We start from the raw sequence: 72,089 nt of genomic DNA, 5'->3' as shown, positions 1-72,089 counted from the left end.
CCTTCTTTCCTCTAAGGGGAAATGTGTGCATTGTTGGGGGCTCTTATTTTATCCCTTAGTCATCTGGGCCCATCTTTCTTTTTATTTATTTTTTTAATATTTTATTTATTTATTTGTCAGAGAGAGAGAGAGAGGGATGGAGAACACAAGTAGGCAGAGAGGCAGGCAGAGGCAGAGAGAGAAGCAGGCTCCCCGCTGAGCAAGGAGCCCGATGTGGGACTCGATCCCAGGACCACGGGATCATGACCTGAGCCAAAGGCAGCGGCTTAACCAACTGAGCCACCCAGGCATCCCCGGGCCCATCTTTCTTAATGGGAACTTCTGCCTTTGTTTCTAGCTAACCTCTGTCCTCCCCAAGGGGCTGGAGATTTAAAACCACCCTCCCTCCTTTGCATTAAGAGGTCACTTGGGCATTACAACACGGGTTTGAATACCTCTCTCAAATAAAGGCTCATAAGAGAAGTCTGATCAAGACTGTCTAGTTCTGAGGGCACCTGGGTGGCTCAGTCCTTAAGTGCCTGCCTTTGGCTCAGGTCATGATCCCAGAGTCTTGGGATCGAGCCCCTTTGGGCTCCCTGCTCAGCAGGAACCTGCTTCTCTCTCTCCCACTCCCCCTGTTTATGTTCCCTCTTTCACTGTATCTCTTTCTGTCAAATAAATAAATAAAACTTTATTAAACAAAGAAACAAACAAAAAAACCTGTCTAGTTCCATGATTTGGGGACCCTCTGTTCACCATTCAAGCTCACTTTTAGCTTGATTCAGATCTGGTGTAGAGTTTCACATTTATTTCTTTTCCTTTCCTTCCCTTCCTTCCTCCCTCCCTCTCTCCCTCCCTCCCTTCCTTCCTTTTAGATTTATTTATTTATTTGAGAGAGAAAGAGAGAGGGAGCATAAGTGGGGGCGAGGGGAGGGCAGAGGAAGAGGGAGAAGCAGACTCTTCACTGAGCAAGGACCCCGCCCCCCCCCCGCCCCCGCCCCCGCCCCCGACGTGAGGCTCAATCCCATGACCCTGGAATCGTGACCCGAGCGGAAGGCAGACACCTAATCTGAGCTGCCCAGGCTCCCCTCACATTTCTTTTTAAAGTGAAAGGAATCCAGTATCTCTTTTCAGTGAATTATTTTCCTTAATTATAGAATAGATGACATCACTTCCTTCGTAATTATTTTTACATACCTCTGACAACTCACCCTTACGATCAGGATATAAGCTATAGAATGGTGGAGGTGGAAGGAGGTTTAAGATCATCTAGACTCAATCCCTAGCTTTATAGACAAGGAATCTGAGAAGTGAGGTGATTTGGTCAGAGTCACAAAATTACAACAGGTTATATTTCCATACGGGTTTCCCCCACTTTCTGAATTAGAGAGCCTTCCTGTGAAATCTTTCATAAGCAGAAATAGTGAAAAGCAAAAAAACCAAACCAAACCAAAACAAAACCCCATTAATTTATGTGGAAAAAATGGGCATTCCCAGGCCTTAAATATTAACCTCTTTTGGGCTTTTCTGATATGTTAGGACACCTTTTGTTACGGGAAGCACAAAATAAATTGAGGTAAAGCACAGATGCTCACACACAGTTCAAAGCTGCAACAGCTTGCGGCTGACACGCTGAGTGTAGTTCCTGAAGAAGGCGCTTGGTGGCGCCACTCTTGCTGCTCCACAGCGCCCCCTGCCTCTGGAACATCTCACTGCAAAAACAAATGCTGAAGGCTGTTTTTTACGTTATCCCCTTTTTGGTAGAAACAGAAGTCCCCTTTGGATTTATTTTGGCTAGCAAAACCTGGTAATAATGTAGGTAAAGAACTAAAGATGGTGCGCAAATCGGAGATGGAGGTGAGGAGTCAAGGATGGGGATTCATGAAGAGCTGGTCAAGTGCCATGGAACAGAATTATGGAAAGAACCTGGGGTATTCATGAGCCTATTTTTTTTTTAAAGATTTTATTTACTTATTTGAGAGAGAGAGAGAGAGAGAGCATACATGCACACACACTGGGAGGGGTGGAGGGGGAGAAGCAGACTCCCCGCTGAGCAGGTAGCCTGATGGAGGACTCCATCCCAGGACCCTGAGATCATGACCTGAGCCACCCAGGTGCCCCCTGAGCTCTGTTCTTAATTGCATGGATTCCTCTCATAGGCTTGCCTCCTTTAAAAATAAGTTTTATGGTTTTTAAACAAAAATTAAGTAATTATATATGTAATTAAGAAATCAGTGCTAAAATGCTTGTAATATACAAAACAGTAATTCCCTGCCCAACCCTACACCAGCTGCCAGTCTTTTTGCTAAGGGCAACTGCTTTGAAATCTTATCAGCTTTCTCTGGCAATTACCTTCCCACGTTTAAAGACAATGCATATATTGCAATTTTTAGACATATTTTTAAAAGATTTTATTTGACAGAACACAAGCAGGGGCAGCGCCAGGCAGAGGGAAAAGCAGACTCCCCACTGAGCAAGGAGCGGAATATGGGACTCCATTCTAGACCTGAGCCAAAGGTAGACGCTCAGTGGACTGAGCCACCCAGGGGCCCCAATCTAGCATCTTCTCTTAACGGCTTTTCTAGGTTGGATTTACGGATTTAGGGATGCCATGTCTTCCTCTTTCTTTCTCGGTTTACCCCTTGGTCTTTGTGGTCAAGGATGGGGATTCATGAAGAGCTGGTCAAGTGCCATGGAACAGAATCCTCCAGTCACTTTCTGAGAAAGAACGTTCATTTTGCTGAGTCCAGTCCTCTTTTCATGTTGATTGACAAGTTGGATGTAAAATCCTAGGTTGAAAAGGTATCATCTTTAAAATTTTGAAGTGGTTGCTCCATCAGTTCCTTGCTGTTCAGGACTGCTGCTAAGAGGACTAGTACCATTCTGATTCTCATTCTGTTGTACTTGGTTGCCCTGGAAGCTTGTAGGATCGTCTTTTTATTCTTGGCATTCCAAATTTTCACATGGAGAGAAGCGTGTTTCATTTGTTGGCTGATCACTGCGATGGCGAAGCATCCTGACACCAGGGTCAGATGGCCTCAATTCAGAACCCGGCTCCCCCGCAGGCCAGCTTCGGTGCTGGGGAAGTTACTGATCCTGCGTGCGCGGACATTGTTGTCTGTAAAACCATGGAGAGCCTCGCGAGGGCGCTGTGAGGAGGAACATAAATAACATCACTGTAGTATCTGGAAGAGTCCTGGCACAGGGCGGCCTCGGAGCAGGAGTTTGCGCTGTACTGATGTGGTCATTGTCAGCATTTGGTTCACCGGCCTGCACACAGGGAAACAAGAGGCGGGCGATCAAGTCTCCTGCTTCCTCCTGTTGGATGGTTGACTGGATCCGTATGGCACTCACGGCCAGCCTAGGGGAACTCCCGTATTTGTTCTCCTTCCTTTGCTGCCTCCCTCTCCCTCTCTTCCCTCATCCTTGCTTGCCTGCCATTGCACTGCTGGTAGAAGAGGGAGCGAGTCAACTTGTGCCTTTTGTGGGGGACCCAGACTAAGGCACACCGAATTCATGAGCTTGGGTTCGGGGTTTGAATCCCCGCGTTGGGCAGTGTCTCTCTGTGCTTCGGTTTCCCTATCTGTAGGGTGGGATAATAATGGTAGTAGCTCCCTCATCCGGTTACTGCGAGGATTAAAGGCGTTAATACTTAGAAAACTCATAAGAAACACCCAATTCACGTGAGCTCTTATGATTCAGTTATGTGAATTTTGCAGTATCACTTTTTTTTTAAGATTTTATTTATTTATTTGACAGAGAGAGATCACAAGTAGGCAGAGAGGCAGGCAGAGAGAGGAGGAAGCAGGCTTCCCGCGGAGCAGAGAGCCCGATGTGGGGCTTGATCCTAGGACCCTGAGATCATGACCTGAGTGGAAGGCAGAGGCTTTAACCCACTGAGCCACCCAGGTGCCCCATGCAGTATCACTTTTTGATAGTTTTTTCCTCGGTTCTCTGTTTTCTGAGATATCTCTTATGTGATTACTGGTCTTCCTGAATGGATTCTCTATGGCTTTTATATTTTCTGTCGTTTTATCCACGTCTTTGCCTTTTTGTTCTACTTTAGGAGAGATACCCTTTTCTCTATTATTTTAAGCCTTCTACTGGGTTTTTATTTGGAAACATGCTTAAAATTTCCAAGAGTATTTTGTTCTGCAGTTGTTTCACTTATAATTGTATTTTCTTCTTTGGGGTGGATGTTAAAAAAACCAAGATTCAACCCGAGTAAATTGGAAGATCTAATTGGCTTTCTTAAGCAATTCACGAGTGGGGCAGGATCCCAGCCAGCCAGCAAGCAGAGAGATGCTCCCGGGAGCTGCGCAAAATGGGAGGGTTTCACGGGAAGGAGGGTGGGCCAAGAAGTTATTAGCCAAAAAAAGGAAGGACTGTTTCAGGCCTTGTCGCCTTGTCACCTTCCCTTAGGGGAAAGGAGTGGGGTCTCATTAGGCGGATTACCTCATCTTCCTTTGGGGGATGGAGAAGGCCCATGTGACAGATGACCTCATTGCTGCAGACCAGAAAATTCCTGACTGACCGGTTCAGTCTGTGTTTCTGGGGGAGGTTGAAACTGTAATTAGGTTGGGTATTAAGCCCCAGTTCGGTGACCAGGCCTAGCATAAATGCTTGCATTTGGGGGCTGCTTGTCTTTTTAACAGGAGGTAGAGTAGGTAAGGTTTTTCACGCATATTTAAGGATCTAATTAGAAGTTTCAAGGTTTTTTTCTCCCTATATTTGACATTATTACTTGTTCACATAGCTTATTTTTAAAGAAGATTTTATTTATTTATTTATTTGAGAGGAAAAGTCAGCTAGAGAGAGAGAGGAGAAAGGGGAGGGGCAGAGGGAGAAGGAGAAGCAGACTCCCTGCTGAGCAGGGAGCAAGTCCTGGGGCTCGTCCCAGGACCCTGGGATCATGACCCAAGCTGAAGGCAGACACTTAACCCACTGAGCCACCCAGGTGCCCCTCATATAGTTTTTTTTTCCCCTCCTATTTTGGTCATTTTCAGGGAGGGGAGGGGGGCTTCCTGGGAAGGTTAAGAAATTTCCTCCAATGGTTGATGATCCTTGGTTGTCTGTTTCTATTTAAGACTGTGGCGTAAATAAACTGATGGGAGGTTCTGTGAGTTATGTTCGTGTATTGGGGCAGAGGGAAGGAGGCACATGGAGGTCCTTCCCCGGAGGCCATTCCCTTTCTCTGGGGAGGAAACTGCTCCCCTGCCTGGGGTTAGGGTGGGGCCGGTATTCAGTGTCCCGGAGGAGGGCAGAGGAAGATGCCTGGGCCCCAGACACTCCACCTGCAGACTTTCAGTCACTCCAGCGATGTCAGCCCAGATGACTTGCTCCTGTCCTCAGCTGGCCCTCCGGTTTCTAGGATGGACCCCTCTCCCTTTCAGTTCCAGGGATGCTCTGTCAGCAGCTGGTGCGGGCGGGGCGTTGTAGGTTTCCACTCTTTGATGATAAAGCCCACTTCCTTTCCTCTGGCTTGCCTGGCCCTTCTGAATTTAGGTCCCCCCACAAGCTGCACCTGCCTACTTCTCCACCCACCTGCTCCCCACCTTCTAGAAATCAGCTGCAGTCTCTTTCCATTATTCCCTCCTGTTCTTTCATTCTTTCCCCCCACCCCCCATTCTTTTCCTTTGAGTGGGTCTTTAATCAGAAGAACTTTGTCACCTCTTTTGGAGAGGCAGGCCTTCCACCATTTAAAAGGGAATATTATAGGCCCCAACACGGCCAGTAAAACAGTTTTCGATGCCTGATCATTCAGTCCGGCAGAAACAACCCGCCAGAAAACGCTTAAGCTTTTTGGAGGGGCTCTTGGGGGCTTCTGCGTCGAATCCAACATTTTTTCTCCACACTCCTGGGCTCTTTCATTGCTGGGGGAATGATGTTTGTCCAACTTCCTGTTCCTTTGCCTTAGTGACAACACTCCCCTCCGGATGTGGGATACGAAAGGAGAAGAAAAAAAATCATTAAATTTCCTTATTACCTGCAGCCACTGACAAGTCCTTGAAAACAGGCAGAGTGACATTCCTCTAGGGACTCAACTGCCTTGATGTTGACACTTTACTAAGGGCAAAAGGCAATCCTAGCCAGACCCCAACCCCCGACCCTCCCCCCACCCCCCGCCCCGCTACCACTCCCCATCCTGGATCCTGTAAGCCTACTTTAACATATAAAAATTCCTTCGGAAATTTCCTTATTCTCTACTCCCCAAGATACATGTGGGCAGTCATTCTCCAAGCATGTGGCCCACCGATATACATCTGAAGGGTCTCGTGACTAAGGTTTTATTAGATGGTAATAAATGACCTTTTCCCAACAACAGCTAGCCCCCTCAAGGTCTTGGAAACTTTGCTTCCAAAATTCCTTAGAGACTTATGCTATCCGGAACCCTCTCCCAACTTGAGAGTATGTAATAGGCCACTCCTCATGACCCTGGAGCAGCACTTTCTGCCCACGGGTCCTGTCCCCGGGCTTTAATAAAACCACCTTTTTGCACCAAGGATGTCTCAAGAATTCTTTCTTGGCTGTCGATTTCGAAACCTAATGCCTTTCCTACATCACTCCCATCTTACTGGTCCTTCCTTTTTGTTCCTAGATTAGATTTAAGGTTACCAGATTCAGCAAATAAAAATCCAGTTAAATTTGATCTTCAGGTAAACAACAGACAGCACTCTTAGTATACAATATTTGGGACATACTTATACCAAACATTTTCTTTCTTTTTTTTTTTTTTTTTAAAGATTTTACTTATTTATTTATTTGACAGACAGAGATCACAAGTAGGCAGAGAGGCAGGCAGAGAGTGAGAGGGAAGCAGGCTCCCCGCTGAGCAGAGAGCCCGACGCGGGGCTCGATCCCAGGACCCTGGGATCATGACCTGAACCGAAGGCAGAGGCTTTAACTCACTGAGCCACCCAGGCGCCCCTATACCAAACATTTTCATTGTTTATCTAATATTTAAAATGAACTGGGCATCCTGTATTATATGTGGCAACTCTATCCAGGTGGCCTTTCTTTTATTCTCTGAAGATCAGGTAGACCTCAGTCAGTAGTACAAAAGAGCTTTGTCTTCACACTATTTCTTTTCTTAAAGGGACCCACAGCTGTTTACATAACATATGGCAGTCTCACACCCGTGCAATTGTAAGTTAGAGCCTGCTTATTTATCGTCAAGTTAGGAACTCAACCATATTTCTCAGCTGTCTTCAGTTTCCCAGCCTCAGATTTAATAAATAAATGCATTGTTCTCATAGTGTTATGGCGTTGTGTTGCCTTTGTTCATTGTCTGTACCCACTTGGGGCCGCTGGGCGAGATGGCCCTGCCACCCTACTGTGACACTGCCTCCACGGTCAGCATCTCTGGGTTAATCTTTGTAAGGTTTGAAGGTAATTCTTTACCAAATCTCCATCTTTAAGAACATTAGCACATCCTGTTAGTTTCCTCATTTACAGATGCTGGCCGGTGACAGGTGTATGGAGAAGGACTTGTTAGTACCAGGTGCCCAAGAACACAAACCGGACAGAGAATTCTTGTCCAAAAGAAAACCAAAATTACAACGGAACCAATTACATGAAAGAATACAGGAAATTAATATAATGACCCTAAACCACGCAGGAAAGCAATTCCCAAAATAACATTAACATTTTCATCAAATCCCCCTCGAGTCATCCTTTTTTAGGTCATCTCGTTGAAGGGAATTCTTCCTTTCCAGTTATAAACCTGTCTGTGTTATTTCACTCTCAATTCACCATCAAGAACTCTCCCCAATCCATTCCTGAGGAGATCCAAAGGGGTCAGCTATTAACGGAGCTGAGCTAAATACATCCTTTCGGGGAGCCTCCAGTGGTTGTCCCAGCATCCGCATTCTGTCAGCTGGAGCTTATTTATAATTTAATAGCTTATTTATTTATTCCTGCTTCCCTTCCACCTGGCCAGGCCGCCTCATCAGAGACTTCTTAAAGGCTCCATTTACATGACACGGTTGTCCCACCCGCTCTGCCTTGCCGCTTCGCCACACACACATCTATACATCTCTGTGTAGCCTGCCTCCGTGTAAAACATAAAACATATATCCCCTGACCTAGCAGCAAAGACTCACGCTAAAGGAGGGCTTTTATACCTGGGATTTGCGGGTTTCATCAAAGGGTGGGGGGATCCCCCCCCCCCAGTGGAAAGAAATGAAGGTTTTTGAGCAAAGAGTCTGAAATGGAAATATTTTGGTTTTCTTAGGACCAAGGGGCTTTCCCAAGACAGTTTAGGACAAACCAGGATGGCTGGTCACTCTCCATCACCTTCCTTATCACCACCCTCCAAATGCCCTTCTTCGTTTGTCCTAGCACTCACTAGCCGAGAGACAGGGAGATAGGGCATAGCCTGAAATGGAGCTTTCGAAGTTTTTGCCAGACAATCCAGAGATCTGGAGGGTTTCGTATGAAAGCAGCATAAGGAGGAGCCAATAATTTTTTTGGAAAGTATGTGTGAGAAAAAGAACCTTAAGAGATGAAAGGGGAAAATGAAACAGTATTTCTCATTTGTAAAACCCCTCTGAAGAGCTATTTAAAATGTTTGTTAATATTTTGTTTGCATTTTGCTATTTCAGCAAATGTTTCTGATAAAAGAGAAATAGAAACACGTATGATTTTAAATCTCTAGGGCTTGAACCCAGAACCGTAATCTGCAATTTTCGCAAATTTTCTAGAGACCCTTGCAGACTCCACAGCCCATGGCACTCTGCCTCCACCTGGTGGCGGTGTATGTAAATTCAGTCTTGACCACCCACCCTAACTTCCATTTTTTGGTGTGTGCTGAGGGACTTCCTTTTAGGAATTGAATCTTGAAAGCCAAATTATAAAGATACCAAGTGGTCTCATATGATACTGTGGTCCTTTTTGTTTGGAATGCAGGGTCAATGTGGAACAAAGACTATGTTTTTCTATCTATATATACCTCATGCTGTGAAGTACTATGAGCCCATGAAACCATTAAAATAATTGATTACCTTCATCTCTTAGGGATTACAAGAACATTATAAGCTGATACTGTGAAGTGCCTAATTTGTGAAAATGTCATGTGTATAGATCTTAGATTATAATAAATAAAATCTAAGAAATTTATTAATCAGACATGGTTCATCACAACCATTATCACACTGAGTTTGACAGTTATTAGTTCACATCGGGGGACTTAACTGTAATTGCTTTTACACATGTAAATCTCCCCCTTTTTATGTTATGTTTTCTCTTTCTATTTTGTTAATTCTTCAGCGTGTGAAATAATTGCTAAAGTTCATGAATTGTTTTATCATCAACATACTTTGTGGGAGCAGAAGACTCAAACCTCACTTATGCATTTTGTTCCTTTGGGGGGAGAAGTCATTTCACTTCCCTAGGGCTGGATTTCTGGGTCTCTAAGGTTGAGATAATAATTATGTATGTCATTAGCTTGGTGTAAGAGTCAAATTTTGTGTGTGTGTGTGTGTGTGTGTGTGTGTGTGCTCTGTTAGCCACATGTTAGTCTCAGGGACATTATTATCCTTGTAAATTGAAGACAAAGTTTCCAGATTTTTACTCTCTAGCCCCTGGCTATCAGGACTGAGTTTCCCTGAAATATCCCCAGGAATTCTGATTCCCTCTCCATGTGCTGGCCCTCATCCCTTCAAGGCCCTCCCACGAGCCCCTCACACTCTCTGCCCATACCCCCAGCCTCTCTGTCCCCCACACCAGATGAAAGCCACCTGCACTAGAGGAGAAGGGGCACTGGGCCTAGACTGGTTGTGGGGTTCTGCGGGGTTGGGAGCCACGGTGAGCGTGGGTGGGACCTGGGCTGGTTGCCACAGAGGGAATAGCTTGAGCTGAATTGGAAATCGGAGGAGCATGGAGCGTGGGGGCAAGCAGAGGCGAGGTCCTGCCCCATCTCACCCTCCGCCTAGGTCTGCTGACCTGAGTGAAGTAATGACAACCTCAGGTCTAGTTCTGATTTTAGGAAGAGGAGAATCCTGTATCTCCCTCCTCTTCCCCATCACAGAAGGGGGCGGGGGCGAGCACCAACACTTTATCTTCTCTTCCACATGCTGCTATGACTGATGTTCCTTCTGTAAGACGCAGGCATCTGGCCTCACCGAGTTAAAGGTGTGAGAAGTGCTCTGGGAACCCAGAGTGAAGGGGGAGGGTGGGGAGGTGGGAAGTGGTCGATGGAGGTGGGGGGCACAGGACTGCAGCAGGGAAAGCATCTGGGACAGTAAGGTCTATATCTGCTCCTGAGGAAGTAGAGTTCAGTCTGTTGAAGATAGAGTATGAGAAAACATGGTCTTTTCCAAGAAAGGTGAACGCCGTCTGTCCATCCAGGCCTCTGCCATTCCTTCTTCTGCTCGGGGTCCGGGCCCCTTCTCCACACCTCACCCTAACCCACCCCTCTCTGCACAGATGCACAGACAGTTGGCTTGTACGGACGGGATCACGGGGCATGCATTTCTGGAAAACCACTTCGATGACCCACTTCCTTTCACTAACCTGATTTTATTTTTACCTTCATCTTGATTTTTTCCTAAAATGGGGGGGAAAAAACCCCACACCTATCTCAAGCCTTTTTCTGAAATCAAGTTGCGGTTTCCAGCATTTTGTCATTTTTATAAGGATTCAAACTCACTGTGGTTTTCAGGCTCCCGGGGCCTCCCGCCACTCTCTGCTGTGTCATGTAGTGATGTAGGGCTAACCTCTCGGCCTCTCTGCCCTTCCCACCCTCGGTGATGCTGTTTCTGACAAGCCTCCACGTTGCTGGCAGGCTGCTTCCCAGGTCACCGAGGTTCTATTACTGTACAGGAGTTGGAGCAGCCACTGAGCTCCTTCCAGAAAAAGAAAGAGAAAAAGAAGCCTTTCCATGCATAGATAGTGCTGCTGCTGAGGCTATGCTGTGTGGGCAAGAGCACACGTTGGGTGTCAAACCTTCTAGAACAAAGGAGCAGTCGGCCTTCTCCTGTCTGGAGTCTGAGGCCTAAGCCCATGGAGGACGTGCTGTACCTCGGGGCCATGTTTGGAGATTGGTTTCTCCCTGCGTGGAGGTACAACCCCTGTCCCAACCTCGCTTTTGCACATCTGGCCTTGGCAAGGGGAGGCCAGCCACAGGTGGACTTCCATACCCAGCGGCCTGTATGTGGGATGGAGGGGCTTTGGAGGGGCCAGAGCCCCTAGGCCCTGTCATTCTGAGATCCAGTGTGCCTTCAGAAAATACTTCACGTCAAGTTCATCCATTTCAAAAGTCTATGAAACCATAACGGGCGATACCATCTACTAGCTCATGTAACACCTTTCATGTCAAAGCCAAATGAAAATCTGCGTGAGATTATTGCCAGAAAACATTTTGTCTCTAGAGATAAAATTCTGGTGTGAAAAGGAAAATGAAAACCATATAATCCTTCGCATTTTCCTCCAAGTCTTGAGTGCCAGAAAGCTTAGGGTTGAAGATGTTGTCCAAATGTCCTCACTGGCTTAAGTCAGTGCCTGAGATAGAGTTTCCTTTGGCTACTTTTTAAATGAGATTATCTTTTGGTTTATCTTTCTGTCCATTGACATGTCTGTCCCTCCATCATTTTTTTTTTTTTTAACTGAAGTGCTCAAGTCCCTGACAGAAGCAGATTTGCAGGTATAGACTCAACTTGAAATTAATTCCTCAGGATATGGAAGAAATGGCCATCTCAGAATTGCAGTAATTCCTTCTCATGGTTCCATTCAGACATTTTACAACCATTATGTGGTGAAGCCAAGAGACCCAGACAGGCAGAATGGGATCTATTTCGATTTTTATTTTTCCCACAGGAGAGGTGCACTGGGTGAATGGGGTGGGTGGCATGGTGTTGAAGGCCCAGCAGCCATGGGGCACGTCTAGGGGGCTCGGGTGCCGGCAGCCACATCCCAAGAGGCTCTTTCTTCTTGTAAGACCTAGGTTGTCTTCTGGCTACCATAATTCCAACCCACAATCTTCTGGGCTGGCTCTTCTGTTTATGGCCAGTTCTGTGAGCTTCGTGGTATCTTGTCTATAGATTTCCTTTCTTTCTTTTTTTTTTTTTTTTTAAGATTTTTATTTATTTATTTGACAGACAGAGATCACAAGTAGGCAGAGAGGCAGGCAGAGAGAGAGGGGGGAAGCAGGCTCTTCGCTGAGCGGAGAGCGCAGTGCAGGGCTCGATTCCAGGACCCTGGGATCATGACGTGAGCCGAAGGCAAAGGCCTTAACCCACTGAGCCACCCAGGCGCCCCTACTTTCTTTTTAAGTAAGTCCTATTAGTTTCTATTGCTTGCAATCCAGAACTTTGATGCCTCTAGTCAGCAAATTAATTAGTTCGGTGATTCGCTTAATCAGCATTCCCTGAGCAAGACACCCGTGTGAGGTAGGCATTCTTGGTCTTCATCTCGTGGATGCAGAAACGGAAGCTCACGGAATTTGTTTTGCAAATTGATATTATAATTGAGGGTTTGGTGTTTACAGTGGTGTTTTCCATTTCTTCATGATCTTCCTGCAGGCAGTGGTCCACATTTTACCTCAAATCCTAGAGAATGTTGAGGTTTCATCACCAGGAAAATGCCTGTCCTCAGGACCCCAGCGGTGACTTACCCAGTTGGAGTTATGCTTCTTGTCTAGGAAGAACCAGGGTATGATGGCCAGAAGACCCTTCATCTGTAAGAACTACAAAGGCCCCAGTATGTGGAGGCTTTTGGTGGGATCTTTTTTGAATAGCACCGCCTGGTGACTCAGTGGAGGCAGAGGGAGACACACATACAGAGTGGAAGAGAGAGAGAGAGGGGCGGGGGGAGAGACAGACAGAGGGAGAGAGAGAGAAGAAAAAATAAGAGGAAAGTTCATCTTTACAGAAAAATGTTAGCTAACAAATATAGAAGGGAGGGTAAAATGAGGCAATCCCCACAAACCCAACATAACGACGAATTCAGGTAAGGATCTCGATGGTGCTAAAACAGTCGGGTGAGAAGTTTGTATATCAAAGTGTTATCCCACAGATTACTAGTGACAAAGGAGGAGAAAATGCACCTATACTCGGGGGACACTTGGCCATCACCACCTTAACCAAGGGACCAGACTTAACATCACAAATACTAGGACTGCTTGATGTGAAGTGGCTTCTGGTGGGAATCAATATGAAGAACACAAAATTGCCCCAGAACCATTCTTGCCAGAGGTGTTGACCTGAATCTGAAAGTCACCAGACCTAACTTTAGGTATATACAGAATATACAGGCCTAGAGGAACACGCGAGATTTCATGACAAGGGAGCAGCCATGTCCAGAATGTGTGAAGTGTTCTTCAGAATAACTGGGTGGCTTGGAAAGTGAATGTAAATAAATTAAAAAAAAAAAAAAAAAAAAAAAAAAAAAAAAAAAAAAGAAGACCGCTTTTTAGTATCTTAAAAATGCTAAAGGCTAGGGGCGCCTGGGTGGCTCAGTGGGTTAAGCCTCTGCCTTCAGCTCAGGTCATGATCTGAGGGTCATGGGATCGAGTCCCGCATCGGGCTCTCTGCTCGGCGGCGAGCCTGCTTCCTCCTCTCTCTCTGCCTGCTTCTCTGCCTACTTGTGATTTCTTCCTGTCAGGTAAATAAATAATCTTTAAAAAAAAAAATGCTAAAGGCTAAACTCCTAATTGAGTGCAAGAATTTAGTACAATTAGAAATATGAATATGACTTAGATACTAGAGTATGCTGAATTATTATCATTTTTCTTAGATGTGATTATGATATTGTGGTTATATGGATGGATAGCTGATTGATAAATGGTAGGAGATAGATAGAGATACAGACAGAAACAGAAAATTAAACGCAGCAAAATGTTCACAATTGGTGAAACTAGATGAAGAGTGTATGGATGTTAGCTCAGTTTTTTTCTATAGACTTGAAATTTTTCCCAATAAAACGCTCGGGGGAAAAAACCTAACTGTATAAAATAAGACTTGGAAGAGTCCTTCAATTTTTATATTCTAAATCTTTCCTTTTGTGAATTGGAAAATTTAAACCCATGGGGGTAAAGCAGCTTGCCTGAGGTCCCCAGAGTCAACAAGCAAGAGAGCCGGCCCGCAGTGTTATTTCCACTTTCTTCGCTGTCTCATGAAAATTAGACTCACGTTTTAATGTAAAATTCTTTTTAATCTCTTCTAGCATCGCACTGGCTTTTCCATATTAAAATGAATGGGGGAGGGCAGGCCATGTTGTCTCTCTCCCCTAGGGCCTTGGTTTCCCCCTGCTCACTAGACCTGCGCCTGGCCTCTGGCCCACTGGACTCCCTCAGTGCTCTCCTAGGTGGTCCCGCTCAGCCCCCAGCCCAGCCCCCAGGGCTTCACCGTCTCCTTGTTTCATTAACTTGGTGCCGCTCCCACGGACCGAATCAAGCATTGGTTCTTAATGTTCCTGGGCTGGTTTTTAAACAGCTTCTTTGCAGAATTGAAACAAATTCTAATACAACCAAGTCAACATGATCACATTTGGCATGCTAATTGAAAACCTCCGTTTTAAACAAAAGGTTATACCCAGGGCAATATCTTCCTACAATCTTCAGAAAGGTAGCTTGAAACGCACCAACCTATAAATACAACTACGGGGCTGAGAACATTTTGTAAGTCAGTGAAACCACAAAAACTAAACTTTTCCCAATTAGCCTGTCTTCTCCCAGAGGAAGGGGGATCTCGTGGTGGAGAAGCTCTCTGGAAATTGCGCATGGGTCTGATGACGCCTGCAGAGGTGGGAGAGTGGGAACAACTCAAGAATCTTTAATCAGTCTGGATGGAACTAGTCTGCTAGTTGACGCCTCCCCTTTTTTGCATTTTTATTTACCATTACCTTTTCTCTTTCCTATTCTGATGTGCCTGCAGTTTATTTTATTGTTGTTCACCAGAACAAAATGATTGTTCGTCTTCATGCGTATGGGCCGTTCGGTATACAAAATTCTAGATGCTCAATCCCTTTCCCCCCACCTCATTGTTGCTTACAATGAGCCTCTTTTCAATGAATATCTGATGAAGGTAGCTGTTAAATAAAAATGAATGTTATGTATAAAATTGTGAAATGTTATTTTCTACCTTGTAAAGAAAAAAAAATACATCGGCGTGGAATGTATAATTTATAGTCAAGCTGGAAGACTCTGGGAACCCAACTGGCATCAGCCGTGGAGTGGGCAGAAAATCTGAAGTCACCAAGAAAAGCTGGAGGATATTCTAGAGATTGCAAAATAATCCTCGGGGGTTCAGTGTGTTTGCTGAGTAAGGTCCTTGGAAAAACATTCCTGTGGATTCATATTATTGGCACTCCAAATGGGAGACAAAATATCTTCTCCTGCGTTTATTGGGCTGAGTTTCTCAGTACTAGTGTGTTGTGTGTCTGCTGCAGATGGTTTTCTAAAATTAACTTGAAAATAACAAGCTGCTGGCCTGGATTTTATTTGGCCTGTACAATATTTTTGAAAATCAGAAATTTGCACATAAAAATCCAGATTTCCAATTTCTCTCAATGTGCCGGAAGATCTGACAACAGTGGGCTTGAATTTTCCTCCCGGTGAAGGTTGTCTCCCATGGCCATGAACTCTGTGGTTTGCCACAGTCCCCGGAAGTCCCTGTTGTTATGTATCCAGACAGCTTTATTGAAATGGCTAGCTCCTGGAAGCATCTGGGTTTGGGACCTACATTATCCATCTTCAATTCACTTAGATAAAATTATTTTGACAAAAATAGGTACTTATATCTGTTAAGGCATCTCATGCATAAGGCGTGAAGTGCCTTATGAGACATTTTATATTACATTTTGTATTACATTATTTCATTTGCTTCTCCCCCAAACCCTTTGAGATAAGTACAATTATTACAACCACTTAAAAAACATGATACTGAATGCTGGAGAGGCTGGGTACCTTGCCCATGGTCACAAGGTTAGTAATGAGCAGAGTCAGGATTCGAACCGAAAGATGATGCTATCAGATAAGTTAGGCAAAAGAGAGCCCCGAAGTTGCAGTTGTCTGCAGCTGATTTCCTTGAAGAGGAAGAAAACAACATGGTAGCCTAGGAAGAACCATGAGTCAAAGACCCAGGAACCAGGACTGAGAGAACACAGGCTTGCTTTTCTGAGAACCTTACCACTTGTTAGTTGGTAAACTTAGGAAGTCCCCTTTCCTCCACTGGTCTGTTTCACAGTCTATAATATGAGGGTGGGGAAGGTGGATAGGATACATCTCCAAACACCCGTGATCTGTCTCCCTCTCTGGCACCTAATCTGAGAAAGGATTTGTTCCTTTTCTTTGGCTCCCTCTGCTGACATGGAGCAAGAGAACACATTGGTTGCCCAAACCATTTGGGGTTTATTTCAATCATTAATCAAAGGTTTGCCCTTTCCAAGGTTGCGGTGGGCACCTGGTTACCTGCTGAGAAAACTTAGACCAGTAATAATTGTAAGTCACTTCCTGATCACCACTCAGCAAAACAAAAGAAGTGAAGGTCTAAAGTAATTCAAGATTTTATTGTATATGTGGGAAATCATAGAATCATCACCACCACCATCATCATCATGATGGAAATAAATAAGAACTAATATTTATTAAGCACAGACAATAGGCCACTGTCTACCTAAAGTACTTTCTCTACTTTCATTTTCACTTTATTCTTAAAAACCCAAAGCTGCTGTTTATCATCCTCACTTTGCCTTGGGAGAGAAGTTACAATCCCAAGTCCTCCTTTTCCAGTTGAAGAAATTGAGGCCCAGGGACATTAAGTGATTTACCCAAAGTCATACAGCAGCTGACTGCTGGTAGAGCTAATACTAGAAGCGAGTCCAGAAATCTCTTATTTATTTATTTTTTTGTCCAGCTTCTTCAATGTAAAGTCTGGCTGAGGAGATAGAACTAATATACTAAGAAATAATTAATAGGAGGAAGCATGTAATTAGAAGCTTAGATTTTGAGGTTGAAGGGGGCCTTAGAAGCTATCTTGTATGAACTTTTGCTTTGACAGAAGCTTCTTGGGGCACCTGGGTGGCTCAGTCGTTAAGCGTCTGCCTTCTGCTCAGATCATGATTCCAGGATCCTGGGATCGAGCCCCACATCGGGCTCCCTGCTCAGTGGAAGCCTGCTTCTTCCTCTCGAACTCCCCCTGCTTGTGTTCCCTCTCTCGCTGTGTCTCTCTCTGTCAAATAAATAAATAAAATCTTAAAAAAAAAAAAGAAAAAAGAAAAAAGAAAAAGAAGCTACTCTTCCTATCCCTGACTTTGAATACTTAGCAGTTGAGTTGAAACCTACCTCCAGTCCCAGTCCTGTTCCTTAGAGCTATATAGGATATATTTAAGCCATCTTCTGTACACAGTCCTCCCGAAATTTGGAAACAACCCTTGTGAACTTGTAAAGCATCATGTCTGTGCTAAAATCCCCAAATGTATTTGTTTCTCACATTATATATAAATCCTAAAATTAAAATTCCTTACAAACCTCATTGTCCTGCTCCAATGAACTCCAAAGATGGCCGCCAGTGAATGACTCCTCCTGGTATCTCTGTCCTTGTGTAGGCCCTCCCATCCTGAATTTTGGCTGTCCTTTGACTGACATTGGATGGGAAGAAGTGACTGTGCCAATTCTGGTGTTAAGCCTTAAGAAAGCCTGACACCTAGCGTCTCTGTGCTCTTGGAAGCTAGCCAACATGTAAGAAGTCTGGCTGCCCCGCTGGGGAGGAAAGGCCCTGGAGGGTAAGACACTGCATGGTGGACGAAGGCCTCAGCTCTGGGAGTGACACAGCCCTCTCGAATGTTCCTGCCCAAGGGCCTCGAGAGTACTTCAGCCCCAGCTGCTGACTGACCGCAACTACAAGAGAGTTTCCAAGCAAAGTCAAGAGAAGAACCACACGACTGAGACCAGTCAACACACAGAATCATGAGAGATAAGGATAACATTTATTGAGCTACTAAGTTTGAGTGGTTTGTTCTACACCAATAACTGAAACAAACCACTCAAAAAATATTCCCAGAACCCGAATTGGTTGTCCACTGCCGAGGATGGGAGGAATAATGTCTGTTTATCCTCACACTATTAACACTGTCCTGGACTTACTTTGCATTTAACAGTCATATCATCAGATTGAATGTGTAGCTAACTACACATCTCCAGCATTTGTCGCAGGATGGCTGTTTGGCTACTTCTCTTCAATGTCTTCCTGAAAGGTATTAGAGACACAAATAAAAGATTTTATATCTTCTTCCTTGATAATTTTCATCTCGCCTGTTGTGACTCATCATTCCAGCTCGATGAGATGTTTGGAAAAACATTTTGCACCGTTATCTAAGATAATAATGATCTCTTGTGCCCTCTGCAATCTGAGAAACATACCATATATATCTTATTCAAACCACTGTGATAAAATTGTTGAATGGGACCAGGCAGATTTCGAGTCCTTCAGCCGGGCCCCGAAGGCTTCCATGAGGAATAGGTTTGTTCTACTGATTGGGTGACTCTTAGGAAACGATCGTTCCAGGTCCAAGTGTGTGCGGCCTGTTGTTCCCTGAGCTGCTTTTCTTTTGTTCTTCACAACAATATCGCAGAGCATTCGCCTTCCCTGAACTTCGTCGGTATAACTTTCCAGTAAGGTGGTTCCAATTTAGTCTGACATGATTGGCTCTTAATCAACTCACGTAGGCTCCTCACAAACAGGACTTTATTTTCTACACAGTCAGAGACAATTTGTGGTAGAATTTGAACAGCACCGGTTTGGCGTTAAACACACCTGGGTTGAAAGCCTGGCTATTTTTAATTGAGAACTCAGCCAAGTTGTTCAGCTTCTCTGAGCCTCCATTTCAGCTGTAAAATGAGGATAATGATACTTTCTTTAGGAGTTTGATGTGCCGATCAAAATGAGAGACGGTACGGAAAACTTTTAGCGCCTTGCTCCTCGTGTGATACGTCAATACGTGTTGGGTTTCATTATTGTTCCTGTCTTATTACGGTAACAATGAGTTGTTACTCAATCAGTAGTTTCTAAAATTGACCTCTTTTCTTTGCACTTCTCTGAAGATTTGAATAATATATGCCTATCCCTAGTCTTATAGTGCTGTGTTGAAGAATATAGCAAAAATAAAAATAGTGTTTCCTTCTATCTGCCATCTGTTAACATTAACCATCTGCCCGAAGCTATGGGCCTATCCCTTTTTTCCTTCCTGCTCAAAACACTGATTAAAGTGTGTCCCCCACCTCTGCGCCCAACTCACACCTTTTGTGTTCCTGGCATGTTTCATGGGGCTCAATTCATTTGGGGCTCCAACCTCCATCAGACACCCATTCAGGCTACTCTTGCTCCTGCCGTATTTTGCATAGGTCTCTCATCCTATCATAGGTCTGTCAACCCAGGAGTAGGTTAGGCCAGTACTAGAAGTTACTTAGCTCTGCCAGGATGGGGTAGAAAGCCAGTCAACCCTAAGAAGTCATGAGATCTGGGGTTAGGGAGCAGGGTTTGGAGAAGCAAGGGGAATTGGGGCACCAGAAAGGGAAATGAAGTAGAATTACATTAGCAAGGATATGGGTATCAAGTCATAGAACCAGGCACAGAGCTGACACAGTGAGGTCCTAGAAAGTACTAAATCCAGGTTTCCTCCCATACCACCCCCCACTACCCCTAAGGCTGGTGGTGTTGGATCCTAGGTCTGAGCTGAATTGTAAGTAGAAATAGGTGGACCCCAGTGATGCAGAGAGCCCAGTGAGGTACAAAGATGTCCTCTCAGAGGGTTTCCAAGATTCCTGACACTTGCTTATCCCATCCAGTTCTGGCAGTTGGTTTTGAGTTAAATCCTGGAGAGCCTTTCTTAACCGATTTCTGAGACTTTTGAAACATGGCCTTATTGTAAGTCTAGGTAGAAACCTATCAGATGTCTTTCTTTCAGCAAGATGACAATATTTGACTACAGCTGAGTGGGATCCAGGTCACTGCTGACTCTGAGTACTCAAAATGTCAATTTTATGTTAGAACAGATCTGATAAGAGTGGAGAGAGGCAGTGATGGGTTACACTTCACAGGGCAGTCATTTTTAATCCACTTTAACAACCTAAGGGAATGGTACTGGTTATAATCCTTCAGATGTCTATAACATCAAGGTGCCCTTAAATGTCACTCAAAAGCCATCTCAGACTTTTACCATTTTTTAACCTTTTAAAACAAAACAAAACAAAACAAAACAAAACAAAACAATACCCCCTCCCATTTTCTTTTAAGAGTTGGAGAAATAAACGTCACCACAAGCCCACCTCCTAGAGATAACATCTCTTAACATTTTGGAGTGTATTTGAGCTAGTTTCTTTCTGCCCTTCTCTCCTTCCTCTATCCTTCCTTCTTGTCCTCCTCCTCCTCTTTCTCTCCTTAGACCTCAAGGACAGAGAGTTGAATTATTTATACCTCTCAGTCATGGCACATTATCAACATTTGCATGTCCTTGGCTTTGCTTCTATTTTATTTTATTATTTTCCCCCTTTATCCTGAATATTTGTTCCCAGTCCTCACTGCTGCCACTGGTAGCCATTCTAAGATGCTCTATTCTTATATTTGCATGCATCATTAAAGAATATATTGTATTTGTGTATTTTTAATTTACATAAAAGGTACTTGCTCTAGGTCTTGTTCTGTTTCTTTTTAATTTTAACTCAACACTACATTTATGATCTATTTAGAGTGCAAAATGTCCATCTGGCTCATTGCTGCTGACTGCTGCATGGTGGTTGATAACAGATATCCACCATATTTCATTTATCTATTTCCTGAGTCATGGACTTCTATATTATTTCTGACATCCTGCTATCAAAAACAACACAGTGGGGTGCCGGGGTGGCTCAGTGGGTTAAAGCCTCTGCCTTTGGCTCAGGTCATGATCCTGGGGTCCTGGGATCGAGCCCCGCATTGGGCTCTATGCTCAGCGGGGAGCCTGCTTCCTCCTCTCTCTCTCTCTGCCTGCCTCTCTGCCTACTTGTGATCTCTGTCTGTCAAATAAATAAATAAAATCTTTAGAAACAAAAAACAAAAAACAACAACACAGTAAACATGCCCATGTATATATCTCTATGGATCTGATTACCAGAGGTATATGGATAGGAGTGAGACTGCGGAGTCATAAGCATACAAATATCTACTACAACTAAATGCTTCTAGGTTGTGGTCATGTCAAGTGTGCCTGGCTGGCTCAGTCAGTAGAACATGCAGCTCTTGCTCTTGGGGTCATGAGTTCAATCCTCATGTTGGGTGTAGAGCTTGCCTAAAAAAAAAAAAATACTCATCTAAATGGCCATAACATTTTTTTTATTTGAGTAATGACTTGCTTACCATAAAATTCTCTCTCTTAATGTGTGTAATTCAGTGGTTTTTAGATTATTCACAGACTTGTGCATCTAATTCCAGAACATTTTCAGCACCTCCAAAAGAAATCCGGTTACTATTAGCAGTCACTCTCCCTTTCCTCTTCCTGTGGACCATGTTCATCTGTTTTGTTTCTTAAATTCCACATATGAGTGAAATCCTATGATATTTGTCTTTCTCTGACTTATTTTGTTAATTTTATCTATTGTTTTTCTATTTCTTATTTCATTAATTTTTACTCTAGTCCTTATTACTTCATCCCTTTTGCTCACTCTATTTTGTTTTGTTTTGGTTTGGTTTGGTTTTTTTATTCCAATATAGTTAACACTGCTGTGAGGTTAGCTTGACCTTCTTTTTCAGTATCTTAAGTTAGAAGATTAGGTTGTTGATTGACGATCCTTCTCTTTTAATGTACATATTTATAGCTATAAATCTTCCTCTGAGCAATGCTCTCACTGCATCCCATAAACTTCCATATGTCATGTTTTCATTTTCATTCATCTCAGAATATCTTCTAATTTCCTTTGTGATTTCTTCTATGACCCATTGATTATGTAATAGTGTGCTGTTTAATTTATACATATTTGTAAATTTCCCAAATTTCCTAGTTATTGATTTTTAATTTCATTTCAGTTGTGGTCAGAAAACATATTTTGTATGATTTCAATCCCTTTAAATTTATTGGCCTACCTGTAGTCCGTCCTGGAGAATGGTTCATGTGCACTTGAGAAGAATATGGTTTCTGCTGTCTTATGGGTTGAGTGTTCTATAGACACTGTTAGGTCTATTTGGTTTATGATGTTGTTCAAGATTTTTATTTCCTCTGCCTAATTGTTCTTTCCATCATTGAAAGTGAGGTACTGGTATATTTATAACTGTTGAATTGTCTGTTTTTCTCTTTAATTCTGTACATTTTTGCCTCGTGTATTTTGGAGCTCTATTTTTAAGTACATGTATGTTTATATTTCTTATGTTTTCTTGATAGATGGACTCTTTTTTCATTTTTAAATGCTTTCTTTGTCTCTGGTAACACTCTTTCATTAAAACCCATTTTTCTGATTCTAGTATAGACACTTCTCTTTTGATTACCATTCATATGGTAAGTATTTCAAGTAGTGCAGATCTGCTAGTGGCAAATTCTCTGTTTTTGTTTATCTGGGTAAGTCTTAACTTTTCCTTTATTTTAAAGGATAGTTTTGCTGGACATAGAATTCTTTCTTGACCATCTTTTACTTTTATTACTTTGAGTTTACTATATTCCACTGACTTATGTCCTCTATAGTTTTTTTTTATCATTTTTTAAATTTATTTTCAGCATAACAGTATTCATTGTTTTTGTACCACACCCAGCACTCCATGCAATCCGTGCCCTCTCTAATACCCACCACCTGGTTCCCCCAACCTCTTCAAACCCTTCAGATTGTTTTTCAGAGTCCATAGTCTCTCATTGTTCACCTCCCCTTCCAATTCCCCCCAACTCCCTTCTCCTAACTCCCCATGTCCTCTATAGTTTTTAAAGAGTTCTTGTATTATTATTATTTACACACAGTGAATTGCACAGATTTTTTAAGTGTAAGGTTTTGCTAAGTTTTGATGTATGTATTCATCTATATCCTGTCTAACCCAATCAAAACTATAAAACTTCCATATTTACAGGAAATTTCCTCTAGCCCTTTTATAACAAATACTATTGTCCACCTCTACAGCATCTACTACTCTGATTTCTTTTTCCTGTCCTTGAACTCTATAAAAATAGAATCATATATTATGTACTTTTTATGTCTGATTTTTTTACTCTGTATATTTTAAAGATTTATCCAAGTTGTGGCATCTATAATAACATGTTATTTTTTATTGTTGACTAATGTTTCATTGGAAGAATATACCACAAATTATATATACATTTTCCTGTTGATGGCAACTTGAATTTTTTCCAGATTAGGGCTATAATGAATAAAAAAGTTAGTAAAGTTCTTTTATTTATTTTTTTTCTTGAGCGAGTGAGCAAGAGAAAGAGAGAGAGAGCATGAGTGAAGGGAGGGGCAGAGGAAGAGAGAAGCAGACTCTCTGCTGAGCAGGGAGCCCGATGTGGGACTCGATCCCAAGACCCTGAGATCATGACCTGAGCCAAAGGCAGACGCTTAATCGACTGAGCCCCCAGGCACCTCTGAACATTCTTGTATAAGGTTTTTTGGTGGACATATTTTCTGTTTAACTTGGGTAAATACTTGAGAGTGAAATGCACGGTTATGGGACATATGTATGTGTAACTTTATAAAAAACATTTTCACAAAGTATACCACTTTACACTTCCACTGAAAATATACGAATTCAGATACTGTTATTTGACTTTGTCCAGTCTATTCTGGAATTAGCCATTCTAGTGCCTGTAACATGATGTATTATTGTGATTTTAATTTGAACTTCACTGATATTCTTATTGTCCATTCATATACATTCCTTAATAAAGTGTCTACTTAAGTCCTTAGCTCATTTAAAAATTTGATCTGTTTGTCTTTTTTATTGAGTTGAAGGAGTAGTTCAGATGTTCTGGGTACAAGTCCTTTGTTAGCTAATAGGTATTACAAATATTTTTTCCCAGTCTGTGGTGCACACATTCATTTATTTTCCATCTTCCTTCCTTCCTTTCTTTCTTCCTCCCTCTCTCCCTCTCTTCCTTCCTTCTTCCCTCTCTTTCTCTCTTTCTTTGTTTTTTTAAGATTTTATTTATTTGTTTGACAGAGAGCATGAAAGAGCACAGGCAGGGGGAGCGGCAGAGGGAGACAGGCTTGGTGGATCAGTCTATCTATCTACCTACCTATTTATTATCTACCTATCTATCTATCAACTTATTTTTTATATATATATTTATTTATTTGACAGAGAGAGAGAGAGAGATCACAAGTAGGCAGAGAGGCAGGCAGAGAGAGAGGGGGAAGCAGGCTCCCTGCTGAGCAGAGAGCCCGATGCAGGGCTTGATCCCAGGACCCTGAGATCATGACCTGAGCTGAAGGCAGAGGCTTAACCCGAGCCACCCAGGCACCCCTTTACGTATTTTTATAGAGACCTAGAGAGTCAACCCAGTAATTAACCCAGGACTAATACTGCTTCTCTCCATTTGCTGTGATTAGTAAATATGTTATCTCAGAGAACTTAAATTCCCAGTTTGAGAACTGATCAACATCTTTGTGAGTGATTTTTGGTGAGTTAAGTAGTTCTGTTTAAGGTGGCTCCATTGTTAAGTCTCTGCCTTTGGCTTGGGTCACGATCCCAGGGTCCTGGGATCAAGCCCCGCATCTGGGTCCCTGCTCGGTGGGAAGCCTGCTTCTCCCTCTTCCACTTCCCCCTGCTTTTGTTCCTTCTCTGGCTGTGTCTCTCTTTGTCAAATAAATAAACAAAATCTTTTTAAAAAACTTTATGAAGAAGTCTGGAAAATTACCCGAGATTGAACTACCATGACCTTTGGAAGGTTCTATCCTTGAATCTAATCCTTTTACAAAAATGTTCATCAACAACTTGTTCCACGCCCTTTATCAATGGCTTTCAAATTATGTTCTGAAGATCCCCTACACACATACACACCTACAGTTTCTTTTCAGAAACCCCTCAGCACTGGGCTGCGTGGGGGCAGACGGCAGTAGCATGATGATACACAGGCAGAGTGAAACTTCTCTTTCCTTCCCCACCCTTCTTCTATTTATAGCATCTTTGGTTTACTAGTGGTTACTATACAAATTTTATTTGACTAGGTTCTGTGGCTTAATAAAACTTGTAAACCCTTCTCTTTAACTGGAAGTTGTATATCTTTTTCCATGATGGTATTTTTGAGTACTGATGTGTCTTTATGTAAGACTGTGTGTGTGTGTGTGTGTGTGTGTGTGTGTGTGTGTGTGTGTGTGTAAACAATTTAATTTATATCTTAAGGATCAGATTTTAATTGTTAAATTTCTACTTCATTTAGCCTGTTCAACAGCTGAGTATTGACTCTGGTTCCTACTGGTTAGAAAAGTCCTACAACATCTGACATACTTTGAGATCTCAAAGGGTTGGGGAATCATGGAGAAATTGTTTTTGGCATAAAAGTAAATGATTCTTTTAAGTTTTGTGATCAACAAGGAAGGGGGGGTGTTTTTAAAATTCCACCTCCTAAAGGATCTATTTAAAATATAGGTTATTTGGCTCTACTTGACTTCTGATACGGATCATTCAAACACAAAGACATTCTCTGGCATAAGAATCCACCACAGGCAAACCCACTTGTAAACTGGGGGAGAGGGAGAATTTGAATGTGAACACGTAGAACAAGAGGACTTTTTTCTTTTTTTCCCCATTTAAAAAAGTCTTCCTGGGGCTGATTTCCTAATGTGCATTTTCCTTTCATGATCCCGGTCATTAATCACCAGTTAGTGTCTAATGATCACCTGCATGGATCCTAGATTCCACAATCCAACCTGAAAACTCAAAATTTAGGTTGCCTTTTTCTCTAATAATTATAATCCACCGACCCCCAGGGGTTGTTCCTCACGTGTTTGGCATTTCTGTTTTTGCAGAATGTGAATCAGGGCACAGGACTTAGCGTCTTCTCTTATTCCTCCCCTCGCCTTTTCTCAAATCCAGAATCTCTCAACCTCTGCACAAATTGCCATTTTGGGCTGAAGAATTCTTTATTGTGGGCTGTGGGGGTGGGGGGGCTGTCCTGTCCTTTGTAGGATGTTTAGCAGCATCCTGACCTCTACCCACTACCCACCAGCAACTCTCCCGCCCTAACTGTGACAATCAAAAATCTCTCCAGACATTGCCACATATCCCCTTGCAGGGGTGGCGGAAGGGACTGAGAAGGGGGTAAAGCTGCCCATTATTGAGAACCGCTGCTCTCAAATCTGTAAGAATCCCAAGCCTGAGAATCCTTCCAGAATTCATCTGGCCACCACTAGACATGGTCCTCAAAGAAACCTTAGACACATGTAATCTAACCAAGTCAATATTCTCGACCCCCACTACACATTTGAATCACTTCAATATTTACAAATGATTAACTGGGACATTAGTATTTTTTAAAAGCTCCCCAGGAGATCTCAATTTATAGACAGGGTAAACATGTACCCTTAATAGTCACAGCACTCATAAAAACTTAGAAAAAAAAGCCACCAATTTTATTTCAAATGGGAAATATCCAGGTAGTTTCAGAGCAAGAAAAAAAATTCCATGTTGGTAGATTATAGAACATAGGCCACTGGAGACATTTCACATTTGCTTTTTGTTCTGTTATCATCACAACGCAACTGGGAACTGGACACCTCTGGGAATGCTGGGCTTTTTAACAGTTTGACTGAAGGTGTATCGTTTGATGTAGAGCAATTTCTCTGGTGCTTGTAACTCACCGACACTTGTCACCAAAGTGACATCAGTTAGGGAACTTCACAGGGAAGAGCCTGACCAAGGGGAAAGTCCCCATACGTAATCTTTGTGATTGGTGGGGAAGGAGGAGCGAGAGTTAGAAGGAGCAAGGGTGGGCTAGGAGGGGAGGCCTTCAGATAATGTTTTTCAACACATGAAAAATAGGACCAAATTGCCATGTCTTTCCTTGGTTAGTGTTTCAGTAACAGCAGGAATAAAACCCACGATGAAGGTCTTTATATTTTAGGGTCCCAGGAACATTATATCCAGAAGGTGGACACATTCTGGCCGCTGCCAGCGTCTTGTCTTCTGGCCAGCCAAGGAGGGCTGGCCGAGATTCTTGACTAGTTATTGATCTTCTGAAAGGTGTAGGATGCATTAGATGAGGTTTGACTTTCCATGTGACCTTAGGCAACTCACTCAACTTCCCTGAGACTTTGTTTCCTTGTCTGAATAAATGGGCAGCACAGCATTTACCTTGGACAGTCATTATGAGGATTAAATGAGATAATAAACGGGAAAGTGTTTTTGTGAATGGTAAAGCCCAATAAGGTAACACTATCTTTCTGGGGTCCTTCTCTCCTGAAGATTCCACTAGACCAGGATCCCATGGCTTCCAGTTTTGGCTTCTAGGACACGGGTAGAATAATGGATGAGTGCAGCCGTTGACTTAACTTGTCAAATGTCTGTCCTCAAGTGGACAATTAGGAAAATGCATTTGAGTTAAAAATATAGGGTGATGTAATTTTCATGACTGAGGTTACGGCTGTATTTTAGGTTATTATATACTAAAGACAAGAAAATTAATTGGCGCCCTCTAAAATGCAAAGAGCAAGAGATTAATCTGATAAATGGTTTCCATTAAAAAATTCCATTTGGTTTCCCAAATTTATCTTGTCTCCTGAGGTTTCTGAATGCCACAGTGTCCTTCCCCTGTGCTTTCTAGCTGTATTCTACTGTTTCCCATATTCCTAGGTTTGAGGAGTATCTGTATTTACACAAATATAGTGGCAGAATGTAACTGTACAGTTGACCTACTGGATCCCTAATTCATGGATATATTAACTGAAATCACTGTTTTGTCTTTCAATTCAGTTTTGGTTGATACTCAAAACATAATCTTTGCGGAAAAACAAAGCTTCCATAATGCTATTACATACGGGTAGTGCAGCTGAGATCATCCAAATAAGTCCACGGTCAAGGTTCTAAGTTATCGGTGCTCGCCTAGTAATAAGGATTCCCATCAAAGGATGAAACAAACGTAGCAGGAGATAAGGCTATTTCAGGGGACAGTCAGTGCTATTTTGGGGGAAACCGGTGAAGAAGAGGTCAGCATTTGCCAACTTTGACTTGAATGCGTTTACAATTATGCACCTCACATGGCTAGCAGAGAAAATTGGGTGGATTCCATCCTACTCTTATGAAAACACAGACACCTGGATGCCATCTTTTCTGATAAGAATACTAGTGCAGCCCATTGTAAACCCAGCCTGAGCACACGACTACATTATCACACTAAGTTCATATTTATCTGGTTTGTCCTCAGATGGTTCTGTCTCGAAGTCTGGGTCAGGATCCGGGTGGTGGATTTCAATGACAAGAACATAGATGAGGCCTCCAATCACAGCACCAACCAAAGGGCCCACTACCGGAATCCACCAGAAGTTATTTCCAGCTCTGAAAACAAACAAGAAGTTAGTGATACACCACTTGGATCTTCCTCCTGGATCCTAGTATTACTAGCTAGTATTACTAGCTATTCCCTAACAAGCCAGTGTTTCCCATGCTCATGGTTCCCTTTTAACTCAGCAAGACCTAAGCATAAGGACATTCACTGTAGCTTGAAAAATCATCCTAGATTTTTCATATACCTCATTTCAGACAATCTAGTCCAATGTGCTATTAGTACCTGTGAGAGAATAGGTCCCCTTTATTTTCCTTTCAGGAAACAGAGTCCCTGAACCTACTGTCAAAACTGAAGTCATCTAGGGAAAATGCTGGTCGATTATTCAGGAACTGCTTTGCCCTCATCCTGAAATGATGAGTCCTGGGGATTATGAATGGAAGGATGTAGAGAGGTTCCTGGATAGTTGGCCTAGGAGGGCAATCACAGAGTAAATAAACAGGAAATGTTTGCCAATGAATGGATTTTAAAAAATGAAAGGTGGATATATGAATTACCTACTAAATATAATTTAATTTCATGCTTTTTTTTGAGGTCACAGCTTTTTTTTTTTTTTTTAAGATTTTACTAATTTATTTGACAGAGAGAGATCACAAGTAGGCAGAGAGAGGCAGGCAGAGAGAGAGAGAGGAGGAAGCAGGCTCCCTGCTGAGCAGAGAGCCCGATGTGGGGCTTGATCCCAGGATCCTGAGACCGTGACCTGAGCCAAAGGCAGAGGCTTTAACCCATTGAGCCACCCAGGCACCCCAAGGTCACAGCTTAAAGTTACTCTCTGATAAGGCTTTCCTGCCATGATTCTCTTTTCTGCCATGATTCCAGAAGTCCTCAATCACAGTACATTGTACTGAAAGTAGAGTTCCGGAAGAAAGCAGGTGCCTCTGTAAATTGTCACCATCTTCTTCAGAGGCAGGAAATTCATTTAAATAACTCCATAGGAAGGAACACAATGTTCAGAAGCAAGCAAAATTATTCAATAATACTATAAAGTTATTTAAGGGTGTATATATTTCAGATAAAACTTGCGTAAAGCAGGGGAATGATAATCACCACCACTGAGAATAATGCGGAGGAGGCAGGGGAAATAGCAGGAGCTGTTTGAGGACTTCACAGTTGGGGAAAGGCTTGCGGCTGTTCTTTTTATCATTATGCTTAGTCACCACATATATGTTCCAGGTGGCCTTTTGTTTGTATCACATTTGGATTAGAAAGAATAATAAAGGAACTAAGCCCCGTGCTTGACCTTCATCCTGCCCTCTGTCTGGCGATCCCTTTCGCCTGGATCGTCCCCAGAAATCTTAGCTCACGAGTTCAGGCGCAGGGGAAGAGCCCTGAGGTTGAGCACAACAGCCACCAGAGGTCGCTCTTACTGCGCAGCTGAGATGACGCTACACTTCGAGGCTCTCTCAGTGTCCCCATATTCAGGAGGGGTGAGCCCCCAAATCCAGGAGGACTTTCCTGGGAGAGGCGCGTGGGCTTTACAGAGCTAGGGACCTTCTCTTGGGCAAACACATGAAGCACGTATAAGCCACCTTATTTGTCTCTCATTTCTTTTCTTTCATCGTGACTTAACCACTGAATCTCACTGTCCTCGAACAGATCCAGGTCCCACGTATCTGCCAGGGCACATGTCCTCCTTTCACTGGCCGGACTCTTCCTTCTGTTGGGGCTGAATGTGTTGTGCCAGGGTCACAGGTCAGAAATGGAGGCCTTCAAACGTGGGTTCCTGCCTGGCCCAGTCTTAGGGGTCCTCCGTGTCATTCACACGCCATGATTTGGGGGATGTCAGGACAATGTCTTTGTTACTTGCTTAAGGTACGGACCAGCATCGGGGATTCATTCCTTTGGGTAAACTATTTAAAATATTAACAATCTCCCTGAGATCCTTCATCCACGAAGTCATGAACATCTTAATGGGAATTCGTGGAGAGCGCTTAGATGGAAAACACTATAATATTGAAGGGAAAAGCCGGACTCAGCCGGGGTCTATTGACTGACTGGCCCTTGTCTGGTGCTCCCCTCCCCTGGCCAGACTGGGGCGAGTGGGGACCCGAGAGTTAGGCAGTCTTGGTTTTACCTGAGGCCTTGGGGGTAGACCCAAGCTAATGTAGCTACTGAGATGCTTACTGGGGATGAGGAACCCTGAAAGGGTGGGACGATCTAGGAACACTTTGGAGATCTGTTATCCCTCCAAGGTTTTCGTGGGCATTTTTGAAGATTACCAGCCAGCCAGCTCTTTCCTAACTGGCTTCTACTCCTCTACTCTCTCCTTTTTAATCCATTTTAGATGGTGACGTCAGATTAATTTAGCTCAATTGGAGTTCTAACCATGTCAAACATCCCCTCTTCTTTTTTTTTTTTTTTAAGATTTTATTTATTTATTTGACAGAGACAGAGATCACAAGTAGGCAGAGAGGCAGACAGAGAGAGAGAGGGAAGCAGGCTCCCTGCTGAGCAGAGACCCTGATGTGGGGCTTGATCCCAGGACCCTGAGATCATGACCTGAGCCAAAGGCAGAGGCTTTAACCCACTGAGCACCCAGGCACCCCTCAAACTTCCCCTCTAAATTCTTTGCTGCTTCCCATAATCTACGAAAGACGGGTCAGCCCAAACCCCAATTTTTCATTCTGGGAGTCTAGATCCTCTGCGATCCGACATGCTGTCCTTTCTAGACTTCTCTGCGCACCCTTCCAGCTAGACGAGATCACTTGTTACTTAAACATGATAAACAGATCCTCTCTGCCCGCAGTCTCCTCTCTGTCCCCCATTCAGGCACATCCAAACACTATAAAATGCCCCTACTTCCACCCCCATAATTCCTAACTTTGGAGCTGCAAACCTCCCATGTGCTGAAGTGAACGAGTCAAATCTCTTAAACGACACTTGACAGCTTCAGCCTGTGGAAGTGGCTAGGCTGAGCCCACTGAACAGAGCACAAAGGAAGCAGAAGGGTAGCTGCTCGGTTTCCTCATCTCAGCCCAGGGCCTGGAGCAAGAGCTCAGGTAGCTGCAGGGGTGAATAAATGAACGTGTGAGAGGAAAAGACCCTGACACGAAGGGACAGGGACGTGGAGCTCATCTGGCAGTAGGGGATTCTAGCATTTTGCCAGATGCGATCTCCTACCATTGACTTCACAAAGCCAAGAGAGGATAGACAAGACTTTTATCTATCTTAGAGTGACCATCCCTCCTAGAGTTCGCGTGAGTCCTGAAACAGGGCTCAAAGGGAGACTTCGAGACCTCTTTGTTCCAGGGGTCTGTGTGAAGCTAACAGGAGACCAGGTCGTGGGGGCAGCGGTATCCTAGAGTGAGGCTCTGGGAGCTGGGATTAACGAAAGTCAGGTTAATTCTGGGCTCTGAGAATCTTGCTGATACATGTTTTGCATTCTCTCTTGGAAGGATACAAAAGAACCTTCTTGGTTGGGGAAGTTCTGTTCAACCTTTTCATGTCCTAGTGGTAATCATTCTGGACCACGAGCTCCTCATCTGTGGAGCATTCTTTCATTTTTGGCTGAATAATTCTTTCTTGTGGGAATCTGTCCTGGGTGCTGGAGCTTACTTGGCAATATCCCTGACCTCTCTCTACCCACGATGCCAGTAACAACCTTCTCTTCTACCCTCCCCAGTTGTGACAACCAGACATGTCTCCAGGCATTGCCAACTGTCTTTGGGTGGAAAAAAAATCACCTCTAGTTGAGAACCACTGCTCTAGAAAACTCATTGCATTATCAGTTTCTTAAAGATAGGGGATGTTGCTTGATTTTCTTTGTATTCCTCATCTCCTGGGACATGTCTGGCACATAACATTTGCCCATTCTTTCATTCAGGCTTTTATTAACTTCTCTGGAGACTCTGTATATGCCAGCCTCTGGTCTCATCACCGTGGGGACAGCGGTGAGGAAGCTGCCGGGTCCCGGTCCTCAGGATGCTTCCATTCCAGCAGCTCTCAGCCCTGTCTGTGGTGGTGATCTGACTGGTGTCAGTTATTTAAATAACTACTTTTTCACACTGGTGAAGGCAGCCCAAACTTTCACCTAAATAAGTCATCACATGTGTATGATTATACGTGCAGGTCAGCCTTTAAGGACATTCAAGTCTTTTCTCACAGCAAATATCAAACTAGAATTTCCTCACATGTGTCTTTCCTACTTCTCTTTCTCCATGTTAGAGCTCTGTTTCTTGATGAACCAACATGAGTTCCTCTCCCATAGAGAGATGTGCTAAGTGGATGGGGACAGACCACTGTGGTTGCATGGGGGCAAAAGCAGGAAGGAATAAATGGGCACAGTGTGTCCTGGAAGATTGGTACCAACAGCTGACGTATTTCCTCAGCACATTCTGAGGTAGAAAGTATGGCATCTTGCCATTTCCCGTGCATGGGCTCTCTTTCATGTCTCTTCTGCCAGGGATTTCCTACTCATACCTCAAGACCCAACTCAGCCCTCACTTCTTTGGTGATGCTTTTCCCAACTTCCGAGGTGTAACTAGTCACTCTCTTATCTACGTTGGTTGAGCACTTTGTTTTGGCGGTTGCCAGAGCTCTTATTGTATTGCTCAAAGCTAGGGTTTTAGCTGATTTCGAAATCTCCCTTTACGTAGCAGTGACCACAGCGCAGATAGTGTTCAGTAAAGATCTGTTGAATGAGTGAAGCATAACATGGGTCACTACCAAGAACCCTAGAGTCATATCAGAAGACGGAAACTCTAGGCCCAACTTTATCACAAAATGAATCTGCAGACAACTTGTACAACCAAAATATTCACATAAAACCATCTACCAACTGAGTATTATTATTATATAGGTCAAGCCCATCTCTTTTGAATTTACCTAGAGCCTTTCTCTCCCTGTCTCTCTTCCTCTTTCTCTGTATCTGTGTCCATATGTGTCTCCTCCCACTCCCCTCCCTGCCCTCACACCCCATATCACAAAGCACCAGTGAAACAATCCACGCCGATGACCAGGACATGCACTTAATTTCCACACTCCCAACTGAACTCTCCTGGACCTCCAAGGTCCAAGCGCAGCCCTTCCCAGTAAAGGCTCAGCGTGACTCTCTCTTCCCCCAACACCACCATTACTTACGTGAAGACCTCAAACCCCCATCCTGCCAAAGCAGTGAACAGTCTGGGACTCAGGTCTCGAGCTGGGTTCATGGCACAGCCACTGTTCAGTCCCAAGGAAGAAGCAATGGCAATAATCAGGAGGCCAATGACAATGGGCTCTAGTCCTTTGGGGACTCCCAAGTTTCTGGAGTCAAAAATGGCGAAGACAATCATGAGGAGGAACATGGTGGCCACTACCTGGGGGAGGGAGAAAATGCACAAGGGATTTAACTTATATTCCGCTCACTCGCCCACCTCAGAATTCACCCCCTCTGGTGAAAAACAAACGTGGTAACAAACAACACGCACTGGTGGGCACAGCAGGCCAGGCTCTCTTCTCATCACAGCGAGCCCTGATGTAGGGCTGGCATCATTTACACATTCGTGACGTGCCAAGGTCGCCTGCCCAGTCAGTGGCAGTCAGGTGTGGACCACGAGAGCTCGGCTCCAGAGACTTACCTTCGCGACAACTATCCTGCTAAGCTACCATCGCGCTCAACAGAAAGGCAAGCCTCCAGCTGGCAGAACAGTTGAGATGCCCCGTCGGACGGGCGAGAAAAACAACGTGAGACTCAACGGATAAACGGGCAAAGGAAGTGAACAGAGGTTCATAAGAGAAAAATAGAACTAAGAAACAGATACGTGGGAAAAACTGATTTGTAATGAAGAGATGCAAACAGTACTAAACGTTAGGGGAATGACAGCAGTTCTCTCAGGCTCTTCTAGTAGAATGAAACCTGCCACTTTCAAAGGGAATGAAGACACTGTCCTTTTCAATGCAGGCCAAGGTTTGAGAGAGAGAATGCCAGCATTCTTTCTTTCTTACCTCTAATGGAATTCACATGAGAAATCTTGAAAGAGAAAGCCCAGTCCTGATTGTTAGGAAGGTCTTCCTTTTATTAAATATAATGTAACTTTATCTCACCATAATTTCATGGGCCAAGAATTTTATAATTAGTATAGAAATATTAGTGAATACATACTACATAATTAATATGTAAGTCTATTAATCAATATTTATTGAGCACCTGTTATTACTAACTTCCATCAAATCTCCAGGGAGCATGTGCATACCAAGTCTAAATTCTTTTGCACCTGACAATCCTTCAACTCTTTGGAAGCTACTAGTCCATCTCGTCACCTCCATCCCCCCAGCTCCCGCATACACCCCCTAGAGCAAACATCCCCATTCTCCACACATTGCTGTGTGACATCTTTTGGCTCATGTCTTTTAGTAGTATATGCCCTCTTGAACTGTGACATTTAGAATGAATCTAATATTCCCATACGGAATAGAGTGTAAGACCCTAAACTACTTCATCTGAATACTATCCTTCTATTTTTCCAGCTTAGGAGAACATTCTTTTTCTGGCAGCTACAGCTCTCTGTATCTTTTCCATCAGAACTTTTCTCATCATCCCAGCTCATTTAGGCTCTTGGTGCCAAATGACTAATGTGACTCCTATAGTCTAATTGTCTTCACTTTTGTGTTGTCCCTTTTATCTTCAGGTGATCATTTTGTTCTTCGTTTTATTCAAAATTCCTGGGCAGAGACTGTTTATAATGCATTTTCCTCCTATTATTCACTTCATCCTTACAAAGTAATCTGATAAGTGCTCATATTATCCCCACTTTACAAATGAAAACATGAGACCCCCAGAGCTCGGTAATCGAGCTAAAGTTGCTCAGGGAGTTGGCACAGAACTGTTATTTTAATTCCGGCACTCAGACTCCAAATCTTGGATCTTTCCGACTCACATTTACTTGTCAGTCCCTCAAGCTCCAGCCACGGGGCTGAGCATATGGAGAGAGCTCAAGAAAGACTTGTTGCCTGTTTGGTTTATTAATCAAAGTGAAGAGGAAAAAGACCGAGGGCATGAGGGCGTGGATTTTCTCATCTCTCCATTAAATGGAGGTGGACAGACTTGGCAATCTGGAAGATCCGTTTTATACACACGCCCGCTCTAGCCTGCCCCATCATGATCACAAGAGAATGACTGAGAGTTGCTGGAGATGTGCTCCCTCCTTGCCCCCCTCCCTCCTTTCTTCCTTCTGGGCTGACCAGTCGGCTTTCTGGGCTACAGTAAGGAAGGAAGAGGCCCTCAGGTTGACAAGGTTGGTCCTGCCACAAGGTGACCAGAAGAACCGTGCTGTCGGCTACATCGCAGGTGTCTGGGTGCAGCTTGTTAAGATGTCCACAGAGCAGAGACTCTTCTAGCTACCTTGAGGTTCGATGAACCTATGCGCCTGAGGAGACTTAGAGGATCCAGCGATGCTCTAGGTTCAACTGTCACACTTCATAGTCCTTGAACTGTGATGGAAATGTCTTTTCTTGTGGCCTCCAAGTTCAGAGTGTGGAAGAGACAGTGATCAGAAAGCAAACCCTATTTGCCCCTTTAGGGGTTGAAATGTCCTGTTGTCCATTCTTTTCTGGACCTCAACCAGTGCAAAACAAGTGTATGCAGGCTTTTTAAAGACTTATTTTATTTATTTTAGAGAGAGAGCGAGACAGAGAGAAAGAGCAAGGTGAGAGACCGAGGGAGAGGGAGAGAATCTCAAGCAGACTCCCCGCCCAGTGGGGAGCCCGTGGTGGGGCTCAGTCCCATAACCTTGAGATCATGACCTGAGATGAAATTAAGAGTCAGACACTCAACCAACTGAGTCACCCAGGTGCCCTCAAGTGTATCTATTAACAAGGAAGCAGAAAACTTTGTTAGTGGTATCGACTTTGGTAAAGGGAAAAATTGGTCAAAAATGCCTGGGTTATGCCTAGTGACCTCTGACTTTGGGAACACAGCCTTCCCAGTCCAACGGACTATAATGTTTCTGTGCATTCCCCTTATTAGATAGTATCTTTTCCCTGAAGTCCAGTCTTTGGTAAACAGACACTTACCTGGTCTGCAAACGCATTTGTCAGAGACAGATATGGAGCGGGGTACGTTGCAAAAATGTGGGCTGTTGCATTTTCTCCCACAATGAGCAGTTTTCCACCGGCAAAGGCCATAAGTCCATCTGTGGAAGAGAGAACTCTGGCACATTAGTGTTCTCTGGGTAAAGCTGAGGGAGGCCTATGCCAGGTCTGGTGCAAAACAACCACAAACAAACACTCAGGTCCAGCTTGGTGGACCTATTCCATTTCTCTCTCCTCATTTCATAGCCTGGCAGTTTTAGAGATGCCCATAGAAATTCTAGGATATCACGTCAAAGATAGAAAGCCCTGGCTGCCCTCCATGGTTCACTCCACACTTGAGTCAACCTTAGCCAGTGGGTCAGGAAACTCATATTCTATGGGGGTTAGACAGAAGGAACTACTTCAACAGTTGATTTCATGCAATCTCAAGATTTTTTTTGTTTGAAGGGTCTTAGAAGTCAAGTCCCTCGTTTTGCAGAGGAGGAAACTGAGACTGACAAAGTCAGATGGCTTACATAAGTCCCCCAGCTACTTACTGACATAGTACAGAATTAAAGTCTGGGTCTTTGATCACCAGTACTGTTTCTCCTTTAGGAATGTTGGAGATCAGATGTCCTGGTTGTTGGACAGAATGGGGAAGAGATTCCCCACCTAGCCTATTCTCAACCGTGCCCTTCCTTTCAAAGACTTTGTTCCAGATTCCTGCTCTGAATACTTAATTATCACAACCTTTGCTACCAGTCAACACCCTCTCTCCCAGCCAAGTTGGAGAAAGCTTATGGAGAATCCACTGGCCTATTGCTAATTTTGTGGCTGGTCACACTGTAGTACTGATTGGACCTAAAGACAGACTTCTAGTTCTGCCCTCCATTTAAATTGTGACCATTTTCTTAAGAGACTTTGTGAATTTGTCCTAATGATAATGTTGACCACATTATTCAGAACTTCGAATTCTTAGAACTGCCAGCTGAATGTGGAACACTTTCCTGTTCCTGTCTTAGCTCATCTGTTCTTTTTTTTTTTTTTTTAAAGATTTTATTTATTTATTTGACAGAGAGAAATCACAAGTAGGCAGAGAGGCAGGCAGAGAGAGAGGAGAAAGCAGGCTCCCCGCTGAGCAGAAAGCCGGATGTGGGGCCTGAACCCAGGACCTGGGATCATGACCTGAGCTGAAGGCAGGGGCTCAACCCACTGAGCCACGCAGGCGCCCCAGCTCATCTGTTCTTAACAAGTAATTCTGACTCCCCAGTCAGGGCCAGCTCTCCCTAACCCCTGGGCTCAGGAGCCCTACTCACCATAGTAAATGCCAAAGAGGACTGCAGCTCCTGCAAAGGCTCCCAAGAACTGAGCTCCCACATAAAAAGGAAATTTGAACCATTTCATTCGTCCAAAAAGACACATTGCAAAAGACACAGCTGGGTTGATGTGGCCACCTGCAAGAAAGAAAGACGGTTAGGGATGTTAGCAGCAGGCCAGGGAGAATTCTAACACAGAAAACCTTATCTAGAAACCTCAGGCAGAACTCGGTCTTCTAGGTAGAGAACTGTGTGAAGAGGCAGAGGCTTACGTGTAGGTGAGTGTGTGCGCGCAGTGTGCATGTGTGTGTATGCGTATGCGTATGTGTGTGTGTGTGCTCGCACGCACGCGTGTGCACGTGTGTGTGTTTGAATGGGGAGGAAAGGGAGACCAATAATTCACATGAACCATTAGACATTGTCTAGGAAGTTTAGCTTTCTGAAAAGGGAGTGAGAGATGGGAAGAAACTTGTACTCAAGAGGTTCATTTTCTGTCTCTATGGTCGGTCTACTGTCTACCTCACTATCATTGACCTCCCAGGCTTTTATCCGTCTATGAAATAATTACCTCCAAGAGATTGATATAATCTGTTAACATCAATATGTTTTTTAAGTCAATATATTTATACAACATATTGTTTAATATTTAAATCTGCATCTAGCAGTTCCTCAGCCCATGTCCAGAGGAGATACAACAATCTTAAGATGGAAAGAGATGTCTAAGGGGGAAATGAACCTTGGTTGGTGGACTGTGCTTCTCACTGAGGTAAGGGGCTCCATGTACTTTGAGGTGATCACAGTGTCTGGATTCTGCTCAGTTCCTCTGCAGGAACAATGTGTTTCTCTCACACACGCAAATGTAGCAATGCTTCCAACACCCCAATCTAAGCTCCCGCTAGAGAATAGCCTCCTGGTTTCTCATTTGGTCACCAGATCACACAGAGGGTTTGCTCAGTGGTAGGTCACCAATACCCCCGTGGCTTTGCTAGTAACAACATTTACTGAACATTTGCCATATGTTATTATTGGGGTATTATATACATTTTACCCTTATAAGAACCCAGTGAGGTGGGTATTACTCTCTAACTGGTGAGGAAACTGAGGCACAGAAGTAAATTAACTTTTTTAAGTCCACATGATTAGTTAAGTGGTGGAAATCAGATTCAAATGCAGGTTGATATGAATTCTAGAGCCTGTGTTCTATGCTATACCGCTTCCAGACATGGAAGTGGTATACACCATGTTCATAAGCCTTCCCTGCCTTAGTGGGCAGAAAGAAAACCACATTTCAAATATCATCTTTGAGTGCAAATGGGGTTAGTTCCTGAAAATGAAAGATATTCATTTGTTCCATTAGCCAGCATATAGTACATCGTAAGTTTTTGTTTAGTGTTCAATGAGTCACTAGTTGTGTATAACACCCAGTGCTCATCCCAACGAACATAATACAAAATAAGAAAGTAAAAGTCCCTCCCCCCAAAAAATAAGAAAGAAAGATGTTCATTCGAAGAGTACACTTTGTGTGGAGGGGGAATTAGAGTCACTGTCAATGTGACCACACTGAAATGTAGACCTTTGGGGTGGGGACATGGTTGTGAACAACAGATGATGATGATGATGATGATGATGTTGAAGGAGGAGGAGGAGGAGAGAAGAAGAAACTTCACCATCTGACTCTATAAAACCTATAGGTCAGCCTGTTTCTGGAAGGCCTCCCCCTATGAAGAAAGCAATGCTTTCTTGAGTCTCCAAGCCCAAGTGGGCTTGCAGGGAGCAGTTCTCACTGCTGGCTAAGCCTCAAGGGTCCTTTCTTCACCTGCCTGTGCCACTTAGGGGCTCATCTGAGTAAGAAAATGCCAGTATATCAAAGCATGGGTGATTTCCTGAAACCTTACAAACGCCTCAACTGGTTCGTTTTACTTTGAAATCTAAGAAAGCCCCAAGTCTGGAGACCAGCAGGAGCACCACTTACTAAGGTAGCTGGGAACAGGGGTTAGGAGACGGGAGTGCACAGGCAGTGGAAAGTTCCCAAAGCCAGCCCTGTTTCTCTTTTCCCAGAGGCTGTTTGGAGGGGAGCCAGCACCCAGCCAGCGCAGAGAGATCCACTGTGAAAGGACAAGGGCCCATAAGAAATCAGCCCCAGTCAAAAACTGCTCCCTGCAGATGAGCGCATCAATGTGAGAGTTACAGAGTTCCGTTTAGCAAGCTCCTCTTCCAAAATAAAACTTCCTATGGGTAGGTTTCTGCTTTTTAGCTCCTTACAAGCACTCCGAGGCAGGGTGCTCATTCTTCATCTTGGACTTTACACAATGCAAGGCAGGCAGCAGGTGTTCCAAATATGGAAGTTGAGTCAGTCAATGGTCAAGGGCCTTTATTTGGGTAGTGCAGACGGTGAAGGCCTGCCAAGAGGGAAAGTTGTTTGGGAATCCGAGAGGGTGTGTCTAGGAGAGTGTGTTGCAAAGCAGCGGGAAGATTTCTCCTTGCAGGGGTGAGTGCCCAGCCTGGCTCACTGCCCCACAAAGCAGAGCAGTGTAGTGGAAAGAACACGAGTGAGGGACTCGGGGAGCGCTGCCCTCAAGTCTTGGTTCCATCCAGGTTGTTGTGACAATCAGATGATTCTTGAGAAGAGCCTAGGGCAGAGCTGGAGCCCACCAGGCCTGAGAGGAAAGTCTTAGGTGAGTAGAATGAACCCTTTCAGATGCTGCCCTGGGCAGGTCGCCTCCTTTCTCACACTGTGAGAGAGACAACCTTAATATTTTATTTGTCAGGATGCAAAGTTCTTTTGCTTTTGCAAGAATTTACATGGCTTATAAAATGTTGCATCAAAACAGCCACCATGTAAGAGACAGCATACACAAGGTTGGATGCTGCATCATTAATGGGGGAGTCATGAGTTCTGATTGGCCAGATTCAAGGGATAGACCACTGGCATGTTCACAGGGAAGAAAGGTGTGGTAACTTCCTTCCAGGAAGGTAATGTTTTATATTGCAAAACCAGATGTCAGTTGACTTCACCAGTCTGTGACCACAAAATGGGATCTTACTTATGTTTATACCCACTATGCATTGGTTATTTTTGGAATCCTCAAAGTGGGCCTCCTATGTGCTCACAAACCAGTATGTTAGCTGTAGCCACAGGAGAAAGTCACCTCCTCTCCGCAACAGTCTTCCTGTCCCATTCCTGTGGCTGCTTAAACCAATACTGATGTCTGTATGCGTGTCAACGGTGGGCTTGTGTGTGGTCTCTGCACGTTCCCAAAGCCACCCGTCCTCAAGGAGCCTAGGATCGCTAGATTCCAGAGATGGGGAGCTAAGTTTCCTTTTCAGCCCAATACTGCCTTGTATCAACCAGGCTCAGAAAATGCTCTACTTATATTTTGGGGTCCTACAGACTCTGGTGAACAATTTGGTTGGCTCTTAACCCTCATCTTGGAAAGAACCTCTGGTAGAAATAGTCCTATAGGCTCTAGCTCTCACTCATCTGAGCACCTGGCCTTAACCCCAGTCCAGGGCCCAGATGGGAAGGCTTCATGCCATCTCCCACCCTCTCGTCCTCTGCCTGCTGGTCTCTGCCTTTTTTTTCCTATGGAGATGGCCCAGATCCCTGAGTATATTAATAGATGCAAACAGACATGGGCCACGTTGGTGATGAAAGCTATTACCTATGCTGGTTGGGTCTGGGACCAATTTTTTCTAAATAAATATGTGATGATGTTCAATTCAGGGTATTATGTAGGTGAAATATTCCAAAACCATGTCTCTACCCCAAAAGTACACCCACCTTTCTATTCCCCAGTCTGTGGCCGCCAGCCTTGTGTGAACGTAGTGGGAGCACAGAGGGGGCAGCAGTGGAATGTCTCGCAAGCTGATTTAAGGCCAGGACTGATCTGTGTCTGCTGTCTCCTGCACTATCATTAGGAGAGTCCCCTGCCTACTCTGGTGTCTTGGTGGACACTACAGTGCTGGGATCACAGCAGAGACTTGACAAGAGTGTGAACATAGACACAGCTCATGCCGAAGCAACCACACACACAGGCCTCCCTAACCCGCACCGCCGCACCATTTGAGTCTACGTGCTCTGGAAAGGGGGCAGCCAGCAGATGACTGTTCCAGGGGCCCAGCCCAGTGGGGCTCCCAGGGGGTCGGGGCAGCCATTCTTCAATGTTCCAGTGGCAGCAGCTGCCACCAGGCCGGCTGGCTTGACTACAGGATCCTCTGCCAGGGTTGTTCTGCCCAAAGGCCCTGCTTGTAATGTCACGCCCTGCCCAGAATAGACCATTGTGAACACTGTGTAATGGTGGGGACAGGAGCTCTGCTGTCATGTAGACCTGGGGCAAGTTTTTGCTCTGCCTCTTAACCAGCTGTGGGACTCTCACCGTTGTCTTACTATTTCCGAGCTCTGGGTCACTTGGGGGCATGGAGATTGGAATGCCTGCTGCAAAGCGCTGCTATAGAGAAAGGGGACAGAGTATGCACAGCAGCCTGCACAGAGCCCCGGCGTGCGTGGTCTTCCCCGTCGTCCCTCAGCCTCGGCCAGCTTGCCTCAGTGTTCTGACCAGGCTGCTGGAAAATTCTGAGCGCCTTTGAGAACTGCATCATTTCCACAGATCTCTCCGGAGTTACAGGCTGCATTAAGTAGCATCATTTCATTTTTGCTTCTCAGAACTCTGTGAACGGTTTCTAATCAGCCCACCCCTCGGGGCAGAATTCAACCAAGAGTGCTGCTCTGTGAGACCTGCCCACCCACAAGAACACCAGCCATTTTGCAAGTAGCCCAGACTTCTGTGATTGCTGTAGGTAAAGGTGCAGGGACTTGGCTCTGTTGGAGTGATCTTCACTGGGCTCTGTGCAGGGTCTCTGGGAATGGCTTCCAATCACGGGGTAGAAACAGGCAAAAGATCCTACTGGCACATGAAGAACAGGATGTAGGAGTTCCATTTAGGAATTAGGCAGTTCAGGGGTGCCTGGGTGGCTCCATCAGTTAAGCGTCTGCCTTCGGCTCAGGTTATGATCCCAGGGTCCTGGGATTGAGCTCCGAATCGGGCTCCCTGCTCAGCAAGGAGTCTGCTTCTCCCTTTTCCTCTGTGCCTCACCCTGCTCATGCTCACACACATACCCTCTCTCAAATAAGTAAATAAAATCTTAAAAAAAAAGAAAGAAAGAAAGAAAGAAAGAAACCAGCCAGTTCTGAGTCCTAACCCCTATCTCTTGTCTCTCTCTTTTTTTAAATTTTATTTTTTTTCACACATGTTGTTTACTGTCTTGTTAATTTTGGCCATTCTAACTGGTGTAAGGTGGTATCTCAATGTGGTTTTGATTTGAATCTCCCTGATGGCTAATGATAAACATTTTTTGATGTGCCTGTTAGCCATTTATTTGTATGTCTTCTTTGGAGAAGTGTCTGTTCATGTCTTCTGCCCATTTTTTGACATGATTATCTGTTTTGTGTGTGTTGCATTTGAGGATTTCTTTATAGATCTTGGATATCAGCCCTTTGTCTGTACTGTCATTTGCGAATATCTTTTCCCATTCCGTGGGTTGCCTCTTTGTTTTGTTGACTATTTCCTTTGCTTTTGATCTTGATGAAGGTCCCCACCAAAAAGGAGAATTTCAGACCAATATCTTGATGAATATGGATGCCAAGATTCTCAACAAGATCCTAGCTAATAGGATCCAACAGTACATTAAAAAGATTATCCACCATGACCAGATGGGATTTATCCATGGAATGCAAGTGTGGTTCAACATTCGCAAATCAATCAATGTGATAGAACAAATCAATCAGAGAAGAGAGAAGAACCACATGGTCCTCTCAATTGATGCAGAAAAAGCATTTGACAAGATACAGCATCCGTTCCTGATTAAAATGATTCAAAGTATAGGGGTAGAGGGAACATTCCTCAACTTCATAAAATCTATCTATGAAAAACCCACAGTGAATATCATTCTCAATGGGGAAAAGCTGACAGCCTTCCTTTTGAGATCAGGAACATGACAAGGATGTCCACTCTTGCCACTGTTATTCAACATAGTACTAGAAGTCCTAGCAACAGCAATCAGACAACAAAAAGAAATAAAAGGTATTCAAATTGGCAAAGAAGAAGTCAAACTCTCTTCTCAGATGACATGATACTTTATATGGAAAACCCAAAAGACTCCACCCCCAAACTACTAGAACTCATACACCAATTTGGTAATGTGGCAGGATATGAAGTCAATGTACAGAAATCAGTTGCTTTCTTATACACTAACAATAAAAAAATAGAAAGGGAAATTAGAGGATTGATTCCATTTACAATAGCACCAAGAACCATAAGGTACCTGGGAATAAGCATAAGCAAAGAGGTAAAGGATCTGTACTCGAAGAACTACAGAACACTTATGAAAGAAATTGAAGAAGACACAAAAAGATGGAAGAGCATTCTATGCTTATGGATCAGAAGAATCAACACTGTTAAAATGTCCATACTGCCCAGAGCCATCTATACTTTCAATGCCATCCCAATCGAAATTCCATGGGCATTTTTCAAAGAGCTGGAACAAATAATCCTAAAATTTGTATGGAACCAGAAGAGACCCTGAATTGCTAAGGAAATATTGAAAAAGAAAAACAAAACAGGGCATCATGTTGCCTGATTTCAAGCTTTACTACAAAGTTGTGATCACCAAGATAGCATGGTACTGGCACAAAAACAGACAAATAGACCAGGGGAACAGAGTAGAGAGCCCAGATATGGACCCTCAACTCTATGGTCAAATAATCTTTGACAAAGCAGGAAAAAAATATACAGTGGAAAAAAGACAGTCTCTTCAATAAATGGTGCTGGGAAAATTGGACAGCTATATGTAGAAGAATGAAACTCGACCACTCTCTGACACCATACACAAAGATAAACTTGAAATGGATAAAAGACCTAAACATGAGTCAGGAATCTACCAAAATCCTAGAGGAGAACATAGGCGGCAACCTTTTCGACATCAGCCACAGCAACTTCTTTCAAGACATGTCTCCAAGAGCAAAGAGAACAAAAGTGAAAATGAACTTTCAGGACTTCATCAAGACCATCTCTCATCTTTAGTTAAATGCGGCTTTTGCACAAGTCACTCACTGTTGGCCATTTTGATTTTAACATCTATAAAAACAGAATCAAATACCTATTCTTGCAGGGTTGCTGGGATGCAAATACACTGGGTACGCAAAGCCCCCAGCGCTGAGTGAGCCCATCGGAATGGATGCATGGCGGCTATTATTCCTATGACTTACCAGAGACACCTCCAGTCACGTAAATGGCCATTACCACTGCCATGGCAAATCCAACATTGATAGTGACAATTCCTCCAAAGTGTCCTCGACTGAGGATAGCCTGGGCGACAGAGCCGCAGCCAAGGACCTGGAATGAGAGGAAGCTCAGTTACTAAGTGAATTGGGGTGGGTGGGGGACACAAACATTCTGACTGTTCCACCGTGTAGGTCCTAATGTTTAGAAAATGGGTCCCATATCCTCACTGAACAACCAATCAAAACCATTTAATCCTGGCTCACGAAGGAAACATTTGGTGAAGGAGTGTATTGAGAAAGACGGAATAGTCCAGTGCAAGTCTGGTAGTAAAATAAGACAGTAAATGGCCATCAGCCATCCTCATGCTGTGGTTTAAAGAGCGAGTGTGGCCCTGGGGGAGGAAGTTCTGGACCGTAGGATCATTAAATCATAGCTCTTTATATGTTGAATTGGCCAGACTTTTTCTAGAATACACAGCCCAGCTTGGGTTTCACAATTAAAGAGCAACCGACTTCAGGAAGAGCTCAGCATGAGGCAATGAATATTGTTTAAGGGCATATGAGGAAAGGTTTCAGGATCAAATATACATAAGGAAAAAGAGATTAAGAAGGTGGATGCTTCTTATCAAGAAGATAATAACCAGCCACTGCGTGTCTCTCCACAAAAGGATGAGAAGGGAAGTCTGAGCTTGAATTATGAGAGGTTGCATGTGAACAATTTCCCGACAGCGATGAATTAATTCTAAATAGCTCCCCCAGGGTGCCTTTGTGAGGTCTTTCATAGATACATAATTTACAAACAATAATTTAATACATATAGAATGATTTTAGTTTATCCCTCCCTGAAGGCAGAGAAATTGTCTTGATCTTTCAACAGCTTCTGTAATCCCCAATTCTAAGACATATTGCCTCCTCTTAGTTCCACCGGCTGGACAGGAGGGTTAAGTACGTGGGCTTGACATCTTCAGGGGAGCCCTTGGGCTACACATCACGTATGCACAGGCTGGGCTCCGGACCCTGCAGTGAATCCTAACTAAGGTTGTAGTAGTAACACGTTCCCTTTTCCCTATTCAAAAACATCGCCTGGGTTCATTCATAGCCTATCAATTCCATCTAGACTTAACCTACTTTTTTTTCTAGAATCCCTATCTATTAGAATAATTCTCTGCATTAAAACCAGCACCACATTGGCGTCTCTCTTTTTAATTTAAAGCCAATTAACCACCCCGTGCACAACTTCTAAGCTAACTGGCATTTTGACAGCATCTTCTGAAAAGAAGAATGAAATGTTACTGACAGCTGACATGACCTGATTTAGACAACGGGGCTTAAGAGGAGACACATCCAGACAAGGGCCCATCCTGACCTAGTACTGCGTTCTGTATAAGCGTCTTCCCTCTTCTGAGGTCTGATGCATGTGCCCCTGTGCTAGTCTAGAGGGGGCAGAAAAGCTTTAAATGGCCCCGGGTGGGTTTAGGGAAGGCTCTGCCCTGCCAACTTCCACTATGATGAATACTCTCCTCTTCTACTCTAGATACTGAAATTGTTTTTTGTTCTTTCCTCGGGAGGATAATTGATGCAGGGTGTTGCTGGAAAGGAAGGAGGAGAAATGAGCAATGTGGGGGCTTCAGTGACCTTCATCAAAGTCGCCGCCCAGAAGATTTCCGCCCAGATTCACATCAGTGCTTTTTATTTTAATTTTTTAAAAAAGATTTTTGTTTATTTATTTGAAAGAGCGAGAGAGGAAGAGAGTACAACTACACACAGGAAGGGGCAGGGGCAGAGGAAGAAATCGGAGAAGCAGGCTTCCTGCTGAGCAGGGAGCTGGAGGCGGGGCTGGATCCCAGGACCCTGACATCAGGACCTGAGCTGAAGGCAGACACTTAACCGACTGAGCCACTCAGGAGCCCCTACACCATTGGTTTTTAGTTTTAAAACATATTTATTGGGGCGCCTGCGTGGCTCAGTGGGTTAAGCCTCTGCCTCGGCTCAGGTCATGATCCCAGAGTCCTGGGATCAAGCCCTGCATCATCAGGCTCTCTGCTCAGCGGGGAGCCTGCTTCTCCCTCTCTCTCTCTCTGCCTGCCTCTCTGCCTACTTGTGATCTCTCTCTCTCTCTGTCATAAATAAATAAAATCTTTAAAAAAAATAAAATCTATTTATTATAGCCTCAAAGGCAATGAGGAAGTCAGATAACTACCTTCTAGTATCATCCCTTGCCTGCCTCCTCCCCCCTGCATCCACGCACCAGGCAGGCAGACAGACCTTGGGTATCCTGAAGTACCACGGCCAGACTGATGGGAAATTGGTCACCCACTATGGTTTCCCTCTTCTGTGCATCTGGTATAATTTTTTCCCTTCCAAAATGAGAGATCTGTCCTTCATGGTATCATGGAGAAGATTTCCAACATGACTCCCTGCCCTCACCTTTAAATGAACTACCCTACCATTCCCCTTCTTAGATATAGAAAAGAGCTTATTATTATCTAGCTTGTCTCAATTTTCTGAACCCCCTATCTGGAAAGCTGTTTTGGACCCATTACTCATTCATGCTCTCGCCACACTGAACCTGTGTTCTCTGAAATTCAATTGTGCTCTCCCTACTATACAATTAGTTCTTAGTTCTTTTCCAAGTGCCAGAGCTTGGTTCTCCTTATCTAGAAAATAATCTCGAAGATTCCTTTCCATACCAACAGCAAACAATATGCGGGCTATCTCGTTTCATTGTGTTTCCTTAGGTGTTGTGTTTCCCAAGCCCGCCACCCTCTCCTCCTGTGCTGGCCATCTACACACCTCCAAGTTCTCTTCCACCTTCTTGTCAGGATCTGGCATCTGCTCAGTCTAGCTTCCTTCTCCGGGAGATTTAGAAAACTCACAGAACCATGAAGGGGAGGGAGGGTATGACAAATCATGGGTCCAGTTCTCACCGTGCCCTTCACTGTGCCCCCAAAACTCCTCATTCACCTCTCATTCATATTTGCCCAATAGCTTGACCAAGCTCTGTCTTCTCTCAGCCCAGTCCTCCAGCCCCCCTTTCTGCAAAAAACTCCAGCTTCTACTTGACTCTGCACCTGTGAGTTGCCTTGAAGATCGGTGGCGATTTAGAATAACACATAAACATCATGTCCCTGTTATCTAGCCCTACGTAACTACCCCCCAAATTTACTGGCTTAAAATGGTAACACTTATTTTGCCTGTGAATCTGGAATTTGGGCAAGGCTGGGCAGGGTATCTCATCTCTGCTCCACTTGGTGTCAAGTGTGATGGTTCAAATTTGGAGGATTAGAATGATCTGAAGACTAAATCCATTCACGTGTTTAGTGGTTGATACTGGCTGTCAGCTGAGGGTTGGCCAAAGCACCTACGAATGGCTTCTCCGTGTGGCCTGGCTTCTTCACAGCCCCGTGGCTGGCTTCCGGGGGCAAGCACCATGGAGTCTCCAGAGCCCGTGGTCTCAGACCCTGCGCCATGCTCTCACCTCAGCCTCAACCCTACACTAGTTCTGAACTCAATGGTACAGATACTGGATCTGATAGACACAGGCATTTTCCCTACGACATCCTAAACTGGCATTCATCTGGTCTGTGTTGGATTACTGTGAGACACGGGGAGCTTATTACCACATCAGGCAGCTAGTTCTAGATATTTTTTATTGTTCCAGTAGCTAGGGAGTCTTTCCTTACAGGAAGTTGGAGTCTTCTCTCCTGTAATTTCTCTCTGTTAGCTCTTGGCTCACTCTCGGGACCATAAATCATAAACTTCTTCCACACTCCAGGTCTTCCATTAACTGGAGGGAGTTCACTTTCCTGGACGCCTCTCCCTTCATCTTTGATTCCTGGTGAGTTTCACCCGGTCAAGCTCTGGGTTGTCAGCGTCTCTCTTAAAACACAGAGCCCAGGGGCGCCTGGGTGGCTCAGTGGGTTAAGCCTCTGCCTTTGGGCTCAGGTCATGATCTCAGGGTCCTGGGCTCAGGCCCCGCATCGGGCTCTCTGCTCGGCGGGGAGCCTGCTTCACTCTCTTTCTCTGCCTGCCTCTCTGCCTACTTGTGATCTCTCTCTGTCAAATAAAATCTTAAAAAACAAAACAAAATAAAACACAGAGCCCAGACATGGACACAATCCTCCTGTATTTGTGCATTGCATTAGGACTGGGTAAGTCAGCCTGTACCTTCTGCTCATTGCTTCTGTTGCCATCTAGTGGGACACTCATGCACAGGATGTACTTTAACTGCTTAAGGATCTATGCCCGGTTTTCCCAATTTTATCAAGTACTCAAGATCCCGTATGAAACATCTTTGTCTCTGCACAGCACCTAGTATATTGAAGGGAACTAAATAACCAGATTCCGGGGCTATTTCCAGGTATGACAGTGTGTCTGTGTAAATGACACTTCTCAGTGTCAGCTTGATCATCGATTAAAGCATAATAATGATACCAGCCAGGCTTGTTTCGTAGGATAGTTTGGTAAAGGTTCAAACGGAGAACAATAATGAAAGCACTTTTTAAACCACAAAGGGCAATGGAAAGTGCAGAATGTTGTTGCTCTTAGGATAAACTCAAAAGGAAACCCCCAATACAGGGTGAATAAGTTAAAACAAAGGGACCCGTGAACTTAACCGCTGACTCACTGACTGGCGATAAGAATAGGGAGAAAACCACATCTGTGACAGGTGCTAGAAATAGTTGCTGTTTCATTCCTAGTCACAGGATCAAAATGTGCAGAAGAGGGGAAGTGGGAAGCTGACAAGAGCTTCGTGTTGTTTTGCTTACTTGTGATTCCTCTGGGTCCCTTTGTAGTTGGCGAGATTTTAGTGCTTTGGGTGGGAAAGCCACACTAGAAAAGAGGAGAGGGTAAATACTGTCACTCTCCTCAGGTGCTGAACATGGCAGGAACGGGAGAAAGAATTTCAGTGGGAAAGCAAGAAGGACATTTGAAAGGCAGAATTCCTACAAAAGGCCGACTGGTGGCTAGTCATTCTCAATCACGCAGGCCAAACATTCTGGAATCATTTGGTATTCCTTCCTCTTCTCTCCCTTGGCCACCTATAGTCAGTCATTCCCAAATCTTTGGAGGCTTCTTCTGCAGCCCCCAACCAGCCTCCCTACCCCCAGTGTCTCCCCACTCAGTGACCCTGCCGGATGGAGCATGACTTAGCACCCCCCCACACCCCCTGTTAGGTGGGAAATGGCAGCACAACACTCCCCTGGTACTCAGGGCTCTCCAGGGTCTTGCCTTTCGACCCCATCCACTTCATGCCCAGTATTCTCCAGCATAAATCTGCATCAGCCAGGCTGGCATCCCTGTTGCTGCAAGTCCTTTGAGCTCATGACACTCATTCCCACCCTGCACACTGGCTCATGCTCTCCTTTCTGGCAGAATGTCCCTTCTCTGTCTGTCCTTTTCCACAACCGAACTCCATGTACTCTTGACACTGAGCTAAAATCTTGTCTTTTCTGTGGGGCTTTCCTTTGACAGCTCAAGCCCTCAGAGGACTCCTCTGCTTCATCTACTATGTCTTTACAATGGCATTTTGTGACAGTCCACCTCGCCTCAGGCCACCCCAACAAGACTGTGATGTCCACCACAGCAGCTCATGCGTCTCCAGATGCCATGCTCAAACAATATCTGATGGAGCATACTAAAATATCTAAACATAAGCTGGGGGCGGGGGGTCCCTATGTAAATGCCTTTTTTTTAAAAAAAGATTTTATTTATTTATTTGACAGACAGAGATCACAAGTAGGCAGAGAGGCAGGCAGAGAGAGAGGAGGAAGCAGACACCCTGCTGAGCAGAGAGCCCTATGTGGGGCTCGATCCCAGGACCCTGGGATCATGACCTGAGCCAAAGGCAGAGGCTTAATCCACTGAGCCACCGAGGCACCCCTGTAAATGTCTTTTCACTAGAAACAGGGGATAGGTTGTGAGAAGTGGTAGGTGTAATTTCTAGGAAATCTCAGCTGGGCTGCTGGGAAGTTTCCCAGTGGAGCCATGACCCCTATGACAAGCTGATTACTGGACACAATGTAAAGCCTAAAGAGGTAAAGTGATTATCACAAACATATCATAACTACACAGATTTTATTTCATTTGACCGTTCTCAAATCTCTTGCCTATCTAGTACCTTGTTTGAAGTCCAAACTAAGGAGCGCCTGGGTGGCTCAATCAGTTGAATGTCTGCCTTTGGCTCAAGTCATGATCCCAGGTTCCTGGGATCGAGCCCCATGTTGGGCTGCCTGCTCAGCTGGGAGCGCCTGCTTCTCCCTCTCCATCTGCTGCTCCCCGTTCGTGTTTTCGCTCTCTGTTGAATAAATAAATAAAATCTTAAAAAAAAAAGTACAAATAAGATGTTCCTAACACGGATACAGTGTATAACAGACACTGAACAAGTGTCTGTTCAGTCATTATGCACAAACTGAGCCCTTTCGGGAAAGCAGTAGTTAATAAAGGCCAAGGATTCTTTAGAAAATGTTTGCAGGTGCATGCAATGTGAGGCCAGAGATCACCAGGGGACCCTTTGATTATTGCAGGGGGCCTGCGATTCTCTGTTCTCATCAAACATTGTCCAAAGAAGGAAAGGGTAACATGTCTTGTATCTACCTTCTGTAGTTCAGAGCTTTCAGAACTAATGGATACTGAGAGAACAGTTGAAAGGGCTTCTGGGCCGGTATTGTCATGGACTTTGGAGCTAAGGCCGCGTGAAATGTTTAGTGTCTGTCCTCATCTGTTTAGGGCAGTATGAGCAAAGAAGTACAAACACCAGGTACACTCTCTGTGCCCAGACCCAGGTACCTGTACCACTTCATCCCTGCCAACATCTGCTCACCCTGGGAGAGGAGGACAGGATTACTATCTCCACTTAATGGATGAGCAAATGGAGGCCAGGAGAGGCCAAGCAAGTTCTCCAGGTTTGCATAATAAAAACACAGGAGACAGAACCTGGGTTAGATCCCAGGTCTGTCTTATTCAGAGGCCTGCGCTTTTAACCATTGCACAATGGATGGAGTGAAAGGTCACTGGTAGAAACCAACACCCCCAAGAATGCATGGCCACATCCGGAGACCAGTGAGGTCCCAGGGAAGGCGGAGTTGGGGCACCAGCTTTCCCAGCTGCACACCGCAGGTGAAGGGCTGGCCGGGAGTGCCGAAGGATCTGGAGAGCCAAATAGCCATCCAGTACCCATCTACCCCACCGTCACTGTAAACCAGATGCGTCAGTCTGAGGAAAACAGACTGAGCATGAAGCTCATTGGGGAATCTTCTTGTAGTCCTGGGTTTCTGTGCTAGGACAAGTTGCTTTTCTGGTGATAACACGTGGTCCCTCTGGTTCCGAAAAATACCCAACACTTGGGCTGTTTCACCAAAGCCTCCAGTGACCTAGGGAGACCTCCTCTTCAGCCCCATTTGCCTCCTTTCTCAGAGGGCGATGAGACAGGCCAGTGATTAAGAGCAGCTTTTCGGTTTACACAAAACCAATTTTCACTGAGTACCATTGGCTTGCTTTCTAGGTCCTGCCCGCACGTACAGCTTCTCCTAGATGACTAAGCGCTCACCAGGAGAATACTAGACCAGAAAGCCCATCAAAACCTTTTCGCTTTCTCTTGTTCTCTGTGGCTCGCTCCTTTTCTTGACGTGTCTCCCAACTTTGTGGTCAGCAGCCAGCAGGCACGCTCATGCCCCTAATGCTGGCCAAACTGGCCGGCACGGAAGTGAGTGGGCTGAGATAATGGTGGGGCGGGCCTTTGTGCACAGATGAACCACACCCACGAGCCACAGACAGTTCTCATGGCGCTAGCCGGCCTCTCCAGACTTAATAGCACTCATATCTGTTCTCAACACCAAGACTTGAGAAGCCAAGCACTTCCTCCACTCCAACCTGCCCCTTTAAGAGCCAAAGAAGTGGGGCACCTGGGTGGCTCAGTGGGTTAAGCCTCTGCCTTCGGCTCAGGTCATGATCTCAGGGTCCTGGGATTGAGCCCCACATCGGGCTCTCTGCTTGGCGGGGAGCCTGCTTCCTCCTCTCTCTCTGCCTGCCTCTCTGCCTACTTGTGATCTCTCTCTCTGTGTCAAATAAATAAATAAAATCTTTAAAAAGAAAAAAAAGAAAGAGCCAAAGAATTGAACCAAGTGGCCACTGATAACAAAATGGCCCAGTAGCTTCCAACCTCACCTGGCTAGTATTTATTTATTACCATTCTCCTGAAAACTTTTCTAGGAAATTAGTATCCTTTAATCCTGTAGTGCCAGTCTGGGGCATGGTTGCTGTGAGTCACGTGGGCGGCAACAGTGGGACCCAAGAATGTGACTCATGTACGGCTGTTGACCTTGTATGTTGCTGCCTGTCTTCTTGGAAATAGGTAAGCAATATATTTTAAATAAAAACTATCCTACAGTAGAAAATTTGTCATTTAACTAAATGTTCACCAGACCGAAGTCAACGTTAAAAGAGTATACCTGGGGCAACATTTGTGTTTTAAATAAACTGCTTTCTTTTGTGTTTAAAGAAACTGATTTGTTTACCCACGCACACATTACAAATACTCTTTTAGTCCCCATCCTAATCTGAGGGGGAGGAAAACTCTACTGTTTTCATCCAAAGAAACCTTGGGACAAAGAGATTAAATAATTTGCCGGAGGACAGGTGGCTAGTGAAAAGATCTTTTGTAACCTAAAATTAACATTTGGGTCCAAAGGTTGTGTTTCTTCACTTAAACTAGACTGCCCTCAACCGTTCCTGAGCCAAATAGGCAGTTTGTCCAGATTATGCTTTATAAGTCTGTCTTTCAAAAAGCGAAATTGGAGGAAATTAAGATCCTCGATTCTGCAAGTAGTCCTAACTGGAATTTGGCATTCGTTCAGCCATTCCTTCCTCTCTTCATTTCTTCCTCCACATATAGGTGCATTCGAAAATTCTCAGTGCCATGCATGATGCCTGGTGGTAGCAGGGAGGCCAAACAAACCAACCAACCAGCCAACCAGACACAGGTCCTCTAGGAGCTCACAGACTGGTAGGAAAGGTAAGATAGCTGAGAACTGGTAAGAAAAGTATGGATGAAGGATGGTACTGTTATTTAAAATTGTAGTCTTGTTATTAAAAAAATGCCTTAAGTATTTACGCCTAGGGAAAGTGTACATGAAGATGTGGTTTTGTAATGTTGCCTTATTAAGTAGGAGATGGTTTTTTTTTTCTTCTAAAAATGTAATTTAATTCTTACTAAAGGAATATGTGCACATAATTCTAAAAAATCAGGTGCTACTCCGTGACATGTAAGAAAGTCAGCAGTTGTCTATCCCAGCCTTCTGAAACTTGCATTTCTGTTTCCCTTCTCCACGGCTCAGAAGAAATGCTTTAAAGTTTTTAGTTTCTTTCTTTCTCTTTAACTTTGATATTTCTATACAACACATTTCTATTGCTAATTATGATTTTCAACATTTTAGAAGTCATCTACTGACTTCCCATTTCTGAAATTTTATTATGTTTTCTAGACAACCATACATCCCATCCCTCTCTTCTCAACTTAGTTGTATCAGTTTTTTGTCAAATCAGTATTTTGTATTTGCCATCATTATGGTTATACAGATGTAGTTCACAGCTAGAACATGTACCGTATTAGGATTTTATTTCCCTCATTATACCATTTTGTATTCATTGCCTTACTTTTTGTTTACTTAGTTTTATAGCAATTACTTATCCCTGATTCATCCCTAAACGTTCTGAAAGAACGAATGTTCCATGCAGTCAAACGTGCCTCCTAACTGATCAGCTGCAGGGTCTGCCCTCTGAGCTAGACCTGTTGGGCCCAGCATTCACAGAGCAAGAGGGGAGGGGACCTAGGGGATGGTTATTTTGACATTTAAGTCTCCCCAAATTCTTGAATCATTTGATTAATACCCCAAATTATTGAATCATCGGACATAATACTGTTAAATCTGAGATATATTAATATATGCACATGACAGATTGGCCTCATGAGAAACCTGATTAGAATTACATAAGATCAAGATTTCTCTTCTGGTATTGCCTGGAAAAAAAAAGTGGTTTTCACGTGGTGACGGGGTGGCTCAGTCAGTTAAGTGTTTGCCTTCGGCTCAGGTGGTCGGGCTCCCTGCTCAGTGGGAGCCTGCTTCTCCCTCTGCCCCTCTCCCTGCTTGTGCTCTCTCTCTCTCTCTCTCTCTCTCTCAAATAAATAAATAATATCTTTTAAAAAATGGTTTTCACACGATTGCCTCAATCAGTTTTGCCAGGTGTTAGGACAGGAAAAGAAAGGCCAACAATCTCATGTGCAGGAATTAGGTTTCTCATAGCCAGGCCTCTTATAAACAGATGATATTGAACAGAAGGCTGAGACCCTCACAGTCTCTCCATTTGCCCTTTTCTGGTGAGAATATTTTGTCTTTGTAGAAATTGGTTAAGGACATTTTGCAGCGGAGTCACAAACTGGTGGTCCAAGGCTGAAGACAGCCTGTGAGTGGGATTGACGCAGAGATCTGTTTGTTTGGCCTACGTGGTGGTGCCTTTTTTTTTTTCTTTTTCAATTTTAGGAATTGTTGCCAGTAATACTGTAATAAAAAGAGATAAATAAGGATAAATAATAAAATAAATAAATAAATAATAAAATAATTAATAACTATAAATAGAAATAATAAAGATAAATAGAGTAATAAAAAGGGAAAAATTCCATAGAACTTTTGATTTCTGGCCATTTTTGAAAACTTGAAAATCTGATAAAAACCCACCCCTTTCCTAGTTGGCCACAGTGGAGAGAGCCTGGGAGGCAGAAGTGTCCCAAGAGAGGACATACATGGTCCCTTTCCTCCTTAAACCCACCATGTCCCCTTCACTCATATATGTGACCTGCCTCATCTCAATAAGCTTTGGGGCTACTCACCCCCATCCAAAGTCCTGGGAGGAGAAACCCATTGAGCTTCTAGTGCCAGTGAATTTTTGGTCCCACAGATGGCATGATGATAACATCTCTGGGATGAGAGGTAGCACAGCCTCTTAGTGGCTTAGTTCCTGGAGGGAGAATCTGTGGGGACCTTCAAATAAAGGACTGACTGCGGGCATGACTTTATCTAAAATAGCTATGATAGGGAGACCAAAAACCCGGTGCCCATTTTTTTTTTAAGATTTTATTTATTTATTTGACCGAGAGAGATCACACGTAGGCAGAGAGGCAGGCAGAGAGAGAGAGAGAGAGAGAGGAGGAAGCAGGCTCCCCGCTGAGCAGAGAGCCCAATGCGGACCTCGATCCCAGGACCCTGGGATCATGACCTGAGCCTAAGGCAGAGGCTTAACCCACTGAGCCACCGAGGCGCCCTCTGGTGCCCATTCTTGAGGCAGGAGTCACTTTAGGGCTTTGCCAGCGGTTCCCCACCTCCTAACTTTTTTTTTTTTTTTTTGGTAACTGGAGAGGAAGGAGAACAAATGCCCATCTGCCAGTATATTCTCTGCAAACCTTGGTCCTCCAGCCCATGCTGTATGTATATGTTACCAGAAGTCCCACACCCTGCCTGTCATAGATCTTCTCAGTTTATGTGACTATATCCATTGAAACACAGAAGGATCATAGTCACAACAAAAACTAATGTTTATTGCGTGTTTTTTATGAGCTAAGCACTTTCCATTCATTAGCCCATTGGTCCTCACAACAACCATGTGAGTCAGGTCCTCTTACTTCCTCCATTTCGCAAATAAGGGAATGAAGTTTTTAGATGGGTTAAGAGAATTTCCCACCCTCACATGGGTAGTCAGCGGTGGGGCCCAGGTGTGACTACACATAATTCTGAGCACTGGATAGGGGAATAAACACATCTTTATAGCACGTATACCGCACTGTCAAGCACATTACCTGCCGACATTTAACCTGAATTTCAAAAGTGGAAGACAGTAAAGAGACAACCCAGAAACAGACTCGACTCTAGAGAACAAACTGATGGTCCCCAGCGGCGAGGTGGTGTGGTGGGGGCGGGGGCATGGGTGACATAGGTAAGGGGGATTAAGGCGTGCGTTCGTGATGAACACCTAGTATTGCATGGACGTGTTGATTCACTATATTATACACCTGGAACTCATATTGCCCTGTATGTTAACTAACTGGAATGAAAATAAAGACTTAAAAAGTGGAAGACTGGACAATTTGACAGAATTCATACGGCTAGTAAGTGGCAGAATCTGAACCCAGAGCCAGGTTTTCGGATTCCTGGTTCTGTGTTCCTCTTCTGACAATTGCTACTGTTTCTGTGGGTCTGCTTATTCCCCGAATGTATATTTATGTGCAGCTTTTCAGTCAGTTAGTTTTCCAATTGGAAAATAAAATTTTCTTAGTCATAACAAAATAGTCACACACAAAAAAAGAAAGAAAGAAAGAAAGAAAGAAAGAAAGAAAGAAAAAACCCAAGACTGAAACATGGACATTCTGGTTAAAAATCATTTGGTGGCATGTAGCCTGATAATATCAGGATAAGATCAATCACCACTCGAGAACCAGCTGTACTTGAGAAGAGATGATATTAGGGCAGGCTCATAAAAACTGAGGAATCTGAGACTTGAGAACCAGGTGAATGGGCAGATGGCCAACCTCAGAGCTCTCTGAGTAGAAAAGAGTACCAAGAACAAAATTGGGCCTCAGAAATATAAGGTGATTAAACACCATTATTTCTCACAAGCTAAAAAAAGAACAATGCTCTCCTTGTCTGACCTACATCAGGCATTCACATCCCTCAACTCATCCAAATAATGCTAGCTTGGACGAGAACCTGATCATGATGCCAGGGCCTGAATAAAGAACTAATTAAGCATTTATTTATTAAGGTCTGAGTGTTCATATTAAGATAATCATGGTCTGATTATGCTGAATGTGGTTGGAGGGTTGCTCAAGACAGCTCTCCCTTTACTCAGAGTGGTCTAACAATGGTAAGTACACCTTGGGTCACTTTCAGTCTGGAAGATCCCTGAAGACAGAAGAATTCTGGGGCTGATTAGTTTCTTAGATTCATTCCAGGCCCTGCAATTCCCAAAGTATGTTCCACAGATCATCAGTTCCATGAGATACTCCTCAAAAAAAGGGATTTGTGCAGGTGCCATGCAAATCTTCTTTGTGTCATTTCAATTTTTCTCCAAAGAAGATATACAGATGGCCAACAGACACATGAAAACATGCTCAACATCACTCATCAGTAGGGAAGTAAAAATCAAAACTACAATGAGATATCACCTACACCTTTCAGAATGGCTAAAATCAAAAACACAAGAAATAACAAGTATTGGTGAGGATGTGGAGAAATAGGAACCTTTGTGCACTGTTGGTGGGAATGGAAGCTAGTGCAGCCACTCTGGAAAACAGTATGGATATTTTTAATTTTTTAATTTTTCAAGGAATATCCATACTGTTTTCCAGAGTAGCCTTCATTTTGGGGCTGTTTCAGCATTTTGTTTAGCTCTATCAGTTACCTCACTTTTATGAGGATTCTCTCCCTCATGGTCCCTTACTCTATGAGGTGTCTTCGTCACAAGCCTGATGAGTGAAGAGGAGGCAACTTCTGCTCTCGTGTCTGTGTTCTCCTTTCTTGTCAAGTAATGGGAACATGTTGCAATGGGCTCTGTCACTAAAGCAAAACCAGCCAAACCCATTCTGGAAAGTAGAAAACAAAAGTACTTCCTCATAGAAAGTCAATGAAAGCGGCAAGTTTTCTGAGCCAAAATTCAAACTCAGAGATCAAAAGCAGAGTTCTGTTTGGCAGAAGTGTTTGGCTTTAGGTATATCTGTAATCTTCAGATCAGTGACCCAGAATGGACTTTTCTCCCCAAGTCCTTTGGAACTCTGAAATTTTCTGGGCTAGTCTGGCCCTTCATGTTCACTGCTGATCGGGGAAGTCTATAGGAAAGTCCTCCTTCAGCTGATCCTGACTCAGGTTCTAAGGACTTGAAAAGAACCTGCTTCATTTGGAGAAAGCATGGGATTTTCTAATCATTCATGGTCACACATCCCACGTTGGGGGAAGGGCGTGGAGAGCCATTTTGGGGGGAAAGTTCTCTTCAACGGAGTATGCACATCAGTCTTCCTTTTCTAGGTTTCCACTTCACGCTAATCGTATCTGGTAGGTGATACACCTGGGCAACATAGCAGAAGCAAATGCAAACCGCTATCGAAGAATGACCCCACAGCTCAGGCCATATAGAATTCCCACAGAAAAGAACAAACCTTCCTGAAGAGTTTCCAATACAAATTTACAACAGACTAAAGGAAATGATCCTTTGTCCATGAGAGTTAGTAGATAAGATAAAGAGGATTATTAGCTCCCTCAAAACTTGAGATGACAGAACATTCATAAAATACCATAAATACATTAGACTTTAGTGAGTTAAAGAGACAAAGGGAACAAACTCAGAAGAAAAGAAAAGCAATCTTTAAAAGGAACCAAACAGAACTTCTTTGAAATGAAAACATGAATGAGGTGCATAAACAACGAATTTTGGAACACTGAGGAAAAATAAAATTAAATAAAATTATAAAATTCATCATGGAGAGATTAAGAGATACAGAAATGAGAGAATGGTTAAAGACATAAAGAAAAAAAGTGAGAGAGTTGGGCATATTTGCATACATAATAGAAGTTCTAAAAGGAGAATACACACTGGGGAAAGGCAAAGTAATGCAGTGGAGAATTTTCCAGAATTGGTAAAAATTATGAATCTTTAAGTTCTGATAAATGATGAATCCTGAGCACTACAAATAAACCTTAGTTTAATTGTAGTGAATAACTCTTACTCATATTGTAGTGAAATTTCAGGGGAAAAGAAAGAGAAACTCTTTTTGTTATTGTTGTTTTTAAAATTTCAGTATAGCTGACATGCAATGTTACACTAGTTTCAGGTATATGACGTAGTGATTCAGCTTTTCTATAGGTTATGCTATTCTCACCACAAGGGTGGCTTCCATGTGTCACAGCCCAACAACACTATTACAGTACCATTGACTATGTTCCCATATATATACATGCTGTACCTTTTGTTCCCGTGACTTATTCATTCCATAACTGGAAGCCTGTATCTCCCTCTCCCCTTCATGCATTTTGTCTGTCCCCTGCCCTTCCCTCTGGCATCCATCAGTTTGTCCTCTGTATTCATAGGTCTGATTCTGCTTTTTATTTATTCATTCACTCATTATGTTTTTTTAGATTCCCCATTTGAGTGAAATTATATGGTATTTGTCTTTCTCAGTCTGACTTATTTCACTGAGCATAATAACTTCTAGGTCTGCCCCTGTTGTTAAAAAAGGCAAGATCTCATCCTTGTTTTATGGCTGAAAATTTATGTGTGTGTATGTGTATTGTGTGTGTATGTGTGTGTGTGTGTGTGTGCGCGCCACATAAAGAAACTCTTAGTAGTAATCAGAGGAATTCAGATGAAGAACAACAATTAGACAAGCAACAGACTTGTCAACAGCAACAAGAGACACTGGGATGACACCCGCAAAATGCCAAGCAAAACCAGTCATCAACCTAAAATTTATCAGCCAATCATTGAAACTTGAGAGCTGAATAAAGACAAACTCAGACAAAGACTGAGAAAGTTTATCCCTCACACACGCTTCCTCAAAATTTCCCAAAGAAAGCTTTCTTACTGCACAAAGAAGGAAACTGCACCTAAAAAGAGATGCATGTATGTAGGAATAATTAGCAAATAAACCGATAAATGATAGCAAATTTAAGTAAGTGATCACTATTAAAAACACCAATAATAAAAATAATGAGGGTAGAATTAAAATGTCAGGCAATAATGACGCGTGAGATGGAATGGTTGATTACGGTCAGGATTTTGAAAAGTTTTCCTGTTGATCAGAAAGAAAGAGATGTTGACTCACTTTAAACTTTGTTAACTCAAGAATGCACATTTGTACATTTTTAAAACATCCAAAACTGTAGCATATATTCTTCCAGGCAACAGTAGTAAAAGCTCAAAAGCCTATGTGAGAATAATTCCAGCACGGTGAAGGAAAAGCCGGGATTTGACTCTAATCCCTGCCCCACCGCACACTTGTCTGTGGGAAGGGGCTTGATGGTACTAAGCCTTCATTTCCTCATCTGTAAAATAAGAACAACTCCTTTACCTCATGGATCTTTCCAGAATTAAAGAGTGTCAAATAAAATCTTTAAAAGAAAAGAAAAAGGGGCGCCCGGGTGGCTCAGTGGGTTAAGTCTCTGCCTTCGGCTCGCGTCATGATATCGCGGTCTTGGGATGGAGCTCCGCGTCAGGCTCTCTGCTTAGCGGGGAGCCTGCTTCCCCCTCCTTCTCTGCCTTCCTGTGATCTCTCTCTCTCTCTCTGTGTCAAATAAATTAATAAAATCTTTAAAAAAAAAAAAGAATTAAAGAGTGTCTGGGTATAGTGTATGCTCAATAAATGTTAGCCCCTTTCCTTGTCTTTTTTCCTCATCACATTGCCATACTTGAAGGGAAGGCATCTCCTGCTCTGGGCCTTCTCACACCCTCACGCCAGCTGAAGGCACAGGGCAGGAATCCACACAGATCCTGCCATGTTCAGCTCTTCCTCATGTTCATAGAAGAGGGCACTGTCTTAAAGTAACAGAATGTCCTCCACCCCACAACAGAGGTATAAATCGCTGAGAAGCTGAGAGCCAAACATAAATCATAAGTAAATCATAGGAATCAGCTGGGACCGACTGTCAAGTTCTCTCTGATGTCCTCCTGTGGTGGGAAAAGCACTTGAAAGATTTCTGTGAGCATGTGGGTCTCCGTTTCCTCATCTGAAAGACACAGAGGTGGGACGACAGACGCCACTTCATTTCAAAGGCAGTGCATGAGAGCCTGAGGACAGAGATTCTCCCACTGCTCCCACAGACATGCCATTTGTGGCCAGAGTCTGCCAGGCACTGCTGACAGCAGAGGCTTCTGTCCTATCAGCTGTGGGAAGACTGACAGCTCGAGCTCAGTGAGACCCTCATCCTGGACATCCCGGCTTGGAGTGGGGCAGGTCTCTGCAAAGCAATGAGCCAGACCAAGCAAGGAGGAATCAGAGGAAGGGCAAGTGACTGCTGAGTCAGAAAGCAAGAAAGAGGAGTTACGGTGTCTCTTTATGACCATCGGCCTGTCGGTCCTTTGCTCTGAGCCACAGGTAGTCTCAAGGAGAACCCAGGAAATAGAAGCACTAGAAGGAACACAGTGTAATGCATGGTCAATGTGTTCATGGGGGACATGAAGATATAACTGAACCACCTCAGAACCCCCATGTGACAAGAGGTTTGGATGTGTTCATAGGTACTGAAGTGGCCCATAAACTCTATGCTAACAGGTCTTCTATAACGTTTCCCTGCCCTGATTGTGTCTGTTCCATATAATCATCTTTTGGTGACTTCACTGTCTAATGTATTTTACACTATAAAATTAGTAAGGTTCTCTTGGGCTTTCCCAGGAAAGGAGTTAATTCCCACTAAGCAATGGCACATCAGGAATAACTAACGTCAAATATCAAGCCGAGCTCTTGCATTCATAAGCTGGGTGACCTTGGGGGAACCTCTTAATTATGTCGTACCTGTTTCTCCACCTGGCAAAATGGAGTTGATCTCTCTTTCTCCCCCCACCCCACCTTCCAGGAAAGATATAAATATAAAAATAAACTAGAATCTATATGAGATTTGCAACAACGTGGATGGATCTAGAGACTATAATGCTAGGCGAAGTCAGTCAGAGAAAGACAAACACTACATGATGTTGCTCATATGCGGAATTTAAGAAACAAAACAGACAAAGAAAAAAAAAAAAGAGACAAACCAAAAAACAGACTCTTAACTCTAGACTGATGGTTGTTACCAGAAGGATGGCGGGTGGGGGGATGGATGAAGTAGGTGATGGGGACTACGAGCACACTTGTCGTGATGAGCACTGAGGAATAGACAGAATAGTTGAATCGCTGTGTGGTGCACCTGAAACTAATATAACACTGTATGTTAACGATACTGGAACTAAAAAAAGAAAGAATGTATATGAGAGAGCATTCTATGCCTCTTGGAGGAATGCACAGTGGAAACCAAGGGCAAGTGCATGTTTACGGCAGGGCACCTGGGTTCCACACTGATTTAAAGGACACAAGATGGCATCGGCCCGTGCCTCAGCTTCCCCATCAATTAAGAAGGGCAAGCAGCATCTCTCTCAGAGCTGTCCTACTAGCACTACTAGCACCTGGGGATTCTAAATTCTAAATTCCTAGCAGTCCAAAATGTGCAGAATTATGCCCTGCAAAGCACTTGTTCTGAGAACAAGTAGGAGAGGGAGAAGCAGGCTTCCTGTTGAGCAGAAAACCCAATGCGGGGCTTAATCCCAGGACTCTGGGATCATGACCTGAGCTGAAGGCAGATGCTTAATGACTGAGCCACCCAGGAGCCCCTCTTAGGAACTTTCAAATATACAATACAATGTTACTAACTGTAGTCACCATGCTGTACATTACCAGAGACCTTTTAAAGTACAAAATTTATGGACAACTCTCTATAACTTTAAGAAAAATGAAATTATTAATACCTGAAGTAGGGAATCTTTGAGCAGCGTTTTTTGTTTTTGGTTTTTTTTTTTTTTTGTTAAAGAGCTAGTTAAAGTCGGTAGCTGTTGCATATGAGAATAATTGAACATTTCATTTTTTGCTCACAAACGGTCTGGCTCCAACTAAAAACTCAGCATCCAAAGAATAATATGATGTGCAGTAGGACGGAAGCCTAGAGCCCATGCCACTTTAGTAGACTGTCCAGTCTTCCGTTAATAGCTGCACAATTTCCTGGCCAAGATCCTTGAATGATTCTTAGAACCAGTCCTTCCTTTATATATAGATCTGTCTCATTAAAGACCTTAGGGATTGGCTTAAAGTAAACAGAGGGGGAAAATTCACGTGAAACCAAAGCTGGAGGGTTGCAGAAAACGTATTTCTACCTAGGGAAATTTCTGACTAAAAGTCAAGTGATCTGACAACACAGTCCTTTGCCAAGCATTTGTACTACTGAGTTGTTTCTTGCCATTCAGATTTATTGACTGCCGATCCTTATTTCAAGGGACTGAGTCACCTCAATATTTGTGGGAAACAAACAAGGTATACATCAGTTAATCAACGAGAAAAATTTCTAATGGCTGACTTTCTATCAAAACCAGCTCAGAGTCTGAGTAAATCTCTGAAATGAAGAAAGTAGTTGACTCCCCTTCTCCCACACCCACCAACTCTTGTGAATAAACGAAATGAGTAAATGGAAACCTAACCTGTGGCCAGTAAATAGCCCAAAAGCCTGGAAGTAACGTGCTCTTTCCTGGAAAAGATGACTCTCGTGACGAACTTAAAGAAAACAAAACATCCGCCACCGGCTGCGGAGAAGGAGAGGCATAATTGGGTCAAAATCCAGGAAATACTTACGATCATTATGAAGGTGCCCAAGAACTCAGAGATGGTTTCTTTAGCTAAGCTGCTCTTCAAGACCAGCCTTTGCTTGAAGCTTTTCCCCTTTCTTCCCTTCCCAGGCTGCATCGTGAGGTTTCTCCAAGGATCACTCTCACCACCAGTACCCACTTCTTCTGGTCCCTACTTCACTCGCACGTGAAAATGGAAGTTTTGACAACTGCTCACAGGTTCCTGGAGATGTCTGGTGAGGTTCTCTGACTGTGCAAACGCTGTCCCAATTAGAGCCCGTGACTTAATCCTCTTCTGGTGAAATTGTCATCCCCTGTCCACGGCTGTTTATCTGACTTAGCAAGTTAGAATCTGAAATCCCCAAAACGATTCTTTTTGTGCCTGATAGATTAATCATTACCTTTATTCTCAAGGTATTTTTTTTTCTCTGTTGGTTTTTGTTTTGTTTTGTTTTGTTTTGTTTTGTTTTGAAGAGATGAGAAAAGAGATGTTGTGCTGGTTGTATTGCCAAACCACAGCGATGGGCTCTGGTCCAGAAGAGATTTGCATGTTACACAATTGCAGGCTTCTGATTTTTTTTTCCCCCTATTCAGAAGTGGATGGTTGGGGAGTAGTTTGGGATTATCAAATCAGGTATACATACATCCCATGTAAACATTCTCTTCTGAAGGAACTTTTCATGCGCGTTGGAGGATATGGAGAAAATACAGATGTGGTGTTCTGCAAGATAAAGTCACTCTTGTTTTCTTCCAATATCATTTCAGTGATTTAATGATCCCTCCCTAAGCGGGGGTAAAAACAATTGTATCCATTCTAGAGATGGAGAAATTAACATACAAAGAGACCACTGCAAGTTTCACACTGCAAGACTTTAGGACAGGATGGCTCTCCTCCTTGATTACTGTAGCTGGGTTTCATCTACTGAGGACAGACCGGGATCCAAGAATCAGAATGACGGAGAGAGCAACTTGTTGACTTTCTTCTAAAGAAGGATTCCAGTTTGAGAACCAAGTTGCTCCCCTTCGTTTTCCATGAACTATTTAAGCAAAATACATAGAAGATAAACTTGAAACCACACAGCCTGAAGATCAGAGAGACACCCCAGTTAAATAAGAAAGGGATTAAACACACTGAAACAAGGCTTCTAGGTTATATCATTTAAGTGTGATGAATTACCATCCTTGCAGACAACAGGCTGTTTAGGACTAGCATTCTGCCATGTCAACTTTCCAGCCTTGCTTCTCAAAACTAGTTTGTCTGAAGAAAGAGAATCCAGCAGTTGTTTCTGAATACCAAGCCAGTTTCATGGAATTAGTACCCATGCTCTGTGCTTCCTCCCAGTCCTCCCACAGAGAAGCCAGTTCTGTTTCAGGCCTTCCCCTCCCTTTGCAGGAGGCCTACAGTCATTTCCAGCTGAGGAGGCAGGCAGGCAGGAAGGGAGAAGAGATCTAGAGAAAACAGCTATTGAGAGCCTAAGTACAGAGGAGATACCCAATCTATAGGTGAAACATAGAGTTGAGGCCTAAAGAAATTGGAGCTTGCCGGAGGGCATGCCATTGCAGAGCCAGGACAAGAATGCAGCGTTTCGGCTTTAACTCTTGGTTAAGTTATCATGGATACTTTTGTCTAGAAGGATTACTTATGACTGCCCTATTCCCAAGTCCCAGTGGACCGACCAGAGGAACAGGACTTTATGGCTATGATGACAACGAACACCACACAAGGGTGTTCTTTGGTCTCTTCGTTCACTCATCTAACAAATATTTATGGCATGCTTATGTGCCAACCACTGCACTTACCAAAGCACACACTGTTCTTGCCCTTTACAGAACTCGGAGTCTAGTGAGGGAAGTAGGTATAATGAAATAAATCACACACGCAGGAATATGATATCGCAACAGAGATGTATGCTATAAAGATGGAAGACACATTTCTATGAGCAAATAAAAGAGGGGGATTTCACCTCAACAGATATCTCTGATGGCTTCTCCGGGGAGGTCATGTCCGTGCTGAGATCAGAAGGAAGTGTAGGGTTTAACTGTATAAAGTGGGGAAGGAAGTGCACGTACAATGGCCTTGGGGAGTGGAGGTGGGAACGGTATGATGCTTGTCCAAGAACAAAAGAAACCTACTGCTGGACGCCCAGAAGGAACTTGGTGCAAAATGAGCCCGGAGCCATGGGTGGGAGTCAGACCACGCATACTGAACCTATAAATCATATTCGGCTAAAAGCAATGATTAGTTGCACGGTGGTTCAAGCGAGAACGTGACACTACCAAATTTGAGTTAAAAAAAGAAATCATCCTGGCTGCGAGGTGGAACAGAGATTGAAGGGGGCCTAAAGCAAGCATTGGTAGACCTATTGGGGGATATTACAGAATTCCAGGACTGCACCTATTGGGGGAGATTACAGAATTCCAGGACTGCACCTATTGGGGGATATTATGGAATTCCAGGACTGGTGGCTTTGACAATGGAGAGAAATGGAAGGATTCAAGAGTTCTTTATATCTTAAAATTGGAAGAACTTGAAAGTTTGGCTATGGAAGGTGAGGAGAGGGACTCAGCAAACTTGATTGCTGGGGAAGGTGGTGCTAAGTACTGGGAGAGAAAATACCCAGAGAGGACCAGGACTGCTGCAGCAGACCATGACATCTGCATGGGCAGATCAAGCCTCAGGGGCTCTCTGGTGCTTTGGAGAGAAGCCAGTGCGTAGGAAGGGATGCGATATTGGAGTCAGAGGAGAGGTCTGCGTGCTCATAGACATGATAATTGAAGCCAAGAATAAAGGTGAGCTTGCCTGAGGGCAGAATTTGAAGAAAGCAGAGGTTGAGTTTGCAGTATTGGACATTCCATGCTCATGTGGAGAATGAAATCCTTGTTATCTGATTTATTCTGCTTCCAGATGACAGTCACACTCTCACCTGCCTCACCATGAACAACTTCTCAACAAGCGTAACTCACTCACACTCTCCATTGCACCCTCACACCAAAGTTCCTATTGGAGATATAGGGGCACTTAGTTTCATTCATCCATCCATCCATCCATCCATCCATCCATTCCTTCATTCACTTACTCATTTAGAAAAAACTTTCATTGAGTATATACCATGTGTCAGATATAGGGGACTCAAAAATTAGGAAAACAGATGTCTAGTGCTAAAGCATTATTATAATCTAAGTGACAGAGACTTCCAAATGAATACATCATATAGTAAGATAGAAGCATATGGAAAGCACTGAACTAAAATTCCCCCTATCCCCACATTTGACATCTGAGAGGTCACCGTACGTTGCCAATATATTGACTCGTTCTGCCACCAAGAATTCTAGAACCATGCTTCCCTAGATGCAGTGCCATGCCGACTCTCCAGGGCCAGGCTACCCATTTCCTCCTGATTCTGTCACTCCCTGACACCAACGTTCTCTTCTTCTCTATCTGGTTGGACCTTGAGTAACCATCTCTTCCTCCGTTCATGGGATTCAGCAAGTCTGGTGTTCATCAGAAGAACTATATCACACTCTGACCTCACTTCCTCAACCTCTTCTACTTGGCCAACTCTATCTCCACTCTAGTTCAGAAGCCCCTTTGATGGCGATTGTTGGGATGTGTCACCATCTCCTCTTTGAGAGCCTTTCACAACACGGCACATCTCACTGACTAAAACGTCCACTTCCCACTTTTCACTACTCGCTGACTTTCGCAAATGTGCTACACATCCTTCTCATAAATTTCAGTCTCTCATTTCCCTCCTCTCCACCCAGTTCTTAACCTCATGATCCTCCAGATTAACAATGCGCTTACTAGTATCTCGGGATCCACTGACACTGATTTCATTCCCCATCTAGGTTGCCAAAGCCTAACTCTGAGTATACCTAGCCACCTGTTTCTCTCAAATACTCTCTTCCCGGCATGTTGAATGATGCTGGAGAATATCATATTGACATGTTGATTTTGGAGGCAAAGATGGTTACTCAAGATCATGAGAGCATGGTTCTAGAACTCTTGGTGGCAAAAGGAGTCAATATGTTGGCAATGTACAGTGACCTTTCAGATGTCCATGTGGGGATAGGTGGAATTTTAGTTCAGTGCTTTCCATATGCTTCTGTTTTACTATATGATGTATTCATTCGGAAGTCTCTGTCACTTAGACTATATAATGCCTTAGCACCTGACATCTGTTTCAGATCATTGTGATCTAGCATCAGCAGTAGGTGCATATTCTTAGTAAACCTTTTATTTCAAAGGTTCCGGACTCTCGTGTGCATTAAGATCACTCACATTCAGAGATAATGATTTAGCAAATGCGGGATGGAGTTCAGGGATCTCATAAGCATATACCTGATGACTCAGATACCATGCCTTATTTCATTTTATGCAGCAGCAATACATTTTCTATGCCCCTCCAGAGAGCTGTCCCAAACCTCTTGCTCAGCTGATGTACTTTTCTCTGAATCCATTGGGGAAAAACATGGGTTCATTAGCTATAGTACCTTTTGTTCCTCTCCTACTCAAAAAAATTGCCCTAATTTTATCTGTGTTGTCCTCCTTTTCTTTCCTTCTTTCTAAGCCTAGCCCTGATGCTACTGTGCTGTTCTAGCCCCTCTAGGATCTCCGCTGATTAATAATCTCCTCACACTTTCAATCTCTTTCCTCCGTTGATTTCCTTCCCAGTCCTGACAAGCAACTTCAGGTCTTACTTGTCCTGACAAACATTCCTTTAGAGTTGTTCCACTTCAAATTCCTTGTTTTATCATTTGGGCCATTACAACAAGACTGAAATTAAGGTGCCAGTGTGGTTGGGTTTGGGTGAGGGCACACTTCCTGGTTTGTAGATAGCCATCTTCTTGCTGTATCTTCACATGGCTGAGAGACCTCCTATCTCTTTATCCCCCGTTAAGGACACCAGTCCCATGATGGGGACTGTGGTCTCAAGACTTCATTCAAAATCAGTTTCCTCCCAAGGGCCCCACCTCTGAATCCTAGCACATTTTTGATTAGGGCCTTAAACATACTAATTTTGGGGAAAACATAAATAAGCAATTCTGGGCAACCATTTCACTGGTTTTCTCCACATTCTTTCTTTTCTATTTGGGGAGAAAATAGCCAGCATAAAATCATATTACACTGAAAAAAATAAAACTAATTCAGAAATATTTAAATTAAAACATGACAACCTCCCCTAATTCTAGCCCTCAGAAATAACCACTGCTAACAGGCTGGAATATATACCTGCAGAATTCTTTTTCAGTAGATCTATATAAATACTTTTTTCCCTTGATATTAGGTTAGTGGATTTTTTTTCCACTTAATATATTCTGTTCATCTTGCAACGCGAATGTACAACTCCCAATAGGGGGCTTGAACACAGGACCCTGAGATCAATACCTGAGCTGAGATAAAGAGTCAAATGCTTAACTGACTGAGCCACCCAGGCACCCCTGTATAACTCATTTTTTAATGACTGCATAACATTCCATTGTACAAATATGCCATAATTTAACCAGCTCCTTTTGATAGACAGTTGTTTCTAACTTTCCACCATTAAATTAACATTCTTCTGTATCTACTTACTTACCTCTTGGCACAACTTCCTTGAAATTGAATTATTTACTTATCAAAGAATATGCATCTATCAAGTGCTTTAAAAGTACCTATTGCTCCCATTCTTTTCAATATTGGTTAATGTAAATTTTTTCAATGTTCCCCTGATATAACAGCTAAAAAATAATATTGTTTTAATATGCATTTCTTTGGTTAACGATGAGGTTGAACATCTTTCCTGTGTTAGCTATTTGTTTTTATTCATTTATGGATTTCATGTTATTGTTCTCTATCAATTTTTAATACAATGATTAATTTTTTATTTATTTTTTGTCACTCTTTACAATATAGGATATAAATCTTTTATCTGTTATATGTGGCAAATTATTTTCCAGTTAATCATTTATTTATGTACTCAAGCCTATAAACCTTTTTCTATATGGTTTCCAATGTTGTTATTTATTCTAAGAAAGACCTGATCTATGCCAAAATTACAAAAGTATTAAATTTTGTCCTATATTTTTTCCAATATTTTCATGATTTTTCTTTTTATACTTAAATTTAAATTTTTTCTAGAATATGATATATAGCATAAGGTAGGACTCTAATATATTTCCCAATTATTTTGACATGTTTTCCAACACTATTTGATTTGAAATTTCTTCTGCCCTTTTTTGATATGATTATCTGTTTTGTGTGTGTTGAGTTTGAGGAGTTCTTTATAGATCTTGGATATCAACCTTTTGTCTGTACTGTCATTTGCAAATATCTTCTCCCATTCCGTGGGTTGCCTCTTTGTTTTCTTGACTGTTTCCTTTGCTATGCAGAAGCTTTTGATTTTGATGAAGTCCCAAAAGTTTATTTTCGCTTTTGTTTCCTTTGCCTTTGGAGACATATCTTGAAAGAAGTTGCTGTGGCTGATATCGAAGAGATTACTGCCTCTGTTCTCCTTTAGGATTCTGATGGATTCCTGTCTCACGTTGAGGTCTTTTATCCATTTAGACTTTATCTTTGTGTACGGTGTAAGAGAATGGTCGAGTTTCATTCTTCTACATATAGCTGTCCAGTTTTCCCAGCACCATTTATTGAAGAGACTGTCTTTTTTCCACTGTATATTTCTTCCTGTTTTGTCGAAGATTATTTGACCATAGAGTTGAGGGTCCATATCTGGGCTCTCGACTCTGTTCCACTGGTCTATGTGTCTGTTTTTATGCCAGTACCATGCTGTCTTGGTGATCACAGCTTTGTGGTAAAGCTTGAAATCAGGTAACATGATGCCCCCAGTTTTATTTTTGTTTTTCAACATTTCCTTAGCGATTCGGGGTCTCTTCTGATTCCATACAAATTTTTGGATTATTTGCTCCAGCTCTTTGAAAAATACTGGTGGAATTTTGATCGGAATGGCATTAAAAGTATAGATTGCTCTAGGCAGTATAGACATTTTAACAATGTTTATTCTTCTGATCCAAGAGCAAATTTCATCTATCTTACATAAAAAATTCCCCAACATAAAATTGTGATTTTTTTAAATTACTCTAGTCCTGCTGTACTTTTTGATGTCTTTCTGCTTAGAGTAGGTAACGCCCTCATTATTATTTTCAAATATTTATTTGCTAGGTGAATTTTGAATTATTTTTTAAGTTCCATCTCTTCCCAACTGTAATGAATGAGAAAGCATTAACTTTATAAAGTTATAATATGAATTTTCCCATTCAGATATATTATTCCCATCTCACCATTTATTCAAGTTTTTTTTGTTGTTGTTCTCAAGCAAAATTACATTGCACCCATTCTCCATTGGATCTTGCAAATTCTTAAGTTTATTTGATATTTGGTTGTATTTATTTTTGGAGTTAGGAAAGAATCCCTTATTTTACTCTGTTTTCTAACTGACTATTACAAGCAAAACTCTATTTCTATATATATATATTAACTGTTCATCCTAATGAACTTTCTTATAGTTTCACACAAGATTCTAGTTGATATTATAGTGAAAATTATTGATTGCCTACTTGGCATCTATTAAATCCTCCTTCTATATGTGCTGCTGAAGTGAGCACGAATAAATTCTCCTTCTAATAGTACTAGATTTTCATTTGGATCTCTACCCTTTATTCTACACAATTATAGGCTTTGGGTG

At 43.4% G+C, this 72,089-nt stretch overlaps 1 protein-coding gene across 1 annotated transcript; it reads right to left on the bottom strand.

The window, feature by feature from the left end:
- Window positions 1–26,562: 26,562 nt before the first annotated feature.
- LOC111153310 (aquaporin 9) lies at window positions 26,563–64,834 on the bottom strand. The gene is made up of 6 exons (XM_022512255.1): window positions 64,412–64,834; window positions 44,989–45,115; window positions 37,725–37,862; window positions 36,412–36,530; window positions 33,499–33,716; window positions 26,563–28,412 (listed from the first exon to the last, which is right to left on the bottom strand). The coding sequence occupies exons 1-6, from the start codon at window positions 64,520–64,522 to the stop codon at window positions 28,238–28,240; spliced, it is 888 nt and encodes a 295-aa protein (XP_022367963.1). The 5' UTR covers window positions 64,523–64,834; the 3' UTR covers window positions 26,563–28,237.
- Window positions 64,835–72,089: the final 7,255 nt, after the last annotated feature.

The sequence above is a fragment of the Enhydra lutris genome, unplaced genomic scaffold (assembly GCF_002288905.1).
Source record: "Enhydra lutris kenyoni isolate GAN:26980312 unplaced genomic scaffold, ASM228890v2 scaffoldscaffold31, whole genome shotgun sequence".
NCBI classification, from domain to species: domain Eukaryota; kingdom Metazoa; phylum Chordata; class Mammalia; order Carnivora; family Mustelidae; genus Enhydra; species Enhydra lutris.
Note: the sequence above shows the minus strand (reverse complement) of the source record. Positions and strands in the feature narration are given on the sequence as shown.

Bases quoted from the DNA above. Each gene is read 5' to 3' on its own strand.
- LOC111153310 (XM_022512255.1), bottom strand. From the start codon at position 64,522: ATGCAGCCTGGGAAGGGAAGAAAGGGGAAAAGCTTCAAGCAAAGGCTG. The intron at 37,863-44,988 runs GTAAGTCATAGG...TCTTTCTTGCAG, and splicing joins CGTGACTGGAGGTGTCTCTG to GTGGCCACATCAACCCAGCT. The intron at 28,413-33,498 runs GTAAGTAATGGT...GTTTGTTTTCAG, and splicing joins TGGGGGTTTGAGGTCTTCAC to AGCTGGAAATAACTTCTGGT.